Raw genomic sequence first — 72,089 nt, forward strand, 5'->3', positions numbered from 1 at the left:
GCAGCTAACAATGATAACATCGCACACAACGTTGAGGACCAAGAAAATCCGCCTCAACACGAGGATTCGATCGGCGACACCCACAACGAGGAGGACCTTGCCACGCCGGTTCATGGTGGGCGATATCCACGACACGAATGTGAGGCTACTCTTGCTGATGCCGAAGACGAGCACGTTGCGGAAACGGTAAGGATCTTGAGAGAACAACAAAATGCCATCATGGGCTATCTCTCACGGCAAGACCAGGCCATGACAGAATTAAGGCAAACGTTGTCGGGTGCTTCCAACAATGCGAATGGAAGAGGTCCAGTTCCTCCTGGTGCTCCCACGAATCAAACAACCCAAAGGGTTGATAACAACACCCCTAGGGGTGAGGTCGGCTTCGACGGGGCCGGGGGGATCGACAGCGGGGGGCGGCAACGGATCTGTGTAATAACAACAGTAATAATCCCTTCAAACCCGAGCTCATGCGGTTTATGAGGGAAATAAATACCCGAATGGACCAAATTCCGGGCGCATCGCTAGTATTGAAGGGACCATACTCAAAGAAATACACCCAGTTGCCGTTCAAACCGAGCGCGACACCTAAGCTAATTTCGTAGCGATTCAAAATGCCGGATGTACCAAAATATGATGGTACTTCGGACCCTCAGGAGCACATCATCACCTACACAAACGGCGTGAAAGGAAATGGCTTGGATCCGTATGAGATTGAGTCGGTCCTGCTGAACAAGTTTGGAGAAACCCTCACGAAGGGTGACACAAAGATATGCCACCGGAAAGCAGGGGGACTATCTGTATAGGGTAAAATCGGTTCACATTAAATACTCGAATGATAGTGACACATGGAACTAGGGACAGCCGGAAGACAAATCAAGTGGAGACCAAGACCGAGGACAACAACTGCGGATGTCATCGGGTAGACCCGAAGGGAATATTGTTAACGAGGGCAAATGAATATTTAATCTCAACCTCGAATCAATATTCACAATTTTATCAACCTTGGTGGAACCGGATACAAGTCTCACATCTTCATGTTATGACCTTTGCAGCAAGGTTTTTTAGAATTATTTTTTATCTTACACCTGCCATAATAATAGTTTTCCACTTCTTAGCACTACTTTTTCTTTATTCAACACCAAAAAGAAGGCAAGAATATTATCCTCGCGCTGTAGTGCAATTGGGAAAAGCCTTTCTTTTAAAGAATAAAGTTAATCTCTTTTCTACTTTTACGTAATCAGAGGTTGAATTTCTTAATTAAGAAAGAACAAATCAAAGTTTCAAACAATTAATTTATTAGCTATATTATAAGAATTATACTCTGAATATATCTTGTTCTGTCACAATTCGATCGATGAGAAATTCAATATAATATTGTATACGGTCGAAATTGATTTCGTCCTTCATACGACTGATCGAGATGGGAACATAATGGACTGAAGAAAGTCTTCATAATATCGAGATGGGATCCGAAGAAGGCACAAACGAGCTTCGAATTTCAGGGACATGTCAAATACCGAGCTCGAAGCCGTTATTGAGCTCGGGTCCAAATCGAACTATGATGAGAAGCGGTGGAATCGAGCTTAAGGGCCAAAGGCCAACCAATACCGGCCTAATACTGGGTCCCGAGTCAACATCGAGCTTGAACCCACATCGAGCTCTAAACCCGGAAACCGACAGATACCGAGTTCGGTCAGGATCGAGCTCATAGACAAGAGCCGTTACAACCGCACTAAGGGAGAGAATCTCGGCGGGAATTAAGGAAAAACTGATTTATCATGGGTTTTTCACTATGTATTTCTAATTATATCTAAAGTAGGATCCCTTCACTATAAGAGGGATGGCTATATTTCTATAAAGAGGGCAAGATTTTGGCAGACATTGTAACTCAGATATGATACACTCCCATATTGAAGAATTATCCTTTTTAGCTTCATAGATTGACTCATTTTGCTTAATCCATAAATCATCCTCTTTTCAACTTTGCTTATTTTCATCCTTTACAGTCAATATTCGATATTTCTATTTACTATTATGATTTGTGTCAAGTTATATCACATACCCTTAGAACTACGTACAAATTCAACTCTATCCATTTTTCGGGTAAATAGTTTGGCGCCCACCGTGGGGCTAAGGATAACAGTGGTTATTTGATACGAATCTGCAAAACATACCATTTTACGCTTGTTTTCAGAAGTGTCTTTGATTTTGGATTAGCAGTCGAGCTATCAATTAAATGGCCTTACCTATCGACAACGAAGCTGGCCTTCAAGGTGAAAACAACAACTAGACGCCCAAGGCCGAAAGGCCGCTTGTCGACGCCGTTGGAGCTCGAGTCAAAGTGCCATTAGATGTTAATTCGCATATGGCCATTGAGGCAAACCTAGGTTCTGAACCTGGAAATAACATTCATGGTGGTACTCGATCTGCAGCTCGAGATACCCATAACGTCAAGGAAAACAAAATCAGCTTGCGTATGATTTTCGAAATGTTGTAAACTCAACAAGCAGCAATAGCTCAGTTGCAGAGCCAAAGCCAGATACCAAGCAGGCCGGAGCTCAGTCCACCCCGAGAAGCCACCCACAGATCGGAACCAACCATAGGAAGGTCGAACGAACAAGAGTCGGGGACTAATCCCGAAATTGCTAAGATGTTCAAAGAACTGACCAAATGAATAGAGTCAGGAGAAAGGAGGATTGAGGCAAACGACAAAAAGGTAGAAACATATAACTCCAGGGTTGATTAGATCCTGGGGGTACCACCGATATTGAAGGGCTTAGATTCTAAAAAATTCGTACAAAAGCCTTTTCCCCCAAGAGCGGCTCCTAAACCGATCCCAAAGAAGTTTTGCATGCCCGAGATTCCTAAATATAACGGAACTACCGACCCCAACGAACATGTTACCTCTTACACATGTTCCGTTAAAGGGAAAAATCTAGAGGACGATGAAATCGAATCCGTATTATTGAAGATATTAGATGAAACCTTGTCAAAGGGAGCAATGATATGGTATCATAATTTACCATCTAATTCTATCGACTCTTTTGTCATGCTTGCAGATTCTTTCGTAAAAGCACACACAGGGGCCATAAAGGTCGAGACCAGGAAGTCGGACCTATTCAAAGTAAGACAAAAGGATAACGAGATGTTAAGGGAGTTCGTATCTCGTTTCCAAATGGAACGAATGGATCTACCACTAGTCACAGACGATTGGGCTATTCAAGCTTTCACTCAAGGATTGAACGAATGAAGTTCGATGGCTTCACGACGGTTGAAACATAACCTGATCGAGTACCCAGCTATTACTTGGGCCGACGTGCATAATCGATATCAATCGAAAATTAGAGTCGAAGACGATTAGTTGGGTTCTGGACCCGCTGTTAGAAGAGACAACAATCGAGAACAAGGGCCGATCAAGGATCGATACTGACCATATAGTGGAGATCACAGGGTTAATGAATCGAGACATAACCCCGGACAAGACAATAAAAGAAGTGATCGGGGCCAAGTGTCTCGGAGGCTGATGAACAGAAATAGTTTCGATAGGTTTACCGGACCAAAGGAAGCACCACGGTTATCGGAGTATAACTTCAGCATCGATGCATCCGCCATCGTATCAGCTATCGGACGCATCAAAGACACTAAATAGCCTCGACCCATGCAGACCGATCCTGCTTAGAGGAACCAAAATCAAATGTGCAAATATCATGGCACCCATGACCACAGAATGGAAGATTGCAGGCAACTAAGAGAGGAGGTAGCCCGGTTATTCAATAAAGGGCACCTTTGAGAGTTTTTAAGCGACAGGACCAATAACCATTTCAAAAACAGGGATTTCGGTAGACAAAACGAACAGGAAGAACCACAGCACACCATCCATATGATCATCGATGGAGTCGATACCCCTCAAGAGTCGGTGCTTAAACGCACTAAGACATTGGTTATGAGAGCGAAGTGACCTCGAACTCGAGATTACACACCCATAGGAACCTTGTCCTTTAATGATGAAGATGCAGAAGGAGTCATGCAACCTCATAATGATGCACTGGTAATATCCGTACTTATGAATAAAACTAAAATTAAGCGTGGGTTAATTGATCCGGGTAGCTCGGCCAATATTATTAAATTGAACGTCATAGAACAGCTCGATCTACAAGACCAGGTCGTACCCGCAACCCTAGTTCTAAACGGATTCAATATGGCATGTGAAACTACCAAAGGCGAGATAATTCTGCCGATAAATGTGTCCGGGACCATCCAAGAAATGAAGTTCCACGTAATCGAAGGCGATATGAGGTACAACGCCCTTTTTGGAAGACCATGGATCCACAATATGAAAGTTGTACCTTCGACCCTCCACTAGGTTCTTAAATTTCCAACATCGGAGGGAATCAAAATAGTGTACGGAGAACAACTGACCGCATAAGAAATGTTTATTGTCGAAGAAGCGATTCCGATATCCTCACCCTCATCGACGAAGGGATCGAACTCCAAAGGGGAACGTAATGCCAAATAGCAATCACAGACGTCAGCTTCAACCCTACTAGAAAATCAGAAGATTGACAAAGATGATGAGCAAAGGATCCCTCGATCCTTCGCGGTCCCCAACGATTCCGAAGCTACCCAATCAACGGTTGAAGAACTGTAGCAAGTCATATTAATCGAATATCTGCCCGAACAAAAGGTATACCTGGGAACGAGATTAACCCCCGAACTCAGGAAAAGGCTTATTCAATTTCTTATTGATAACATAGATTGTTTTGCTTGGTCCCATTTATACATAACAGGGATCCCACCAAACATAATGACGCATCGGCTAAGTCTAGACCCTAGGTTCAAACCAGTGAAGCAAATGAGAAGACCCCAATCCGAGGTATAGCACGCATTCATAAAGAACAAAGTAACTAAACTTCTCAAAATAGGGTCCATTCGGGAAGTGAAATATCCCGAATGGTTAGCCAATGTAGTTGTAGTCCCTAAAAAAGGGAACAAACTTAGAATGTGTGTAGATTATAAGGATCTAAACAATGCGTGCCCCAAAGATTCTTTTCCGCTGCCTAACATTGATCGCATGATCGATGCCACAGCCGGCCACGATATCCTTACTTTTCTCGATGCCTATTTCTGATATAATCAAATCCAAATGAACCCGGATGACCGAAAAAAAACTTCATTTATCACCTAGTATGGAACATATTGTTATAATGTAATGCCCTTCGGGCTAAAAAATGCATGAACTACTTACCAACGCCTAGTCAATAAAATGTTTGAAGAGCAAATAGGTGAATCGATGGAAGTTTATATTGATGACATGCTATTTAATTCCCTCCGTGCAGAGGACCATTTGGCTCATTTGCAGGAAACGTTCGAAATCTTAATGAAATACCACATGAAGCTCAACCCCGAGAAAAGTGCTTTCGGGGTCGGTTCGGGCAAGTTCCTTGGCTTCATGGTATCGAATCGGGGGATCGAGATCAACCCCGATAAAATCAAGACTATCGAAGACATCACCATCGTAGACAGTGTAAAAGCCATGTAGAGGTTAACCAGAAGGATAGCTGCCTTAGGCCGATTCATTTTGAAGTCGTCGGATCGAAGCCACCGATTTTTCTCTCTGCTCAAAAAGAATAACGATTTCGCCTGGAACCCGGAATTCCAACAGGCAATAGAGGAATCGAAGCGATACCTATCGATCCCACCGCTGCTTCACACTCCGAAGGCAGATGAGAAACTTTATTTATACTCGGCGGTATCGAAAATAGCGGTAAGTGGTGTCCTAGTTCGAGAAGAGCAAGGTACGTAATTTTCCATTTATTATGTAAGTCGAATCTTAGGGAAAGCATAAACGATATCCTCACTTAGAGAAATTGACACTTGCACTGATAAGTGCCTCTAGAATATTAAGACCATACTTTCAATATCACCCCATATGCGTATTAACCTCTTACCCACTTCATAATATTTTGCACAAGCTCGAACTATCAGGCTGATTGGCCAAAAGGGCTGTCGAACTCAGTGGGTACGATATCTAATATCAACCCCGGACGGCCATCAAGTCTCAAATTTTAGCAGACTTCGTGGCCGATTTCATGCCAACCCTCGTACCTGAAGTTGAAAAAGAACTCTTGTTGAAATCGGGTACATCATCGGAGGTATGGACCCTTTTCACAGACAGAGCTTCGAACGTGAAAGGGGTCCGGGATAGGCATCGATTTAAAGCCGCCCATGGGCAGCGTTATTAGGCAATCTATCAAAACTACTAGGTTGACTAACAACGAGGCCGAGTACGAGGCTATGATTGTAGGTCTCGAGCTAGCTAAAAGCTTGGGAGCAAAAGTCATTGAAGCCAAGTGTGAATCTTTACTAGTGGTAAATCAAGTAATTCGAGAGGATAGAATGCAAAGGTATTTGGGCAAACTACAGGTAACTTTTCACCCTTTAAAGAATGGACTTTACAACATGTACCTCGAGAACAAAATAGTGAGGCCGATGCACTTGCAAATCTGGGGTCATCGGTCGAGGAAAATGAGATCAGCTTGGGGACTGTCGTTTAACTTTCGAGATCCGTGATCGAGGAAGGTCATGCCGAGATAAAATCTACAAGCTTAACATGGGATTGGAGGAATAAGTTTATTGAATACTTAGAGAACGGAAAGCTCCCATCAGACCCTAAAAATTCGAGGGCCCTACGAACCAAAGATGCTCGATTCACATTGACTGCAGATGGAACATTATACCGAAGGAAATTCGATGGACCATTAGCAGTTTGCTTAGGACCATGAGACAACTACTATATCCTATGTGAGATTCACGAGGGCACTTATGGAAATCATTCTGGTACCGATTTATTAGTCCGAAAAATAATCAGAGCTGGATATTATTGGATCGGTATGGACAAAGATGCAAAGAGTTTGTTCGAAAATGTGATAAGTGTCAAAGATTTGCATCGATGATCCATCAGCTCGGAGAACAACTTCACTCAGTCCTATCCCCATTGTCATTCATGAAGTAGGGAATGGATATCGTCGGCCCTCTGCCATCGGTCCCAGGTAAAGCTAAGTTTATTTTATTTATGACTGCCTATTTCTCTAAATGGGTTGAAGCAAAGACTTTCGATAAAGTAAGAGAAAAAGAGGTTATAGACTTCATCTGGGATCATATCGTATGCCGATTTGGGATACCCTCCGAAATAGTGTATGACAATGGGAAATAATTTATCGGCAGCAAAGTGACAAAATTCCTCGAAGACCACAAAATAACAAGGATATTATCAACACCGTATCATCCTAGTGGGAACGGACAGGCCGAATCGACGAAAAAGACTATCATTCAAAACCTAAAGAAAAGGTTGAACAACGTTAGGGGAAAATGGAGAGAAATTCTACCCGAAGTTCTTTGGGCATATCGAACAACATCAAAATCCAGTACGGGGGCAACCCCATTCTCCTTAGTATATGGCTCCGAAGCCTTGATTCCAGTCGAAATCGAGGAACCCAGTGCCAGTTTTGATATACAACAGAAGAGTCAAACCACGAGGCTATGAATGCTAGCCTCGAATTATTGGATGAAAAACGAGAAGCTGCTCTCGTCCGATTGGCCTCCCAAAAGCAACGGATCGAAAGATACTATAATCGAAGAACCAATCTTCGCCATTTTAAAGTCGGGGACTTAGTGCTAAGGAAGGTCACCCTTAGCACCTAAAATCCAAATAAAGGAAAACTGGGTCCGAACTGGGAAGGACCATATCAGGTACTCGAAAACGTCAGTAAAGGATCCTACAAGCTCGGTATTATAAACGAAAAACAACTACCAAGCAATTGGAACGTATCGCACCTAAAATGATACTACTGCTAAGGTACAACCCCCCCATGTTCGTTTATATTTCGAAACAAACCCTTGCAGGAGTTCGATCAGGAACAAGGATGGATTATTCAACACGAAGCCTTAGGTCTGAAAGCACGCATTGCACTCTTTTTCCCTTAGACCGGTTTTATCCCAAATGGGTTTTCGGCAAGGTTTTTAATGAGGCAACCATTGATCGTGCTAACTTAGAACAATTCAACAGTATTCAAGGCCTCTTTACAATCAATCTCGAATACTGGGGGGCATTACCATCGAATATATCAAGTTCAATCATCAAGTTCGATGCAAAGAAGTTACTTCATGACAACAGGGTTGCGATAGGAAAAATTATAAGAGCCAAATGGTCAAAACGAACCATGCTCGTGTAGTTTTCTCGATCCCTGGTACAAAACATGAACACATGTATAATGACATTAAGAGAAATTTCTCCTTTACCGATATTTCATATCTCAGAATCCATCCTCTATTTCGTGATCTATTATGCAAACAGGCTCAAGGGCCGACCATTACCCCATAAATCGGGGACTACTAACCGAAAAATCAACGAGATCAAGCCCCACATAAGCCTAAGGGCTACTCTTATTTCAAGTTCGAGCAATCACACACTCGACCTATGGGCTGCGTTACTTCGAGTCCGAGCAAACGTTCACTCGACTACTAAGCCCAAGGGCTAATCTTATTTCGAGTTTGAGCAATCACTCAATAGACCACTATGACTACGGGCTACATTACTTCGAGTTCGAGCAATTACTCACTCAACCATAAAGCCTAAGGGCTAATCTTATTTCGAGTTCGAGCAATCACTCACTTGACCATAAAGCCTAAGGGCTAATCTTATTTCGAGTTCGAGAAATCACTCACTCAACTATAAAGCCTAAGGGCTAATCTTATTTCGAGTTCGAGCAATCACTCACTCGACCATAAAGCCTACGGGCTACATTACTTCAAGTCCGAGCAAACGTTCACTCGACTATTAAGCCTACGGGCTACAACACTTCGAGCTCGAGCAAACGCTCACTCGACTACTAAGACTAAGGGATACATTACTTCGAGTTTGAGCAATCACTCACTCGACCACTAGGCCTACAAGCTATATTATTTCGAGTTTGAGCAATCACTTACTTACTCGACCACTAAGCCTACGGGCTACATTACTTCGAGTTCGAGCAAACGCTCACTCGACTATTAAGCCTACGGGCTATAGCACTACGAGCTCGAGCAAACGCTCACTCGACTACTAAGCCTAAGGGCTAATCTTATTTCGAGTTCGAGCAAATCACTCACTCGACTACTAAGCCTAAGGGCTAATCTTATCTCGAGTTCGAGCAATCACTCACTCGACCATAAATTCTACGGGCTGCATCGCTTCGGGTTTGAGCAAAATCCCCGAGTCTGAGAAGACACACTTGACTATTAAGCCTAAGGGATATTTTTAATTCAAGTTCGAGCAAACACTCACTCAGTTATAAAGACTACAAGGTATGCCTTCGATCAAATTGCCTAAGGCCTCGAACTTATGAAAAACTTTGCATAAGGCATGAATGAAACAAAATCTTCACAAGGCAGAGAATAAAACAGAGGCAAGTTGGGAAAAGAAATTATCTTTATATATATATATATATATATATATATATATATATATATATATATATATATATATATATATATATATATATATATATACAAGATTGTTTACAACGTCCGAACAGGACCCTACACACAAAAGACCAAAATAGATACTAAGGGCTAAGTTTCTTGGTTATCTCCGGGGGCGGTCTCTTCTCCATCAGGATCCTCCCCGCTCTCGGACTCACTCTTGATCCCATCATCATCATCATCATCATCATCATCGGAAGCCAAGGCTTTAGCATCAACTTCGAGCTCTTTAGCCCTTTTTATCTCTTCGGTGAGATCGAAATCTCGAGCATGGATCTCTTCGAGGGTATCCCTTTGAGATCGGCATTTAGCAAGTTCAGCAACCCAATGTGCTCGAGTCTTAGCGGTCTCAGCTGCCTCTCTTGCCTGTACCTGAGCAGCTTCAGCATCGGCCTGATAGACGGCCACAAATGCATCCGCATTAGCCTTTGCTTTTTAGGCGTCAGATTTGGCCTTGGCAAGTTCGGAGGCCAACCGAGCCTCGAGCTCCTCTATTTTCCTTGCTTGTACCGAGCTTATCTCTTTTATACCTCGAAGTTGACTTTCGGCCGATAATAATTGGTCCCGAACAATTTCCTTTTCTGCAGCAAGGCGGTCCATGCCATCTTTCCATCCCATGGTCTCCGCCCTTATTATATCAACCTCCTCACAAAGCTTCCCGATTCTCTCGAGCTTCTGCTGCAGGTGTGAGATCGAATATTAGCCTCCGATCCTAAATCAAGCCCATGAGTTTTTAAGATTATCATTACCTGCTCAGTCAGGACGGTCTGGTCTTGATGAGCCTTGGCCAACTCAGCTCGAAGGCCATTGATTTCTTCTTCCCTTTACCCGAAAAGGAGTCTAAGGGCGTCCCTCTCCTCCGTGACCCGTTGGAGGTCGGCCTCAAACCGATGCAGCTCAGCTCAAGACCGATAACATGCTTCTTGATGAACCGCTGCGGCCTACGAAGAAAGAAGAAAAGAAGTTAGAAAAGAATAGCAAACATAAAAGTGATATCAACGAAGGGAATTAGGGCTTACCCGATTTAGAGCTTGTTGCACTTCACAGAAAAGGCCCGACACATCACTAGGGACAGCAACATCCTCGATACCAGTAAACAAATCACAGAAGGGGTCCTCCCCTTCAAGAGACCGATTTATCTCGAGGCCCCCCAAAGCTTGGGCTTCCCGAATCGCCCCTTAGGAGAAAGCAGGGAGAGGGGGCGAGTCTCCGATTACTATTGCCCCAAGTGACTCTTTTGGGGCGTTCTCCTCGGTTCGGAGAGCCTCGGGATCAGCCCTTTCGGATATACCCACCGATTGTTAACTTCGGTGGGAGGCATCCTCGAACTCTGTTAACTCGAGGACTTTGCCTGACTCCTTCTCCAATACAACCTCAGTCTGAGGCGGAGACACACGAACCACCATCGATCCAGCTACATTTGAGGCATCAATGATTTTCTTCACTCGGGCCACCAGTACAGACCCGTCATCTTCTTCTTCCTCATCTTCATCCCTTATACGCCGAACTGATTCTTCGGTCAAAGGGATGATATCGTTCCTCGGCTTACAAGCCGTCCTCGTCTTCAGTTTTGGATCTTTGGAAGCAGAGGCCCTTTTACACTTATTATCTTTCACCGATTTTGGAACAAAGGCCGAAGCCTCTTCCTCGTCGGACGGGGGTCTCAAAATCACATCTTTTCCCAGGCCTACACACAACAAAATTGATTAAGTATACGGAAAATGCTTCGTTTGAACTATCAAAGATACGAGAAAAAAGGCTTACCATGATTTATGGCCTTCCACCGGCCCTTTGACAAATCACGCCATGATCGCTCGGCGTATGTTGACGTCGAAGCCAGGTCCCGTACCCAGTTCTTAAGGTCAGGAACTGCACCGGGCATCTAAGGAACCGCTGCATCACAAAAGGGGATATCAGTGAGAAAGAAATGAAGGAACAAAATAATACGAGATAACGACAGAGTTATACTTATGCTTCATGGTCCACTCCTCGGGAAATGGCCTCTTCTCGGCTGGTATTAGGTCTAAAGTCTTCACTCGAACGAACCTACCCATCCAACCTCGATCCTTGTCCTCATCTATACTCGAGAACAGAATCTTGGTGGCCCAGCGCTGAAGTTTTATTAACCCACCTCGAAAGAGGCGGGGGCTGTACAATCGAATGAGGTGGTCGAGGGTAAAAGGTATCCCCTCGATCTTGTTCACAAAGAAACGGATCAGAATAATGATCCGCCAAAATGAAGGAAGAATTTGACCTAGGGTTATTCGGTATTGACGAAAAAAATCAATGACGATAGGGTCAAGGAGGCCCAGTGTGAAAGGGTAAGTATACATACTTAAAAACCCTTTCACATAAGTGGTGATATCGTCTTCGGGAGCCGGGATTATCACCTTCTATTTTCTCCCAGTTACAGTCTTTCCTCAGCTACTCAATATGCCCCTCGGTTATCTAGCACATATACCTCGATATTGGCTCGCATCGACCGGGAACCGATGAGCCTTTATCGACCTTAAAATCGGAGGTAAGAACACATGCCCCAAAAACATACTCCTCAGGTCGTGGCTCCACCGGTGTTTTGTCGACAGTAGGCTGTGAAGAAGAAGCTTTTTCTTTTTGAGGAACAATTTTAGATGTTTTTGCCATTTTTTATTTAGAGATGGAAAATAAAAGGAGATGACAAAGATGTGATGTTTTGAAGAAAGATTTTGCAGTGAAAATCACAGAAGAAAGATATTTGTAGAAAAATCACAGACTTACAGATGAACTCAAAAGATGTGAGAAAGAACTTGGAAAATTTGGAGATTGGAGATTGAAGATGTAAAAGTGATAAGTGGTAAAAGGAGGGGCTATTTATAAATTGAGCAATGATGGTTCAATATCAGCGGTGGCCGACCACCGTCTGACACACATTAAATGTCTAGGTAAACTGAACCGACGGGAAAGCTATCACGTACGTCATGGTCGGGCTCAATGCAAACGTCAGTGTACATCCAATCCGGTCATTAGGAAATCATATTATTTCTCGCCACATCCTTCCCGAGAAATGAGGGGACTATCTATATACGATCGAAACTGATTTCGGCTTTCGTACGACTGATCGAGATGGGAACATAATGGACCGAAGAAAGTCTTTATTATATGGAGATGGGATCCAAAGAAGGCACAAACGAGCTTCGAATTTCAGGGACATGTCAAATACCGAGCTCGTAGTCATTATCAAGCTCGGGTCCAAATCAAACTATGATGAGAAGCGGTGGAATCGAGCTTAAGGGCCAAAGGACAACCAATACCGTCCTAATACTGGGCCCCGAGTCAACATCGAGCTCGAACCCACATTGAGCTCTAAACCTGGAAACCGACAGATACCGAGTTCGGTCAGGATCGAGCTCAAAGACAAGAGCCGCTACAACCGCACTAAGGGAGAGAATCTCGGCGGGAATTAAGGAAATATTGATTTGTCATGGGTTCCCCACTATGTATTTTTAATTATATCTAAAGTAGGATCCCTCCACTATAAGAGGGATGGCCATATTTCTGTAAAGAGGGCAAGAATTTAGCAGACATTGTATTTCAGATATCATACACTCCTATATTGAAGAATTATCCTTTTTAGTTTCATAGATTGACTCATTTTGCTTAATCCATAAATCATCCTCTTTTCAACTTTGCTTATTTTCATCATTTATAGTCAATATTCGATATTTCTATTTACTATTACGATTTGTGTCAAGTTATATCATATACCCTTAGAACTACGTACAAATTCAACTCTATCCGTTTTTCGGGTAAAAAGTTTGGCGCCCACCGTGGGGCTAAGAATAACAGTGGTTATTTGATACGAATCTTCAAAACACACCATTTTACGCTTATTTTCAGAAGTGTCTTTGATTTCGGATTAGCAGTCGAGCTATCAATTAAATGGCCTTACCTATCGACAACAAAGTTGGCCTTCAAGGTGAAAACAACAACTTGACCCCCAAGGCCGAAAGGCCGCTTGTCGATGCCCGTGGAGCTCGAGTCAAAATGCCATTAGATATTTATTCACATATGGCCATTGAGGCAAACCTACGTTCTGAACCTGGAAATAACATTCATGGTGGTACTCGATCTGCAACTCGAGATACCCATAACGTCGAGGAAAACAAAATCAGCTTGCGTATGATTTTTGAAATGTTGCAAACTCGACAAGCAGCAATAGCTCAGTTGTAGAACCAAACCCAGATACCGAGCAGGCCGGAGCCCAGTCCACCCCGAGAAGCCACCCACAGATCGGAACCAACCATAGGAAGGTCGAACGAATAAGAGTCGGGGACTAATCCCGAAATTGCTAAGATGTTCAAAGAACTGACCAAACGAATAGAGTCAGGAGAAAGGAGGATCGAGGCAAACGACAAAAAGGTGGAAACATATAACTCCAGGATTGATCATATACCGGGGGTACCACCGATATTGAAGGGCTTAGATTCTAAAAAATTCGTACAAAAGCCTTTTCCCCCAAGCGCAGCTCCTAAACCGATCCCAAAGAAGTTCCGCATGCCCGAGATTCCTAAATATAAAGGAACTACCGACCCCAACGAACATGTTACCTCTTACACATGTGCCATTAAAGGGAACGATCTAGAGGATGATGAAATTGAATCTATATTATTGAATAAATTCGGTGAAACCTTGTCAAAGGGAGCAATGATATGGTATCATAATTTACCATCTAATTCTATCGACTCTTTTGCCATGCTTACATATTCTTTCGTAAAAGCTGTTACGTGGCGCCTTCCTGAAAATCCTTGGAAGGGCGACGTAAGGCTAAGCAACCGATGTCAGTGCGGTTGCTATGCGCCAGCTGAGGTCCTCTCCGTACGCTAGACTAGATTGTCAGTGTCGTACGGGAAAACCAGTGTCGTGAGCAATTGAACAACGAAAAATGAGCAATTGATGATGAAAGATGATGATTGTATTGATGATGATGAAAGCTATTACAAGATGCAATACGGTGTCGGGGGGAGGGGGAAGACACCAGTACAGAGAATTGTTTGAATGTTTGAATGCTTTGGTCCCCCTTAATAATGCTTAAAAATAATAAACCAAAGTTACATGAGCTGACCTAAGAAAGTTGTAGAAGCACACTGAAAATGAATAAAGTAAAACTACTCTATAATTACAATGAAAAGGACTTAGTCTTCTACAAGGTGGAAGCAAGTCCGATGGCAGCAACTTAGTCTTGAGCATCAGGGTCTGTGCGCGCATTGTTGTTGGCGCGCGCGGCACTATTTTGATCTGCCAGTGGTTGGGCGCTAGTGCTTGGCATTGGATCTGCACGCGGGGCACTGTCTGTGCATGCGGCACTATTGGCAACCTGATAGTTTGTGTGCACGGCATTGTCGGTGTGCGCGGCACTGATGGTATTCGCCAGTCGCTGGGCACTGGCGCTGATTATCGGTGGGGCGACAGAGGAGCATGCACGCTTGTCACTTGGCGCTGCCGAGACCACGAGGCCGACCGTAGCGCTAGGCGTTGGGAGGCTTGGCGGGATGCCACGGGGTGCGTCCAATGGGTCATGGGTCGATGATGGAAAGTAGCCCTTGACATTCTCCCCCACCTGAGTTGGTGACGTCCTCGAAGCCTTACCTGCCGGATGATGATGATTGGTCAGGCTCTTGTTGACTGGGAGGTCTGTTACCCTCGGTGTAGTGAGGTGGCTATCTGAATGATCTTCCATGTATTTCTGAAATGGCCTGAGGCGGCTGACATGGAAGACTGGATGTATTTTCCACCAGGCTGGTATATTCAGCTGGTATCTGGATTTCCCGATGCGCCTTTCAATGGAAAAGGGTCCGATGTATTTTTGCAATAGGCGAGGGTCTTGGGTCCTCTTTGCAAACAAGTTCTGCCTCAGGGTTCTTACCATCACTTTGTCCCCTGCTTGATGTTGGGCAAAGCGAAGGTTTTGTTCGGCATACCTCATTGCCTTGTCTTGGGCTTTGACAAGATAGCTCTGCACTATCTTCAAAGTTTTCTCCCATTCTGTCGAGAAACTGGCAGCTCGATGAGATGTTGGCATGTTTGTTGCAGTCACATTCTGTGGGAGCAGCGGTTGCTGTCCGGTAATAATTTCAAAAGCGCTTTTGTTTGTATGGGCGCACTTTTGTGAATTGAAACACATCTGAGCAGCATCCAGAAGCTTCACCCAATGTGTTTGTGGCCCGGTTGCAAATTGGCAGAGATATTCCTCCAGCATGTCATTGAACCGGTCTGTTTGATCATATGTTTGCTGATGATGATAGCTTGAGTTGTAACTCAATTTGGATCTGAGGCAACTGAAGAGTTGGGTCCAAATTTTGCTAGTGAAGCGTGGGTCGCATTCACTAATGATGTTGCTGGGTATACCCCAATGTTTGACAACATGAGAGAAGAAGATTCGAAATGTATCTTTTGCCGATATGTTCTATGGGGTTGCGATGAAGATAGCATACTTGGAAAATTGGTCTACTACCACCATGATGGTTGCATGATTTCCGACCTTGGGTAATCCTGTGATGAAATTCAGGGAAATGCTTTCCCAAGGTCTCTGTGGGACAGGTAGCGGCTCCAAGAGTCCTGCTTGTGCTGAGTGATCCGACTTGTCCTTTTGGAATGCTTGACAAGTCTTCACACAATGAGGGGCGCCATGAGTTGTTGGACACCGATGATGTGATGTTCGTTTGATGATGTTGAGGGAAGCCGAAACCATAGGTTCAGGTCTGTTGGTTCCCTCCTTTAACTGCATGGCCGTGATGTTTCCAGCGGCCATCTTCATGCGTATGCACAGTATGGTGCGGGGTTTGGCCCCGTTGTCTCCCATCATTAGGAGCATGTTGGCATATGGTACCAGGATGGTGTTTGTTTGCCTGAGAAATTCCAATCCCACTATCAATTCGAAGTCATCGATGATAGCTATGTGTAGGTCGAATATTCCCTTGAATGGGCCAAGCTTCATTGGCACTTCTTTGGCTATTCCACTCACTGGCTGAGATGGAGAGTTGATAGCCTTGACACAGCCCTTGCATTTTTGCACTGCTAGACCGAGGCGTTGCACCTGAGTTGAGGCCAGGTAGTTGTGTCTAGCACTCGTGTCTATCAATGCCCGAATAGGTCTACCATTTACTTTCATGTCAACGAACATTAAGGTCCTCTTTTGTGATGTGGGAGGCCTCTCGTCCGCCTTTCCTTTCCCTTTCTTGTTGATTGGGAATGCGTTCTTCTTGGGGTTGCCAGCACTGGTTCCATCCAAGGTATCATGAATGGAACCAACAAATGCGTTGAAGGCCCCTACTTGTTCTGCGCTGACTGAGCCGTCCTGATCTGACTCATCATCGTCAACAGTTTGTTGAGCATTGATTTGGGTATTAGGGCATTGATTGTTCCAATCTTCCCGCCGCAATGACGGCATTCTGATGGGGGCTTTCTCCCCTGATTGTTGTTTACTGATGCAGCACTGTTGCTGCTTGAGGAAGGAGTCTTAGATTTGGACGCACGTCGATCTCCTCCGTTTCTGTTGGGGCCACTGTTGCTAGGTTGGCTCCCGTTGTATCCCCCTCGGACAAGCAGCTGGGGCCTATCCTTCTGAGTTTCCAACTGATAATCCCCAAGGCACTCTGCAGCTTGAATGGCCTTGGGCAGGGTATCTACTCGTTGTCTTTGCAGCTCCATACGAGCATGAGGTTTCAAACCTTCTATGAATGCGAACAGTTTGTCTTTGTCCCCCATATCCCGTATGTTTAGCATGAGTGCGGAGAATTCACGCACGTAGTCCCGCACCGACCTGGTGTGTCGGAGTTCACGCAACTTTCTCTGTGCATTGTATTCCACGTTTTCGGGGAAGAACTGCAGGCGTATGGCGGCCTTCAGTTCTGCCCATGTCTGAAAAGTATCTTCACCAGCCCTGATGCCTTCGTATTTGACTCGACACCAGAGTTTTGCATCACCCTGAAGATACATGGAAGCAACTGCTACCTTTTTGGATTCTTCCAATTGTCCCACGGCATCAAAGTATTGTTCGATGTTGAAGATGAAGTTTTCCACTTCTTTAGCATCACGGGCTCCGTTGTATGGCTTGGGCTCCAGAATTTCAGCTTTTGTGGCATGGGGGCGATGTTCATGGCACCCCTGATTTGGTTTTTGCCTCCTTTGAGCAGGCTTTGAAGGGCAGCATTGACAACATTGAGCTGGCCTATCAAGTTGTCTACGGTTTGCTACATGACGGTCAGTCTGTCTACCTCTAGTTCCCGATGGGCTAAATCCTCGGCACGCTCCTGTTGGAGGTCCTCGAATTTGCCATGAATTTTGGTTTCCTCGACGGCAGTCGTTTGCCGGTCTTCCTCAGAGTCGTGACTGCTGTTTCCTATGTCAACATCGGCCTGCCGCATTCTGCGGTCCAGGTCGTCCAACCTTTGCACTAGGCAGGTTTTTAGATCAGGCAACATATCCACGATGGGCCGTAATTTGTCAACCGTCTCTTGAAGGGTCGCGATGCGATCCCCATAATTCACCATGGTCAGAAATGGTAATGATGATGGAAATGAGTTCCCTCATCCGATGTCGAGCCTAGGCTCTGATACTAACTGTTACACGACACCTTCCTGAAAATCCTTGGAAGGGCGACGTAAGGCTAAGCAATCGATGTCAGTGCGGTTGCTATGTGCCAACTGAGGTCCTCCCCATAGGCTAGACTAGATTGTCAGTGCCATACGGGAAAACCAATGTCGTGAGCAATTGAGCAGCGAAAAATGAGCAATTGATGATGAAAGCCGATGATTGTATTAATGATGATGAAAGCTATTACAAGATGCAATGCGGTGTCGGGGGAGGGGAGGGAGGGGGGGACACCAGTACAGAGAATTGTTTGAATGCTTGAATGTTTGAATACTTTGGTCCCCCTTATTAATGCTTAAAACAAATAAACCAAAGTTACATGAGTTGACCTAAGAAAACTGTAGAAGCACACTAAAAATGAATGAAGTAAAACTACTCTATAATTACAATAAAAAGGACTTAGTCTTCTACAATGTGGAAGCAAGTCCGATGGCAGCAACTTTGTCTTGAGCATCAGGGTCTGCGCGCGCATTGCTGTTGGAGCGCGCGGCACTATTTGGATCTACCAGTGGCTGGGCACTGGTGCTTGGCATTGGATCTGCGCGTGGGGCACTGTCTGTGCGTGCGGCGCTATTGGCAACATGATGGTTTGTGTGCGTGGCACTGATGGAATTCGATAGCCGCTGGGCGCTGATTATCGGTGGGGCGACAGAGGTGCATGCCCGCTTGTCACTTGGCGCTACCGAGACCACGGGGCTGACCGTGGTGCTAGGCGTTGGGAGGCTTGCCGGGACGCCACGGGGCGCGTCCAAGGGGTCATGGGTCGATGATGGAAAGCAACCCATGACATCACACGCAGGGGCCATAAAGGTCGAGACCAGGAAGTCGGACCTGTTCAAAGTAAGACAAAAGGATAACGAGATGCTAAGGGAGTTCGTATCTCGCTTCCAAATAGAATGAATGGATCTACCACCAGTCACAGACGATTGGGCTGTTCATTTCACTCAAGATTTGAACGAACAATGTTCGATGGCTTCACGACGATTGAAACATAACCTGATCGAGTACCCAGCTATTACTTGGGCCGACGTGCAAAATCGGTATCAATCTAAAATTAGAGTCGAAGACAATCAGTTGGGTTCTGGACCTGCTGTTTGAAGAGACATCAATCGAGAACAAGGGTCGATCAGGGATCAATTCGACCATATAGTGGAGATCACATGGTTAATGAATTGAGACGTAACCCCGGACAAGGCAATAAAATAAGTGATCGGGGCCAAAGGTCTCGGGGGCTGATGAACAAAAATAGGTTCAATAGGTCTACCGGACCAAAGGAAGCACCATGGTTATAGGAGTATAACTTCAGCATCGATGCATCCACCATCGTATCGGCTATCGGATGCATCAAAGACACTAAATGGCCTCGACCCATGCAGACTGATCCTGCTCAGAGGAACCCCAATCAAATGTGCGAATATCATGGCACCCATGGCCACAGAACGGAAGATTGCAGGCAACTAAGAGAGGAGGTAGCCCGGTTATTCAATAAAGGGCACCTTCGAGAGTTTTTAAGCGACAGAGCCAAGAACCATTTGAAAAACAGGGATTTCGGTAGACAAAACGAACAGGAAGAACCACAGCACACCATCCATATGATCATCGGTGGCGTCGATACCCCTCAAGGGCCGGTGCTTAAACGCACTAAGACATCGGTTATAAGAGAGAAGCGACCTCGAACTCGGGATTACGCACCCATAGGAACCCTGTCCTTTAATGATGAAGATGCAGAAGGAGTCATGCAACCTCACAACGATGCACTGGTAATATCCGTACTTATGAATAAAACTAAAATTAAGCGTGTGTTAATTGATCCGAGTAGCTCGGCCAATATTATAAAATCGAAGGTCGTAGAACAGCTCGATCTACAGGACCAGGTCGTACCCGCAACCCTGGTTCTAAATGGATTTAATATGGCATGTGAAACTACCAAAGGCGAGATAATTCTGCCGATAAATGTGGCTGGGACCATCCGAGAAACAAAGTTCCACGTAATCGAAGGCGATATGAGGTACAACACCATTTTTGGAAGACCATGGATCTACAATATGAGAGTTGTACTTTCGACCCTCCACCAGGTTCTTAAATTCCCAACATCGGAGGGAATCAAAATAGTGTACGGAGAACAACCGACCGCAAGAGAAATTTTTGTCGTCGAAGAAGCGATTCCGATATCCTCACTCTCATCGACGAAGGGATCGAACTCGAAAGGGGAACGTAATACCAAATAGCAATCACAGATGTCAGCTTCAACCCTACTAGAAAATCAGAAGATTGGCGAAGATGATGAGCAAAGGATCCTTCGATCCTTCGCGGTCCCCAACGATTCCGATGCTACCCAACAATGGTTGAAGAACTGGAGCAAGTCATACTAATCGAATATCTGCCCGAACGAAAGGTATACCTAGGAACGGGATTAGCCGCCACCAGATGACATTCAGTGAAGAATATTCCTCAGTATTGAATATACGTTCGTTACAGAGAATTTTGGCATTCATTATCTGCCGTTACATATTCCTCAATGGTCCCCATTATTATTATTTAAGAGGGGCTTGATCCTAGGATCTTGTTCCCAAGGTATAACTATAAATAGTGACTTCAACAACCATTGTAGGGCACAAAATATTCTGGCAAACTGATGCTATACATTATTCCAAGTTAAATAATACTTTATTTTTTGTCTAACGATATTCTTATTGCTGCCTTCGGAAGCCTTACTCCCGGAACCAAGTTGTCTGCTATTTTATCTCGATTTCAACGCTAAGTCTTGTATTTTATTTAGTTTATTTATCATTTTGGGATCAAATCGATTCGCTTGTCTATAAACCAAGTTATAAATTTAATTGTACCGTTTTACGAGTAAACAATTAGATTTTCAATCTATACTTTTAAAAATAAAGTAAGTTTAGTATCAAAATTTTAAAAATAAAACTAATCAAATTAAAATTTTCGAATCCACATCTTTTTACATGCGAGTTAAACAAATGAATAAAAGGTTTAGTGTGGTCATCTATTTCGATTTAACTTTAATCAGTGTCATTAGACATATATAGGCTACAAAATTGGATGATATTTTTTGATTCCTTATAAATTGCTATAATACGACCATTTTTTATTTTACCGTTTATTCTAACAAAAAGTTTTGCATAGTAGTTAAAGATAAAGTCCAATTACATAGTACAACCTTTGGAGCTTAAGGTACCACAATATATTTTCCTCCTATTTTTCCGCATGTATACGCAGAGAATTACTTATGCATGAAACAGAATACACGTAATTTCCTACATTAGATCACTAAAGGAAGTAGTACAGTCAATTCAATTTCTTCTTGATTGCTTAATTAGACTACTAATAGAGTTCACATCTTTCACATCGAGGATTATGAAAGCAATTACACTCGTTATAATTTGAAATCAAAATTACCTTCACAAAAGTCAGGGAACATGATTCAGGCTATACCCATGAATGCTTTTATTTTAGGTTAAAACCATTTGGTATTTGAGATTCACAGTTAATTTATATCTACGTTGCATAGGATTCATTTAAGGGAAAAATATTTTTTTATTAAATTTCTTCTTTTTTATAACTCAAGCTCGAAACTTATAGTTAAGAGTAATGAATTTCTTTCATCTTATCACATCCCTCAGCTTGATGGTTATATGCATGAATGTTACTATAATTATCATCTACACGCAAGTTTTTTTATTCCCCAACTGTGGGAGACATAATATTTACTCGCAAACTCTATAACTTTTTTCTATTATACTTGACATGACGTGTTATTTGATCACGAGCGAGAGATTAATTGGATTTATATTTTTATAATTGGAAGTGGGGAAAATATTAAGATAGTTAAAAACTTAGTTTGAAAGAAAAGAATATAACGTCAAAACTAATTAAATTTTGATTAGTTAAATATATTTGAATTTCAGAACCTTAGTGAGACTGTATATAATTATATCTAGTAGAATGAAGTTTGGAATATTCCAAAATGAAAGTAATGTCATGTAAATTGAAAGTGTTGGTTATGAAGATAGTTGGTCTTAAAAATCGGAAAAAAGAAGTTAGGAATCTATCTATCTATCTATCTATCTATCTATATATATATATATATATATATATATATATATATATTTACTATATTTAGCAAGAAAGAATCCATAATAGTATTTCTTACCAATACTTTCAATTTACATAACATTATTTTTATCGATCCCTTGATGATAGGCTATAATTACGTATTTTAGTCGCTTATTACACTCTAATTTACTGCACTTTAGTTGAGTTTGAGCTTTAATCGCTAGTATTTTGCACTAATTGGGTGTTTTATGCTTGGTAGGAGTGATTTCGAGCTATGTAGATGTTATGGAATGAATTCAAGTGATTTGGAGCTTTGAAGTCTGAGTAAAATCCCAAGGAATTAAGCCGGGATCGTGTTCGGGGATCAACGGATGACAGTTTAGAACGAACGAAGAATCGAGCAGGCATATTGCGTACAGTCTAGTAAAATGCACATAACTTTTCGACCAGAACTCCATTTGGGCTCTACAATAATGGTTGGAAAGAAAATACAAAGAGCTACAACTTTCATATTTTATGTGTTTTTAAATTTCCAACAGAACAGAATGAACAGTACGTGGCAAGTGCGCGACCGTGCACTGACCGCGCATATGGGGCAGATAATGTGAAAAGTGTGCGGCCAAGTGCGCGGCCGCACACGTCCTGTCCGAGAAAAGTATCCTTTTTCGCATAGGAGAAGGTATAATTGTTTGGGACCGACCCTACTTGGTATATATACATACAAAGCAGTATTTTGAGGACTTAGACACCACTTTAGGGTAAGACAACACCCAAGGAGGCAAGAATACGCTAAGATCAAGGAGGAAGATTTAACCACGATTTTTCCCCTTCTTCTTCCTACTTTTCATTGTTGGTTATGACTTTTAGTATTGTAGTCTTACATACTATTATGGGTAACTAATTAATTATCTAGAGTTTTGATGGAACCTCTTGGAGGATGAATTCTTGTTTAACCTTTAAATTTATCTATTTGTCAACTACGTGCTTGTTTCAGTTGATTGAATGGTCATCGATTGACTGTGCCTATCTATTATGTGTTTCTTGAGAAAGGATACATATTTAGGTGGTTGTTGAAAACCGTCACTCCTAACGTATGTGAGAAATCAATACAACGGGTTTAAAGGTAGGTTTAGAAATAACAAAGCCTGTACGTGGTCATAGTGAGCGGTTTGATAAATCCAACTAGCGTAGTTTGAGAAAATATGCCTAGTAAATTATTGTAGTTTCCCGAGAGAGAATTATGGCACCTAAAGTGCTCACGATCAGTAGAGAATATATAGGTGAAATTATAGGAAACATAGCGGGAAGGATTCCGACAATTGGAAAAATTATAACTCTACACCTCCTGAATTTAGTCTCCAACCCTTAGTATCTTTAGTTGTTAATTTACTGCTTTAGTTTAGTAGTTAATTAGTTAGATATAAGAATCTTAATATTTATAACTTAGGAATTGTTCAAGCTTGTCTTCTTGGTGATAGTGAACAGTCGTAGCTAAACCTTAGTTCTTTGTGGGATTCGACTCCGGACTCTTAGACCGGATTATATTTGCAGCGACCGCTTAGTCCTCTTTATAAGGCATAGTTGGGCGTGATCATCCCTCCTCTCAAATTTTTCTATTAGTGGGGAAAGGGGAAGGAAATTGGTTAAAACTGAACCCACAACTGCTATATGGAAGACCTTTATCAGTATAATAATTAGACTATAAACTTTGATAAACTATTTACCCGAAAAATGATGCAGTTGAATTTGTTCGTGATTTCTACACAAATAAATCAATTTGATCCCAAAAGATAATGAATCAGTCAATTTGGATGTAAGATACTTAGCTCAAATACAGATAAAATGATAGATTTGGAGAGCCCGAGAACATGGTTTCTGGGCACAATGATGATAAGACCAACAAGCTAGAGAGAGAAAAATAGTATCAAGATGTTGTGTTAGAATATATTCCTCGATGTCCAGAAAATTGTCCCCTACAATGATCGTTGAGCCTATTATTTATAGCTCAGTGGGTGTAATGGTTGGGCCCACCACTAATGATAATTATTGAAGTGCGATAATGGAAACCTAACGGTAAACATAAATACCCAAATTCTTGTAATGAGCCGTCACTCTTTAATACTGTGGAATATTCTTCATTAAATGCTACCGGGCACAACATGCCTAATGCCTTTATGGGCTTGTCTTTCTCGGTGACACATGAGGTAGATGTGCCCGATTTTCTGTCCTCCCGGCTTTGATTCCACGTGTCCCCTTCTTTGATGGCCATGTATAGTAACATATTTTACCCAATACAGATAGTCCCCCTACTTTTCGGCGACATAACTTTGTGTTACCGGGAAGTTGGTGAGAATCTTCTTTTGGCGGGAATTACTCTAATTCCTTTTGAAGGTTACTGACGGTTGATTAGACGCATGTTCCTCCGCATTTAATGCCTAAAACACGCGACCCCCTATGATTTAGCACGCCTTTTGCCGGTTATCAAGGTAATTAGGGCCAAGTATTTTAGCCGCCCAAAATTCAACCTATACGTATCAACTCCCTTTTCCTTTGTGTCTTACCAGTCGATTGAGTTTTCAAACTGCATTCTTGTTCTACATCTCTTCTCTAATTTTCTCCCAACATAGAACTTTTTTTTTTCTCTTCTCCAATGGCTTCTTCAAGTAAACGCGCTGGTTCTTCGAAGAGCAAGATTAAGAACGAGGATTCCGTTCCTTTAACAGTAAGTTCCATAATCCCTAGAAGGCTTAGTACTTTGAAGGATTTGGAGGAGAAATTTGCCACTGATAACCCTCGTACATGGGCAGTTAGCAGGTACCCATCTTCCATTCGTCCTTCTAGTATCCCTACTGTGAAGGAAGACTGTTGCTGCCAAGATTTGGACATCATCGCTCCTGATCCATTGGAGCAGGTGACCCTTCCCAGAGAGGGTTTCACATATTTTTAAACGCACCCTTTTACTTTGTGTGCATTTTCTTTGAACGGAGAACTTGATATTGTGATAGTGGAAATTTGTATCCGTTATCATTGGCACAAGTAAGTCCTTCTGTGTGGAGGACGGTCGCCTGCCTTCGGCGTCTGTGTCTGGAAACCAAAGAAGAGCTATCATTGGCTCATATGATGAATTTGTACTCCCCCAAAGTCTTCCGCGAGGGAATGATAAATCTCTGCAAGTGTGGTCACCATGCTTTGATATCCATCATGGATGATGATAACGACCGAGGGTGGATGGAACGGTTCATTGCAGTTGCCTCCGGTAACATTATTCCAACAACGGCTTCATCCTTTTCGGTTGCTTGGAACCGTTCTCGTAGGTTTCTTTCAATATGATCCTCCTAAATGCTTTTCCATACTTGTATTAATCATTTAACTCATGTATGTTATAGCGACCCGATAGGTCATACCGGTGGTAGAAGGATTGGACCGATGGGTTCAAAAGATCTTGGACATCACCACGCCCGAGGTCTGCTCGTGGAAAGAACTGTCCATCAAATACGGGTGGAAGGCCAAAAATCATGGTAACTATAATTTGCTTTGCTTTAATTATTGTATATGTGGAATTTGGCTGAATCTCCTGATTTTTTTGTAAAATTAGGTATACCACCAGGCTCAGTCGAGATCCCTGAAGAGGATGTTTTGGCCGACCCTGCTAATGCGGCGAGGCTGCTCCAGGAGGCGCTTGCTCGAACGGGTGCCTCCGGGTCCGCTCCAGGCACAAATATTTCTTTACGGAATCCCTGGCCAGAGAACAAGCAACCAAAGAGAAGGCGTTCCTCTACAGTCGGGGAGAAAAATAATAGGGTAAAGGTTGATGCCTCTAAATTGTCCCCGGTGGCGACGTTGGCCGGTCCTCCCCCCCGGGCCGATCATAGACACCGTAGTGATCGATGACGAAGAAGCTAGTGATGACGGAGCTTCTTTACATAGAAGACAACGATCCTTATCCTCACATCCGCCGAGGACGATGTCTCGGCACTTTGGGGAGAGTTTGATTTGGTGAAAAATGCCAACTCCCGATCTCGAGCCCCAATTGTTGTGCCCGGTACTACGAGGCAGAGTACCTGGTCGTTGCTGTCCTTGGATGGTGAGCACCCAACAACCAGTGTTGTCTTCGATGCGAATGTCTCTCGTTCTCCTCCCTTACCAGCTTTATCACCCCTTTCTTCACCACCAATAACTGCTACATCAATTCCATCTTCATCCACGCTTACACTAACAATATTACCTCCATTGGCCGCACCTGGCCGTGCTGAAGGCGTTCCTCTCCCACAGTCCCCTATTCATGGGGATTTAGGGCAAAATTATTCTGCCCCTTCTGAAGATCCCCAGAGGAGGAGGAATGTTACCCTTTCGGTCTCTACCGGGGGCAACCTTCTTTCCCGCCCGGTGGAGCTTGCAAATTATCTGAAGCCATTGGCTTCAGAGAAGGATTGGGAAAAGATTCAGACACTCTCGGGAGAGTGTTTGTTGAACAATGCCATACATAATGCTGCAGCGGTATGTTTCTTTCTTTCTTTGCTATTTTTCCAGCTTCTGAATGAGTGTATTTTAAGCTTTACCTATTCTTATCTCGTAGGCAAATTTTCTTTCTTCCGAGGGCCTACAATGGTTAGTCCAAGAGAAGGAGGAACTCTCTTATGAACGGGATCAGCTTTTGGCGGAACGGGACCAAACTGTTCTTCGCCTTTTAGAACTGGAAACCAGGGCCACTGAGGCCAATGTTTTGGAAACCCGTTTGCAGCAAAGTGAGCAGGAAGTTGTAACCCTCAACCAAGAAATTGGGCTACTGAGGGCCGGCTTTGATGAAGTCAAGGCTAAATGGGCTGAGGTCCAGAATGCCATTCTTGCTGCCAATGATCGTGAGGCTGCTGCTGCTAAAAGGATAACTAATTTAGAAGCAGCCTTGAATTCTAAGGCCGAAGAGCTTGCTGCCGCGGGGAAGAGACATGCCCGGTTGGAAGAGAAGTATAAGAAAACTATCGAGCACAACAGATTCTATAGTTCAGCTGCCCATGATATCGATGTCAGTCTCCGATCTGCTAGGTCCTCTCGGGGACAATCTTTCTGTCGAGATCGCTCAACTCAAATAAGAACTCAAGTGCCTAGAGGCTTCCCTAGTTGTTGAAAAAACTTATGCCATGTACAGTATGAGGAGAAATACCTTGGAAGGAGCCAAAACTGGCATTTTTTATATTGATGCCGAAATTGCTAAGGCACGCAATCTTGAGTTGGCTTCAAAGAAAGGACTCCCAGCGCGGTCTGATGCTCCAGGTTCTTTTGATTCTGGTTCTAAGATTTCGAACACTGAAGAGGAATCGGAAGGTGATGATGCCGAAGATCAAGCTGGGAAATATGTTGAGCCATCGGTTGAACCGGCTACTGCTCCTGGTGATATGGATACTTCTCTTCCTCGTGATTCCAGTGATGTTGTAGATTAGCTTTTCTTTCCTTGTTTTGTATTTCCTTTTGATACATACTTGTAAATAAATATGTATTGTTGCTCAACTATTTGGCTGAGTCTTACTTTGCTTGGATATCTATTCAAGTTTTTAACCCTTGTGCATGTCTTCCTGCTTTTCTGCATGTGGTCTCGGGTGCATTTTCTTCGATGCACTTCTGTCTCCAAGAATTATCCCTTTTACATGATGGTTTCAATAAGTATTTGTGCAAGTTTGGTTTCTGCATCTTTTTCATATGTGGTTTCGGGTGTATTTTTTCCCGACAACATTGTTGGTTCCGAGCATATATTCTTTCGGAACCAACCCTTTAACAGGAGGGTTTTAATAAGTGTTTGCGCAAGTTTGGTTTCTACGTCCTTTTCATATGTGGCTTCGGGTGTATTTCTCCCCGATAGCATTTTTGGTTCCGGGCATATATTCTTCTGGAACCAATCCTTTAACAAGAGGGTTTTTATACGAGAGGGCCCTCTTATGTTTATGGTGCTCTTGAAGAGGACGTCTCCTGTTTATTACGGCACTAACATTTGAAATATTTGTTTAACTTTGAAATGACAAAATTAGCTCATCGTGCAGACAAGAAACAAGATAAAAGCAAAAGGATTTCATTTCATTCCTTCTGTTTTTATAGTTTACATAGGCATTTTTCTATGTAGAAAAGAAGTTATCATGACTTGTGGCTATCTTGTATAACTTGTTTTTTCGAGGCTGGCCGTGTAGTCCTCGGTCCCGATTATGCGTGGCATTCAGTGTTGCCTTGCCGTATTTTCGTTCCCGGTTGACGTGGCATTTAGTGTTGCCTTGCCGGATTTTCGTTCCCAATTGACGTGGCATTCAATGTTGCCTTGTAATCATATCATTATCCCCCCCCCCCCCCAGTGTTTAATGCGAAGAATGCAAGTTGGAACACTGGAAGTCTTGTATCTTCAAAGGTTCCACCGATGAATTGCTACGTAACCCTTCGCTCGGTAACATATTTTGCTTTCCCCTTAGGAATTCATGCTATCGAGCGAAAGAATACCTAGCAATCCTCTAGTGGTTTGTTCTCGTGAACGATCGTGTAACCTTTATTCGGTAGCAAACTTAACTTCCCAGTGAGAATTTGCTATCGAAGCAAAGATTACCTTATCGTCCCCGAGTGGAAACTCGTTTGTTTGCCTTGTCATCAAAGGTCTTATTACAGCTGTTTTTGTAGTATGCTTGTGGTCGTTGCCTCGTTAAAAACCTTGCCTGAAAAAAACCCAATTAGGATAAAAAAAAATAGAACGATGGACAAAAGCGTGAAGCACATACTTTCCGTTTAACTGTTGTTTGTCATCAGTACTATTTTTTGAGATGAGCCACGTTCCAATTGCTGGGAAACTTGTCTCTATTGCGGTTTTCCAACTCGTATGACCATTTACCGGTGATAGCCGAAACTCGGTAAGGGCCTTCCCATGTAGAGGCTAATTTGTCGACGTTGAGTTCTCGAGTGTTCTGAGTCACCTTCCTCAAGACCAAGTCTCCCACTCTAAAGAAACGAAGGTTGGTTCTTTGATTGTAATACCGCTCCATCCTCTGCTTTTGGGCTGCCATTCTGACATGTGCCAAGTCCCTGCGTTCCTCAAGCAGTTCTAAGTTGATCAGCATTGCCTCGTTGTTTGACTCTTCGTCTGCCTGCAAATACCTTAAGGTTGGCTCCCCTACTTCCATCGGTATCAAAGCTTTTGCGTCGTACACAAGGGAAAAAAAGGGTTTCTCCTATGTTTGACTTGGCCGTTGTTCGGTAGGCCCATAGCACTCCAGGTAATTCTTCGGGCCAGTGGCCTTTTGCTGCTTCTAGCCTTTTCTTTTGATTTTGCACAATTGCTTTGCTTGTTGATTCCGTTTGTCCGTTTGCACTCGGATGGTAAAGTGAAGAGGTAATCCTTTTTATCTTCAAATCTTCAAGGAATTTTGTAACCTTTGCACCGATAAATTATGGCCCATTGTCACATGGAATTTCCGAACATGCAAATTATGTTTTCCCATAGGAAGTCGACCACTTCGTGTTCTCCGATCTTTTGATAAGGACGTGCTTCCACCCATTTGAAAAAATTGTCAGTTAAAATTAAAATAAACCTTACCTTTCCAGGAGCCGGTAGTAGCGTGCCGACGGTGTCCATCCCCCATTTCATGAACGACCATAGGGACAAAACTGTCTGACGATGTCCATCCCCTATTTCATGAACGACCATAGGGACATAATTGAATGCAGTGGTTATACTGGTTGATGTACTAGTGGTGTATGGCGTTGGCACTTATCATATTTTCGCACAAAGTCCTTGGCATCTAGTTCCATACGGGGCCAATAATATCCTGCCTGGACTAATTTCAGCACCAAAGAATTTGCGCCCGAGTGGTTGCCGCATATTCCTTCGTGGATTTCTCTCATGGCATAGTTGACTTCTTATGCTCCTAAGCATCGGGCCAACGAGCCTTGGAATGATTTTCTGTACAATTGGCCTTTGTCAAAGCTGTATCGCCCAGCTTTGGTGTGCAACACTCTTGATGCTTTGGGTTCTTTGGGCAGTTTCCCGTGCTTGAGATAATTAATTTTCTCGTTTCTCCAGTCCCACACCAGATTGGCCGAATTCACCTCATAGTAACCATTCGTGTGTAAGTCTGAGTTCATCGGTTGAATTACCGTACCTGATTCCGGCCCTTGAATTTCCGTCGATGAACCCAGATTTTCAAATGCATCTGCTTCCGCGTTTTCTTCCCTCGGGATGTGGGTTATTGACCACTCTCGGAATCTTGATAATAAGGCTTGAACCTTTACCACGTATTGCTTCATTCGCTCATCTTTGGTGTCAAAAATTCCATAGACCTGATTTACCAACAGTTGCAAATCACATTTGATTTTGACGGCTTCAGAGTCGAGCCCCCGGGCCAGTTCAAGCCCTGCATTTAAAGCTTCATACTCTGCTTCATTGTTAGTTAAAGGAATCATTCTGATAGCTTGCCTTAAGGTTTCCCCCGAAGGTGTGATCAAGACTATCCCGAGCCCGGACCCTTTCATGTTTGAAGCTCCGTCCGTGAACAAGGTCAAAACTCCCTATGTTGGTTCCGACACCGTTATTGCCTCTTTGGAAGCCAGGAGCAATAGTCTCGGGCTGAAATCGGTCACAAAGTCATCCAGGACTTGTGATTTAATCGATGTCCTTGGTTTATACTCTATGTCAAACTCGCTCATTTGAACGACCCATTTGGCTAACCTACCCGAGAGCTCGGGCTTATGGAGTATATTCCTTAAAGGAAATGTAGTTACCACGGCTATCAGGTGGCATTGGAAGTAGGGCCTCAGCTTCCGAACGGCGACTACAAGAGCTAAAGCCAGTTTTTCTAGATGTGGGTAGCGAGTTTCTGCTCCCGTTAAAATTTTGCTAATGTAATAAGTGGGGATTGTGTACCTTTATCCTCCCTGACTAAGACTGCGCTTACCGTAACTTTTGAGACCGCCAGGTAGACCAGCAATGTTTCTCCTTCTTTTGGCTTTGAGAGCAACGACGGGCTTGACAAGTATTCCTTTAGTTCCTTCAAGGCTTGTCGACACTCCAACGTCCATTTGAAATTATTTTTCTTTTTGAGCAGTGCGAAGAAGAGATGACACTTTTCCGATGATCGGGAAATGAACCTGCTCAAAGCCGCTAATCTGCCCGTGAGTCTCTGTACTTCCTTTACGTTGAACAGTTGATCCGGGATGTCCTCTATGTCTTTGATTTTGTCGGGACTTACCTCAATTCCTCTTTGTGAGACCAGGAATCCTAAGAATTTACCTGATCCAACCCCAAATGCACACTTCTCGGGGTTAAGATTCATATTATGCTTCCTCAGTGTGTCAAATGTTTCTTGCAGATGCTTCAGGTGATCACCTGCATTCAAATACTTAACGAGCATATCGTCTATATATACTTCCATAGTCTTTCCTATTTATTTTTTGAACATCTTATTCACGAGTGGTTGGTAAGTGGCTCCGGCATTTTTTAGTCCGAAGGGCATTACGTTGTAACAATACGTACCAAAATCTGTCATAAACGAAGTCTTTTCCCGGTCTTCCGGGTTCATCTTGATCTGATTGTACCTAGAATAGGCATCGAGAAAACTCATTAACTCGTGCCCGGCCATAGCGTCGATCATTTGATCGATATTTGGAAATGAGAACGAGTCCTTCGGGCATGCCTTATTGAGATCTTTATAATCTACACACATACGAAATTTATTATTTTTCTTAGGAACTACTACCATATTAGTTAGCCAGTCCGGATATCTTACCTCTCAGATTGAACCAATCTTTAGTAGACGGGTTACCTCTGCTCTGACGAATTTATTCCTTACTTCTGCGATAGGGCGTTTCTTTTGCCTTACCGGAGGTATTCTCGGGTCCAAGCTTAACTTGTGCACGACTATCTCTGTTGGGATTCCTGTCATATCCTCATGCGACCATGCAAAACAATCAACGTTAATTTTAAGGAATTCAATAAAATCTGACCTGAGCTCTAGGTGCAGTCCTGGTCCCAAATGGAATTTCCTTTCTGGGAATTTTTCAAACATTGCAACTTGATCCAGTTCTTCTGTCGTAGACTTCGCCGCGTCCGTTTCTTACAGTACTGGAAATACCTTGGTACCTGATGTCGTTCTGACGCCTCTATCTCCGGGGAAACTCTCTCTGGTTCGGGGGCGGAAGCCGGTTTCGGTAACTGCTATGCCGCGAGTTCCTTTCCCTTGCTATGGGAAACTGTGATAGCATTCATCTCTCTTGCTGCAAGTTGATCACCTCTTATCTTCTTGATCCCCTTGGGTGTTGGGAATTTCAGCAATTGGTGGTACGTCGAAGGCACAACTTTCATCTCGTGTAGCCATGACCTTCCCAGGATGATATTATAGCCCATATCTCCATCTACTACTTCGAAGAGAGCTGTCTTTGTTATGCCCTCGGCAGCCGTAAGTAGTAAAATTTCCCCTCGGGTTGTCACACTTGCGAGGTTGAATCCAGCAAGGAGTTTTGTTGCCGGGACAATGCTCCCGGTAAGTTTAGCTTGATCTAGAACTCTCCATTGTATGATATTGGTGGAGCTTCCTGGATCTACTAAAACACGTTTAATTTTGACATGTAACACATTTAAAGAAATTACCAGTGCGACATTGTGGGGCAATAGTAATTCGTCTGCGTCTTCATCCGTGAACGTGATATCATCTTCTAGAACCTCTTATTATAGGCCATCGATACTTTTGTCTTCTTTGCGGCCGAGAAAGTGATCCCATTAATTTCGTTCCCTCCGAAGATCATGTTGATCATTTGGTGCAGAGGTTCCTCTCCTACTTTCGAGGTTTGTGTGTCTCCCTGTCCCGGCCATAGTTATTTTTGGCTCGGTCATTCAAGAATTATCTGAGGTGACCTTTCTTTACCAGCATTGCCACTTCCTCACGGAGGTGCCGACAGTCCCCAGTCCGGTGACCATTAGTGGCATGGTATTCACACCATAAATTTGTGTCCCTCTGGTTGGGATCAGACCTCATCAGTCTTGGGAACCATGCTTCTTTGATATCTTGCATGGCCAAAACTAATTCCACCACACTGACATTAAAACTAGATTATGATAACTTTGGATATGAAGGGCCTCGTGGCCCCGGGAGCTCCCTATCTTGCAGCGGTCTATTATTCCACCCGCGATCGGTTCTCCTATTATTGATAAACTTGTCAACCAACCGCGACCTTCCGTCCGCTCGTCGGGTAGAAACCGACCCCTTGAAATTTGTCTATCTGAGTCGGCATTGTCTTTCACTTTATCTTTGTTCTTCTCCCATCCCTTTGGTGATGATGGGAAGTCAACCTGATCGTCTTCAATCCTTATCTTTGACTCGTACCGGTTGTGGACATCCGCCCAAGTTGTTGTTTGAAACTCGAGCAGACTTTCCTTCAGCTTCCGGGAAGCATCTGAACTCCTCGGGTTTAAACCCTTAGTGAACGCTTCAGCTGCCCATTCATCCGGGACAGCAGGTAACAACATCATTTCCTTCTAGAACCGGCTAACAAACTTTCGTAATAATTCGGATTCCCCCTGCGTAATCCTGAATATGTCAGCCTTTCGGGCTTGTACCTTTCTGGCACCGGCATGGGCCTTGATGATAGCATTTCGAAGGAATCTATGGAATGCTCGGACAATAATGAGTACCATGTCAAGGCTCCCTCGTGAGAGTCTCACCAAATTTCTTCAATAACACTGACTCGATTTTGTGAGGAGCCAGATCATTTTCTTTCACCGCCGTTGTATATGTGGTGATGTGTTCTTGTGGATTTGAGGTCCCATTATATTTTGGCACTTTAGGCATTCTGAATCGCTTTAGGATTAATTCTGGGGCCGCACTTGGTTTGTATGGTAATTGGATGTACTTCTTCGAGCTCGGGCCTTTCAATACCAGAGGTGCTCCCGAGATTTGGTCCATGCGGCCGTTTACTTCCTCCATGAACCGCAAGAGTTCCTCCTTAAACGGATAGTTATCACTGTTGAGGCCAGATCCACTCCCCCCGGCCCTGTCGGAGCCAACTTCGCCCCTAGGAGTGTTGTTGTCGACTCTCTACGTTGTTTGGTTTGTAGGAACAACAGGAGGAAATGGATGTCGCCTGTTTGCATTATTTGAAGCACTTGATAGGGCATGTTTTACCTCTGTCATACCCTGATCCTGCCGCATGAGGTGGCCTATAATGATTGCCTGCTGCTCTTGAGGATCCTCACTGTGTCTGCTACGTGCCCCTGGTCAGCATCATCTAGAGTCGTCTCTTGTACTTGTTTGGGAGACCGCCCGTTATACTTCGGCGTGGCTTCTTCCCCCTCATTGCGAGTGTCGCTGATTGAGTCCTCAAAATGGGGGTGTTCCCTTTGAACCTCATGATTGCGAGTATTATTAATGGTATTGATTGTCATTCTTTGTGATTTTGGTAAGACAAGAACGATCAAAGTTTATGGGTGAAAGAGGTAAGGATCAACTTAACCATACGACTGTCTAGGCCCTACGGTGGGCGCCAAACTGTTTGCTCGAAAAATGGTGTAGTTGAATTTGTTCGTGATTTCTAGACAAATGAATCAATTTTATCCCAAAAGATAATGAATCAGTCAATTTGGATGTAAGATACTCAGCTCAAATACAGATAAAATGATAGATTTGGAGATCCCGGGAACAGGATTTCCGGGCACAATGATGATAAGACCAACAAGCTAGAGAGAGAAAAATAGTATCAAGATGCTGTGTTAGAATATATTTCTCGATGTCCAAAAAATCGTCCCCTACAATGATCGTTGAGCCTATTATTTTGTAGCTTAGTGGATGTAATGGTTGGGCCCAGCACTAATGACAATTATTGAAGTGCGATAATGAAAACCTAACGGTAAACATAAATGCCCAAATTCTTGTAATAAGTCGTTACTCTTTAATGTTGTAGAATATTCTTCATTAAATGCTATCTGGCACAGCATGCCTAATGCCTTTATGGGCTTGTCTTTCTCGGTGACACACGAGGTAGATGTGCCCGATTTTCTGTCCTCCCGGATTTGATTCCACGTGTCCCCTTTTTTGATGGCCATGTATCGTAACATATTTTACCCAATATTTTTTGTTTCGTTATAAATTGTTATACGACCATTTTAGTATACCATCTATTTTAAGACTGAGGCGTGGTTGTTATTATTATTACTGTTGTATAATATTAATCTAAATGGAGAAATATGATCAATAAGTATTCGTATAGCCGATCCCAGGATTGAGGTGTTGTACTATATTAGAGAATTTGTTCAAAAGTTTAGCAATCTTCTCATATCAACCACATGTTGAGATAACTTATAGCAATTAGCATGTATGAATTCATCATCCATCCAATTCATATATATACATATATTTGTTTTCCTAACATAGAAGCAGTGAACTGCTAGCCTTCCTCAGAGTTGGATATTCTCTTACTAAACACTGCACCCAAACAAAAAAACAAAAAAAAGAGAGAAGAAGAAGAAGAAGTGTTAGTTACTACAACATAACCAAAAGAAATATCCCTATTGTTACAATTTATGTGATACTATTTTTTTATTAATTCATTTAAAAAGAAATGACACTTTTTTATATTTGTAAAATAATTTAATTTTAACTTTCTCATTTTATTATTTATGAGAAGCTTTTATTGACATGTTCAAAACCACAAGTTTCAAAAGTTTTTATTTTCTTTTCTAAAACTAAGTATTAAGTCAAACTATATGTCATATAAATTGGAATAGGGGGATTACATATACAAAAGTTAAAGGGAGGAGAGAAAGGAGAGTGATAGAATGTACATACTTTGTGCAGTCCATATGCTCAGAGATGGGAAAACTACGATGAAAGTTACATTTTATATTAAGATCTGTAATCCGAGACTGTAGATAAGGAGGATGAGGCCGGCCAACTGTAGCACAGAAAACTTCAATGCAATAACAATACCTGCGAGCTTCTGTGTTATCCTTTTTCACATTCTCGTTCATAATATGTAAGTTATCGCAACACGCTGGAGTTGGATCATCGTAATCTCCATCTACATATTCTTGGCAATACGCGAAGTAATTAATCACATCGTGGCACGTTACATTTTTAGGAGTAACATAAACTGCCATCCCTGGCAATGGAGTCGCGACTAGGACAAGTATAAGAAATGTGAATGCTAAATTCTTGGCTGCCATTTGCTACTTCTGGTTCTTATGGTCAGTGATGGAACTAAGTCCATTTTAATTTGCTAGGTAGTAGAGATTTATATGATTCTGTAGGACAAGAGTGGGTTGCTCTAGTGGTGAGCACCCTCCACTTTCAACCAAGAGATTATGAGTTCGAGTCACCCCAAGAGCAAAGTGGAGAGTTCGTGAAGGGAAGGAGTCGAGGGTCTATCGAAAACAGCCTCTCTGCCCCAGTATAGGTGTACCCTCCCCAGACCCCACTAGTGGAATTATACTGGGTTGTTGTCCTTGTAGGTTGTAGGAGAAGCACTAGCTGTATGTCATTTGCAGTTATTAATTAATTATATTCATCCAATTTGGATGAGTATACAGTTATTAATGCCTAACCAAGCTGATTAATTTTGTCCTAGAAATTGGCCTGAATTTTGGGGAATCTGTTGCAGGAGGATCAATCACAAAAAGATGTTGCATGGCATTAATAACGCTATCAACTTGCTTAAAATAAATAGTTATTTTAGTTTGATGACCCCTTTTTATAGAAGATCGGTTAAAAATGATACATGAGATCTTTATAGAGCTATTTTTATGTATTCAAATTGTAAGTGCGTATAAGAGATCATTTTCCCATTTTTGTTAAAATCAACTAATAGCTTTAAAAATTTCACATTATGTCATGAACTATAGTCAAACCTCTTTATAACCGACTCGTTTGTTTCGATATTTTTTTGATGCTATAGTGAAGCGTTGTTATAGAGGACATATATTATAACCACTACTAAAAATTCGGGCAAAACCATCCAAAAAAATCGACCAAAGTGGGTCGGTAATGGCCAATAACCGTTCAAAACGCGACCATTTACGTGTGGACGGTATTTTGAAGGTCGGAAGGGCATACCGACCAAAGTTGGTCGGAAATTACCAATCAACTCTAGTCGGTCAATTAAATTCAAAAAAAAAAATACCGAAAAAACCGACCAAAGTTGGTCGGTATTTTAATTATGTAATTAAAAAATGTACCATCTGGGAATCGAACCGAGGTTTGTATTGTGGCAAGATACTATTCTACCACTAGACCATTGGTACATTTTGTTTTAAGACTGTCTTTTATTTTATTTATACTCTTTAATTGTATTTTCGCACGAAAATAACCGACCAAAGTTGGTCGATTTTATTAAAAAATAAAATTACCGACCGAATTCAGTCGGTTTTTTAAAATGACCGGTCGATAATCGGTCGTTTTTTTAATATTAATTTTAATTTATTTTAAATGAAAAAACGACCAAAGTTGGTCGGTTTCTTAAAAAATAAATTTTGCGGGACTCAAAAATAGTTTCCCGCATTTTTGCGCCAAAGAAAACCGACCAAAGTTGGTTGGTTTAGTAAAAAAATTAAAAATTAAAATATTTTGAAAAATCGACCAATTTTGGTCGGTTTTTTGGCCTGTTTTTTACCAACAAAAATTGGTCGGTCGACCGTGGTCGGCTTTTGCCGAATTTCTAGTAGTGAACATAACATAAAAATCGGTTCCAAGAAAAACTTGACTTTTATTATATAGGGATGCTATTATAGACATGAGAATAGTAGGTGAGAAGTTAATATGACATTAATGAATAAATACTGAACACTTTAACTTCATTAGTAGATGGAGTGTTATTTTAAGATATTGCCTAAGGTGAGATGTTGCACCAAAAGTAAATAAATTTGTTGAAGGAAAAAAGAATTGTGTTAACAATTGCAAAGAGACAGAAATAAGTGTCAGTTTGTCGATTATGTAATTTACTAACAATTTAAATTACTACTCTAGTTGATTTGAGGGACATGGTTAATGAGAAAATGAACTAGAAATGATCAAGCAATAATATATCTTGATGGATTGACGGTGCACAAAAAAATATTTATACAATAAGATAAGTAAAAGTTAATTAAAAGTGAGCATGGATTCATAACCTTACTTATAAAAATAGAAAAAATAAGTTGAAGTCAAAATAGTGATAAATAATTTCAAAGAATTCCCTTCACATTTGGCTTCATAATATCGGCTTCCCATGTGGTTTGTGATATTATGTTTGTCTCACTTATTTTGATTTTTTCGTTACAATTATTTTGAACTATTTATTACTATTAATTAAGTATGACCAACTTCAAGGCATGATTAGTATTGTATTAAAATGTGTATTTTTAGTCCCTTTTATGAAGAAAATATGTTGTATTTGCACTATTAAAGAACTACATCACCATCAAATATGGAGTAACAAAAGAATACAAAATTCATAACACATGAGCAGAGGCAGACCTATGTTGATGGTAGAGAGGTCATCAGAACCGTTAGCCTCAGCAAAAATATATATATATATATATATATATATATATATATATATATATATATATATATATATATATATATATAGGCCCTTTATATATTTTTATTGTGACCCCTCAAACACAAAAGCTGATTGGGTGTAATGGTTTAGCATGGAGCATAATCTTCTCTCCCTCGCTTGCCCACCCAAGACGAAGACCCAATAACAACAATGTTACTCTTTTTTTTCCTCTTTCTATTAAGTGTCTCGCCACGCTTAAATCATGGGTCTGACTCTACACATTAGTAACCAAGTGATGTAACAATTACTAATAATCATGTAAAACTTTGAATATTCACAACAAAAGGGATCAAAAGTACACATTTTAATTAATTAGAGGTCAAATATGCATAGTCAAATATTGCAAGGACTACAATTAAAATTAACCAATTAGGACATAAATCTGCCTTCTTCTTGAATAATGGTCGTTTATAGCCGTTATACAGAGTGCCCCTTCAGCCACATTCCAAAAGTCACCTAAGCTCCTCACCTTTTTCAAATAATTCGACCGTTGAACCCACAATCACAACGTAAATCATCTCTCCACTCCCAAATTTTCCCATTCTTTTCTCCCTTTCAACACACAAACAAAACACAGCAGTGAGAAAATCTTCTCCTTCACAAAGATCAAATCGCAGGCGCAGAAAACAAATCACACCAATTTAGAAAATGGAGGATCCGAACTTGATAATTGACCAAGATTACGAGTTCGAGGCGCCACGATTCTACGACTTTATGAATGGAGAAACGGATGAGGATATGCGGAAGGCTGAACTTTGGTTCGAGAGTTCAATCAGCTATGCCCCTTCTCGTATGTCTACTTTCGAATTTAATTAATTGCTTTTTGCTTCTCTAAATTACTTATTCAACAATTGGGTTCTTAATTTATTTTTTTACCATTGTTAATTTTGGGGTTTCCCAATTTCTAGAGTTTTGTAGTTGGGTTAGTTACTGTAAAGTATTTAGACTGGTGATTTTGCTGAATTCTATGACTTACGGCGATAATTTTGAGTGATATAGAGAGGAGTTTCATTTTCGGTTTAGTTTAAAGAAGTGTAACTTGGACCGGCTCCGGTGGAAATTGGGGTTGACGATGCTTTTTTAATAAGCCATGTTTTTTTCTTCCCATGGTAGCCTTAGAAACAGTAAATACAACAACAACAACAACAACAACAACAACATACTCACTGTAATCCCGCAAGTGAGGTTTGGGAAGGGTAGTATACACGCAGTCCTTACCCCTACCTTGTGAAGGTAGAGATGCTGTTTCCGGCTTAAAAAAATAGTAAATACGAATTTAGAAATTGATTTACAAATTTTGGGGTCTTTTTTATGCAACAAGAGATCAACATAGGGTGTGGGAACACAATTGAGTTGCCTTGGGTAATTTTTTTATGATTATTTCAAGGCATGGTTAATATATATAAGGTAGAGGTAAGATCTGCGTACACATTACCCTCTCTAGACCCTACTTATGGGATCCCACTGGGTTTGTTGTTGTTGTTGTTGCATGGCTAATATATTTGTGGAAATTCTTGGCATCATCATTAGAACAGGTGTAATTGTTAAAATAATTTTAAGTACAATCAATGTATATTGGTAATTATGTCCGTAGCAATTGCGAGGGTTTCTGTAAATGCTGTTGAGTTCTCTTCTTAAAAAATTACTATCATTTTGCAATATGAGGTTGATGTTTGGTTATTTCTGTGTTGGTTAGGCCATTTTAAAAATCTTTTCATTACATAGGGAGAGGGGAAGGGGGAGGGGGGGAATGGAAGCGATGATAGCCTTCGAAATAGTAGATACTACTAAATATGAATGGAAATTTACTACTTTGAGGGCTAAAATATTTTCTTTGCTTCATCTGTGAGATAATTTCCTTTCGCTTTCAAGGTATGACCAGTTATATCTATGTGATCCCTAGGCATTGGCACTAGATCCTGTAGAGTGTTAAAATGTGGATTGTAATTGTCCATTGCAAATTGCTGTGTTGATTGGTTATTTCTGTGTTGGCTTTTGCAGCTTTTACGCAAAGAATCAAGAAGAGTGGTAGAACATTTCAACTTGAGAGCCTATGTGATTTTACCAAAGTAGAGGAAGAAGTGCAGGATAATTCAAGGTCTATTGGTTTATATTGCGATAAATTCTGAGGATTTAGATGATTTTGATGCAAATTTTGACATCACGTTCCTAGTCTTTTTAACATACTGATTGTTCATCTGAAACAGGCCTACAACCGAGCCCTCTCTTTCTGGAAGTAAGGAAGAGGTAAGTTTAAATGGTGGGATTGAAGAGCATGCAGCGAGGCTCACTTCTTCAGGAAGTAAGGTAGAGGTAACGCCTAAGGAGATTATTGAAGAATCTGGTAGCAGTAGTAAGAATCTGGTAACGCCTAAGGAGATTATTGAAGAATCTGGTAGCAGTAGTCTTCCTAATCCGGTATGTCTCCACATCTTGTACAAAAAAAGCAATGCTATTTGTTATTTCCGGGCTCTATTTCTCAATTTTGTGTTATTAATTTCCAGGAACCTATTCAGCAGCAGTCAAATGTAGAAGGTCAGTTATACTGTAGGAAGAAATGATGGCTTTGTAACTTGATTAAGTTCTTACCTCTTCGGCTGATACTTTCTTGTGACAGAAATTAGTACGCCCGCACCACCAATGATATCTTTGAAGAGTGACAGGAAGACTGATTCCAAGAAGCAACAGACTGCTAAAATGATCGCCAGCATTCTTAGAAACCCGTCGGCATTAAAGTCAAAAGCTCACGTGCAACAGTCACAGTTGAAGAGCAGTAATCCAGCTAGTACGAGGAAGTAAGTTAACACTTATAGTATCTTAGCACGTTGATCTCTCAATTCGCTCCCTTTTATGTTTTGCCATCCTAACATGTTGTGCTCTGTCGAAATAATGCATTTTCTTTTGCTGTATAGGCAACCAACCGTGAAAAGTTCCCTTAAAGCACCTAATTTTGCTCTTGAAAACCAAGCTATAAAGAGACAGAAACTAGAAGACGGAAAATCCAGACAGGTTGATTTTTATCTTTCAGATCGAATGTGTACATGCATAATATTTCACTTTTTATTTGACCTTGCTTATCGTTTCCACCCAACATGTAGATTCTTAACATCAAACCTCAGACTCTGCTGCACAAAACACGAGTTGGAGTTGCTAGCAGCAGTTCCGCCTTACTCTCTCCGACTGCAAAAACTCATAAAAAGGATAGAAAGGTTTGCTATTACAACATTCCTCTTCTTGCATTTTGGAATATATTCTAATTTTGGATGTTGTGAATCTAACATAACGTTATTTTCTACTCTTAAGATGTATGTTCGGGAACCAATTGCCCCGTTTGTTTCAACAGCAGAAATGTTGAAAAAGTTCCAATCTAGCACCAGGGAGATGTCACTGTCTCGCATGAGCAGCTCTACTTCACATGTAATTCAACTGTAGTTTTACTTAATGTTAACAAGATTTATGTTTTATGTTTTTTCTAATGTATTTTCATTACTCAGGCTGATCCAGCTGGACTGATGCGGAAGAATCATAAGCTTATATTGACCAGGCCTAAAGAACCTGAATTTGTAACAGCACAACGTGTTCGTCCAACAAGAGTCAAGAGTTCAGCTGAGCTAGAGGAAGAAATGATGGCCAAAATTCCCAAGTTTAAGGCTCGACCATTAAACAAAAAGGTACTGTGGGGTTATGTTAGACATTTGTTCCCTCCTTATGTTAGACATTTGTTCCCTCCCTTATGTTAGACATTTGCTCCCTCCTTTCTTGATTTTAAATAGTGTCTTTTGATATCTTACCTTCCAAATTGTTTTGAATATTTGGTAACAGATATTGGAAATTCCAACTCTATCAGCATTACCGAAGTGTACACCTCAACTACCAGAATTTAAGGTATTGTATAGATTGTCAAAATCAAAATTTTCAGAGTAAATTCGATATGAAAAATTAATCTTTACTTCTGTAGGAATTTCATTTGCAAACTATGGCACGGGCGAATCAAAATGCTGAAACATCAACAGTTGCATCAATAGAATCTACTCAGGTATAGGAGTGCTTCCTAGAATCACTCAGTTAAAAAAGTTATTTGCTTTAAATAGTGAATATAACAAATTCATTCATCACAGAGTCATCAATGGAAGCCGACGCATCTTACAGCTCCAAAATCGCCCGTTCTTAAAACATCACTAAGAGCACGGCCTCCAAAGATCAAAAGCTCCGAAGAAATGGAAAAGGAAGAACTTGAAAAAGTTCCCATTTTTAAGGCAAGGCCTTTGAATAAGAAGGTAACCATAATTATACAGGAAAACTCTCTTGCTCTCTAGTTTTCCCCTTGTTGCTAACTTCCTCAAATTGTAGATTTTTGAAAGTAAGGGAGATTTGGGGATGTTCTGCAACACAAAGAGGCAGGTGACAGTGCCTCAGGAATTTCATTTTGCCACAGACGAACGTATCCCACCTCCAGCTAATGTAGCTGATATATTTGACAAGGTTCCATATCAATTTCATATTTCTTACTCCCTATTATCTTACTGTTCAGCACTCACTTCCTAATCGTTGTATCTTTCACTATTTTCAGCTTTCCCTTAAATCTGAACTTCAAAATGACAAGGCTACTCTCCCTAGAAACACCACTCCAAATCCTTTTCATCTCTACACTGAGGTATGTAGTTTTTTGTGTTCTTAGTTTTTTCCCTTTTAGCTAAGTACAGCAGTCCCTCATCTTGGCCTTCATTGGAGTTTAGGAACGAGGTGCAGAAAAAGAGAGGAGATTGTTCACCGAACTTCTACATAAACAAATCGAGGAGGAGAGGTCTAGAATTCACAAAGCAACTCCATATCCATACACCACTGATTATCCCGTGGTATGCAATTGCTTTTCTTATATCTACTCTAACATGGATCCTTTCTACAAACATGTTTTTACGTTCGTCATTCCTTGTTTTTTGTCATGCCAGATTCCACCGAAACCAGAACCAAAGCAGTGCACAAGACCGGAACTTTTCCAATTGGAGAGTCTGACTAAGCATGAGCAGGAGATGCGAAAGCATATGGAAGAAAGACGAAGAATGGAGGAGGAAGAAACAAAGATGAGGAATTTTAAGGCGCAACCAGTATTGAAAGAGTAAGAACTAAAGGAACAAGCTTTCCACACAATGTCGTTTTCTCATTTTATGTCAAAAAATGGTTTATATTTTTCATCATTAATAACGCAGGGACCCAATACCAGTTCCTGAGAAAGTACGCAAACCCCTCACTGAAGTTCAGGACTTTAAACTGCACGTAGATCATCGTGCTCATGATAGAGCTGAGTTCGATAAGAAGGTAATTCTTTGTTCTATTATAGAAGCGCGTACTTAGAATTGCCTTCGTCCTAGGCGTCCAATGCTCAGCTCATAAGTTGTTGTTGTGCAGATTAAGGAGAAAGAGATGATGTATAAGAGGTATAGAGAGGAGGCAGAATCTGCAAAAATGGTATGTGCACATCTTGATTGTGTTATTTAATGTAATGTTGTGATGATATCGGATTAATTCTTATTTTTCATTTATGGACAGATGGAGGAAGAGAAGGCGCTGAAACAACTGAGGAGAACTTTGGTGCCTCATGCAAGACCTGTGCCTAAATTTGATCATCCTTTTCAACCTCAGAAGTAAGTAAAATTTAGCATGTTGGATGTTTTCTGCTTTTTTTCTTCTCTACCTTCTCCGTTCTTCTAAATCTTTGCGTCCACAGGTCTTCAAAACAAGCGACGAAAGCAAGATCACCAAAGCTACAGATTGTTAAAAGAAAAGAAAGGAGGGCAATGGCCTGCCCTTATGCGGCAGTTTCTAGTGCTGCCTACCAAATGAGGTAGTGATCAATTCAAAAATTTGGGGAGCTAATTAGTTTTTCAAGAAATCTTGAATTCTACACAGAGAGGAGGGGGGAAATATAGGTTACTCCAGTTTGAGTTCAGAAGAATATTTGTAATGTATGTAAAACTTGTGCAAAATCGGAGCTCTACAAATTCACTTTAGTTTGAGTTTAGAAAAATATTTGTAATGTATGTAAAACTTGTGCAAATATTAATGTCTAATTCATTCATTCATTCAAGTATTCGGTTAGTTATCTTTTTGCATTTCATACCAGCCACACTAGTCTGTAACACATAACAAGTTAGTAACAAGTAGCTTTGCGCTTAACAAACTACAACTACCAATATACACGTAATTTTCAAATTACAGAGGAGAGAAATAATATGTAACTTTGATGATCCCTACTTTAATAAACTAATATTAGGTTCATTTGTTGCTGACATTATTTTTGTGTCATTTTCATTTCCGGTTATCATTATTCCTACTTTTGCAGCTAGAGATTTACATTTTTACCCAACACGGCGTCCTTTGATGAATGGTTATACAACGATGGTCTTTATAAACTACGTAATTGTTATAGTTCGGCTAATAAAACAATAATTTTTCTGGTACCATTATTCCTACTCGGAGGTAATGCCGAATTTACGAGGGAAAAAACTATAGAGAAAAGTAACAATGCTAAATCCTCTAAGGGAACATTACTGCTTAAAATGTCAAAAGCAGAGTGGCAAGCAGTGCATATTGTGGCACAAATGCACAATATAGCTTGTAACAAAAGAACTTGAGCCATAGTTTTCTCTTTTATTAATCCTCTTGCAAATCTTACTACTTTCTCTGCATGATTAAAACAAATTACGAATAATCCAAACTCCATTAAGCTAGCTGCTACTGTCAACTGTGTCATAGCTAATTACATTATTTTAGTCGAAAATTAGGGGTTCAACATGTGTATATTTTGTAATTTGGACCTTTTGCCAAATAACCAACAGGACTCATTTTCTTCTCTCTTTTTTTCCCTGTTTGCTGCCATTAGTTGGATTCAAATTTGTTCACAGTATAGAATTTTAAAAAATAAAATAAAATACCGACGTTTTCAATGTACAACTAAGCATATAGGTTCAAGAGTCAAATGCAGTTTGAAGATTTAATCTTTATGAGTTCGATCTTTAAGGTTCTTAACGTTAACCTCATTATATTTTTAAAATTATAGGTTAATATCTACTATTTGTTGTAATTCTAGTGAACTTTTACATATAAAGTTATGCTCAGTGTCGAAAGTACTGAATTCGGATGAACTCGGTACTTCAGTGTTGCATCCTCTCCGTCAATGACGATCAGTACTTTCTCATACCTTCTACAGATCTTTATACTAACAGCATATATAATTTAAAGTCGACAAAAAATAACAAGTATTGAACTCATTTCTCTCTTGTTTTTAAATTTTTTGTTCTTTCTTTTACCTGGTATAGCATTTGATTCTTCACGGTATATTGAACATATATAATGCATGTACTCAACTTTGAGTGATATAGAATTATAAGCAGATCATATATATGTAGTGGGGGCAATTACAACAATATCCAACAACAACATACTCAAGCGTAATCCCACATAGCGAAATCTGGCCCCACTTTATGGAGGTAGAGAGGCTGTTTAATTATACAATAACATCCATAGATCATTATTTATTTTTGATAAAGTGGTACAAAACTTCCATTGAGGATCTTGGATTTAATAATATGTTCAAGACTTCAAACTTCATGATTATAAAAGTCACAAACAGCGAACTGATAATTATTATAGTAACTGAACTTATTAGAGAATGACAGAAGAGAGAGAGCAAGCATATCGTATCCATTTTTTTGCCTCAGTTTTTCATCCAATCTGAAAGTGTTTATAACCTGCTGCTGCATTTTCTTGGAAGTTTATTATCTGATGAGTGTCTGTCCCTATTATGGCTTTTCTACTCGATGAAACTTCAGCATTAGACTGATCTGATGATGAAGAAGTAGTAGTAGTAGTCTTCCTTCGCCTTTCGTTGTGCCCAGCCAAACGCCTTCTGCAACTCCTTTTCGATTCATCAAACTCTCCTACCTCGTGAAATCTGCAGTTCATGTCACATAGATTATATGAGAAGCTTCTGAGAATGATCGGATTTAACTTTTATATACTAACAGTGCTATCTATTTGCCGTTTATTTATTGGATAGGTGGTGTTATTACTCTTGTTGTTACCGCTTCTTTTCCAATTTCCTTGAGCCAAGGGTTAGAAATAACTTCTGTATCTTCCCGAGGCAAGGGTTTGTTGTTGTTGTACACAAACAATGTCATAATTTAATTTTGTACGGTAGAGCCAGAATATTCACGAAGGAGAATCAAAATATAAAGAAGTAAATGCACGAAAAAGGCACAAAAATTCAACATATAGCATATATACACGTAAAATTTGATCTATCTACACACTGCTATTTTCCATTGAAACAGTGCCTGACTATCAGTGAATTTTAAGATGCTATAATGCATTAGTAATATGAAGAATAAACTTAAAATATTACAATGAAAAATTAGAATATGAGATAAAATTATTATATAAAAAAGTAGATGGATAAAGGAGTTAATAAGATTATTAATGTAATAAACAAGAGCAAGATGAGAGAAAAAACAAGGTAATGATATATACGACCACACCATGTTACATAAAATGACACTTTTCATTGCTACATAATTACGAATTTAACAGTATAATACGATAAAATTTAAGTAACAATCAAAATAAATTTTATATTTAAAATAACAATATAATATGATACAATATGTAACCCATTTATGGTTACTAATATAAAATTAGTAACTTTAAAAGCAAAAACGAGTAAGACTATTTAAGTAACTTACTTAGAGCTTGTTTGGACAAGCTTCTAGAAGTTAAAAGTATTACTATTATTTTTTATCAAAAAGGTATTTTTATTTTTGAAAAATTTAGGTGTTTGGCCAAAATAAAAAGTATTTTTGAGCAGCAACAGAAGTTGTTTTTCTGCTTTTGGGGAAGAAGCTACAAATTCTAGCTTCTTTTAAGAAGCGGAATATTAATTTGTTCAAGACAAAAATATTCTTACAATAAATTTATATTTTTCAAATTATCTCTCATTAATTTTACATTTTTCTTTTCCTTTTTATTTTTATTTCTACTACATATCTCTTCTCTTTTTTTTTTCAATCATATTTTTATTCTCTTTCTCTTATTCCTAATAGTATATTTGAAATTTATATTGAATGATGTATTTTGATATATTTAAATTATCATGTAATAATAAGCAGTACCAAATACTCACTGTTATTTCTTTGAAATAACTATATTTTATATTTATTGAAAATTTTAATTTATATTTTTACTTTACGTTTTATATTTTAATTGAATTCTTTTATAATAAATATTTAAATTTATTTTTCTTTTCTAAATATTACTAATGACAAATTGAACATTTACTGTCCTTTTTCGTACTTTGATACTTAAAAGTAATTTTTTAAAATATTGGCCAAACACAATGAGCTTACAAAAAGTACTACTCAAACGAATTGGCCAAACACAAATTGCTATTTTGCAAAAGTACTTTTTCAAAAAATATTTTTGAATAAAAGTACTTTTCAAAATAAGTAATTTTTGGCAGCTTGGCCAAACAGACTCTTAATTAACCTCTTGGACGACTTTAATTTCAAGCAAGCTAAATCAATTATTTTCTCTATTTTATTTTATATGACATATTTTATATTTGAAAACTCTTGAATTTTAAACTTTTAATTTTACCCTTAGTAATGACATGTGCTTATAGTTATAAATATGTCATGATACGTGTAAGATCACGTGTTCTAAATTTTTTTCTTTTGATACATACCGAAAAAAATTTCTTTCTTTTTTAAATTCTAATAAATTATTATCGTGTAAAATGATATAAAAGGAGTAGCTGAAAATAGATAACTCAACATGCTAAAGAATCATCATGAGTATTATTAGTAGTATTTTAGTAACTTAAAAATGTGCTGTTTTTGAACACTTTCAGATTTACATACTTGTAAGTTGATTTCAAGCATACAGAAAGGTTAACCCGATGCGCGAAATATTTTGTGTTTACTCAGGGTCTAAGGAAAGGTAGATATAATACAGACAGTTTACCCTAACACAAGCATCAAATCACACAGAATATAATATAAAATACGACCATGAAACAAATAAAGGTAGAGTAAGAAGTGAAACCGGCTGCATTGTTGACAAAAGCGTTGCCGGAGTCCGGCGACGACGACGGCTTGAGCCTTTGCATGGTATTCACAGACTTTATGCCTCTTATGGTATTGTTTGGCATCACTTAAATCAACAGTACACTTATCAGCTTGGCAACACCTCATTGAAGTACTTGACCCTTTGATCTTTTCATTGTTATTATTACTACTACTACTACTCCTATTATTATAACTGGGGGTTCTCTTCTTCTTGTCATCATTATCAGTGGCAAAAATGAACAAGTCATTATTATCAGCTGCTTCCATTTAAAAAGTTGATAAAGAGACGAAGAATTAATGGAGGAAATTGTGATGAAAATAAGAAGAAAGGAGCTATAGGAAGATATAGGCTAAGTGATGAGGAAGTGGGAATTTATTTTTGAAAGGAAAGATGATCAAAAGCTAGAGAGGGATGTTTGAGGACCACATTCTCCAGTCTTTTATGTGTTTGTTTTTTTATAGGATTTAACTTATATACAATGCCAATGTATTTATTCTTACACTGGGTATATTTTATTTGTAGTTAATTTTTTAAGTAAACCGATGGTATAAAATTTTTTGCTTCTTTTTCGTTAACAAGGGTGTAGGCACTATCCTTCCAGTGCGCATAGGGTAAACTCTGCTCATGTGTAATAGCATGTAAACCTCACAGGAGGATAAGTTACACTAGGCAAACCCTATGCGACAGGCTCGACCGAGGAGATATGCAAGTGGGTTTTTAACCCCAGATCTCTTATTTGGGAAGTTCCCTGCTCAACCAACTCGGCTATCCTGAAGGGTTTAAAATAATGTTATTAACAACAACAACAACCTAGTATAATCCTACTAGTGAGGTCTGAGGAGGGTATTGCGTACGCAGACCTTACCCCTACCTTGGATAGAGAGGCTGTTTCCGATAGACCCTCCCTCCCTCCAAGAACTCCCCACCTTACTCTTGGGGTAACTCGAACTCATAACCTCTTGGTTAGAAGTGGAAGGTGCTCACCACCAGAACAACTCATTCTTGTGACTAGAGCAACCTCTTGGTTAAAATAATGCTATTAATACATAAAAATTAATTTTTTTACTTTTTTGTGTGAATGGATAGTTACATAAGGTTGGTGGGGTAGGAATGTCAAAGAGGAAAAAACAAAAATGCTTGTGTATGTGGGTATATGGGGAAATTTGAGACGAATTAAGTGAAAGCTACATTTGATGCTTAGGGCAACATCAACTATATGGGTTGCTCGAGAGAAAGCTACATTTGATGCTGAAGGCAACATAAGTAATGTGGGTTGATGAACGTATATTTCTTTAATTAGTGGTGAAAAGTTTGAGTGTAGATGAACCATAGCCAAAAGGCTACATGATCCTCTATTTTTAGTCGCCGTTCCATTAGTTAACTATGTTCTTTTTTTGCTAAAGGGTCTTGCTCAAGGGATGTGACGTAGATAACTTACTCTAGCGCAAGTATTAGTGGCTGCTTTCACGGCTCGAATCCGTGACTTTTAGTTTACGCGGAGACAACTTTATCATTGCTCCAATATTCTCTTTCAAAATTTTCATTTGGTATTCAGTATTTTTGGGCTCCGACTTATTCAAGTTCGCGCTGCATAATTCCATTACAGAATTTAAGCAAAAATTACTATATTCATCCAAACACATATAGCTAATATTGTAGCTCCGCCCAATGTCGACCTCAAGGCACTTCCTATGGAATCAAAGTATTCACGATAATGTTCAAAAATGGTGGGCCTATGCAGTTCGATAAAAGGTATAGATTTTTTAGGTGGCAGTGTGGTGTAGACAAGACGATTCTATGGCTGGGTTAACCTGAGAAAATGCGCAACTTTTTTTTCAGTATTTAACTATGTAAGATCGAATTGAGTTGCACCATCAATTACGTAATTTTCGTAGCTAGAGGACGATGAAAAATTATGCTATATTTATTCACTTTTTTTTTGTTATTTATCTTTACGTGATAGAGAACAAAACTCGCCATCAACCCGTCCTTTTTTATAATTCTTGAATCAACCCGCGCATAGTCTATTGAAAACAACGTTTCTACCTCTCACAAGGTAGGGTTAAGGTCTACGTACGTCCCACTCACCCCATACTTCACTTGTAAAATTACACTGAATATAATATTATTTTTATTGTTGAATCAACTTGCATGCATCTTGACTATTCAATATGTTTTGTATTTATTTTCAATTCTTGATCTTTAATGTTTGCAAAGTGAAGAAAAAGAAATGGAAAATCCTCTTTATTTTAATGATTGGCATATGAAGTACATTAACTCAATTAATTCATATTTGTATTGGATAGACTTATTGGAGAAGGTAAGGTGCACCTTTTAAAATAATTATTAGAATTTAAGCTCGAGACCTATGGTTAATAATTGACGAATTTCAACCATTTTAGTACATCCCTTAGTGGTGACGAAACTCGTCTATTTATAAACCTAAAAATTATTTGGAACTTTAGAAAGAAATTCCAAGAAAAAATTCTTATCAATTTTTTAAAAAAAATAAGTGGAGAAAGAATCATCTTTTGAAATCTCATTGTCAAATTTAAAATTAAAGCAAAAACTTTGGTGCTTCAATCATAATTCGAAACGTGGCATTGGTGAACCCTCATATTCAAGAGTAATAATTATGAACTCTACTATAGTTGTTGGGATGGTTCTGTCTGGCCCAATAGGCCAATTAAAACATTGGGCCCATTTATGTACTTAGTACAGTCATGTACCAAAGGCAAACATTATATGGGTCGGGGTCCACTACATCATTTGTTGTTTTCTTTTGTTTTTTGTTCATCAAAGAGTTTGCTACATGATAATAAATTAAAATTATTTACTTGATATAGAATCAGATGAATGAGTTAGTTTTTTTTATTTTATTTAATATTCGGTGTTCGGTATCTGGAGTCCGAAACCAAAATAATAACAAATTGAACTCAAACGACCAAAATAGATGAAAAAATAACGAGTGGACGAATGTATATATAACGCATGAAATACACCCGCTTATGTTAATGGGCCCAGTTATCCCGTTAACGTATAACGCGTGTATTTCATGCGCTATGTGCTTTTAAATTGTTAAATGTTATAATACAATTCAGTAGTCTAATTGGATTTCCCTATAATGGATTTGAGAGGAATTACTTTGAGTATTTCAGTATTTGCATATACTGGTTTGGCTATCGGTCTAGCCAGAGGAAAACATAGTACACACGTGTCACTCCACAGCGAAGTGCATGATTGACTAAGAGGAACACTTTCGAAGAAAGTAGTAGAAGATGAATGTTTTTATGTTGAGTTCCAATCACTATACCAAAAAAAGTAGCAAAATAGAGTGGTCTGTTCACATATGCAATCCAGTAGGACTTTTTTCGGGATGTAATAAAGGCTTTTGGGTTAGGGTAGGATACCGTATGGGTAAGTGGTTACACCTTTTTCTTAAGCACTACATCTTTCATTTTTCGGCTCACACTTTGTCAATTCTTAGATGTACTTTCTTTTCATTGGAGACTAGAGAGACTTAGCATAACTCTTTCTTGATCATTTTATTTTTTTTCTCCTTTTTTAGTTCTTCATGTTTGGGATCATTACCTCTTTTTTTTTTGAATCCATTCAACCCTTGCACTAATTCACTTTTTGCATTTTTCTTTTTTGTTCTTTTCTTTTCTTGCCTTTTTTTCTCATAGAGATCATTTCTTTTTTCTTTTTGTGCCTTGATACCTTTTTCAAGTTTCTCATCTCTCCCCCAAACTTACGTTTTAAGCCGTTTGTTTCACTAGAGTGTTAAGGAAAGCTCGGGTGCCAAGAGAGAGCCACGACAAAACGGGTAAAGGCTTGTAACATGGTTATCAAACGAGAAAGGCTAAAGTCTCAAAGGGGTTGAATAGGGATAATGACATTGGTTGGCAATAAAAAACTCAAACGGGCCAAGGAGAGCCTACAATCACTTCTCAAACCAAGCAAAACTTAGGATTTCGCCTTGACACACATTCAGGGCAAGTTCTAGACCATTCGCACGAGTACTTGGACTAGCAATAATTCATCTCACCCTTCACACAACCAGATTGTAAAAGAAGACAGAGTCGAGGGCCCACGATGACCACATTCAAGTTTAAAGATCACTATGGTCTAACTAAACCAATCGATGATTGCCAAAGTCAACACAAAAGTCACAAAGTCACTACTAGAGCTATTTCTTTCAAAAATATTATCTCTAACCATAAGCACGTAGTTAAGCATGCTAGATGTTAAAATACAATTCAGTAGTCTAATTGGATTTTCCTATAATGGATTTGAGAGGAATTACTTCGAGTATTTCAGTATTTGCATATATTGGTTTGACTATCGGTCTAGCCAGAGGAAAACATAGTACATACGTGTCACTCAACAGTGAAGTACATGATTGACTAAGAAGAAGACTTTCGAAGAAAGTAGTAGAAGATGAATGTTTTTATATTGGGTTCCAATCACTATACCAACTAAGTAGCAAGATGGAGTGGTCTGTTCACATATGCAATCCATTGTTTTGCTGTATTCTTATCTTGTTTCTAACTTGGTATAGCATATGCAATACATGCGCTTTACGTTAACGAGTAACTATCCCCGTTGACATATAGCGCATGTATTTCATGCATTATATATACATTCGTTCACTCGTTGTTTTTCCACCTATTTTGATCGCTTGAGCTCAATTTGTTATTATTTTGGTTCCGGCTTTCGGTATCTACATTAGGCCTAAACTAATTTGAATTTCCACTGGGAAGTCATGTTTTGGGAGGAAGTACACAAATAGCTATTTTTAGTATTGCTATTTAGGGTTTAGCAGTACTTATTTTTTCCTGAAAATTTGAACTAAAATATTTAGCACTCAATCCAAATATTTATGAAAGGTTCACTCATCTCTCTCAAGAGAATGTCACAAGTACGGCATCAAGTACCATAGGCTTTCCCTCATGTAAATCGCCACTAATGTAAGCTCACTCGGTTTGAAATCAACTAGGACTTTTTCAGGATGTAATAAAGGCTTTTGGGTTAGGGTAGGATACCGTATGGGTAAGTGGTTACACCTTTCCTTAAGCACTCCATCTTTCATTTTTCGGCTCACACTTTGTCAATTCTTAGAGGCACTTTCTTTTCATTGGAGACTAGAGAGACTTAGCATCACTCTTTCTTGATCATTTCATTCTTTTTCTCCTTTTTTATTTCTTCATGTTTGGGATCATTACCTCTCTTTTTTTTAAACCCATTCAACCCTTGCACTAATTCACTTTTTGTATTTTTCTTTTTTGTTCTTTTATTTTCTTGCCTTCTTTTCTTATAGAGATCATTTATTTTCTCTTTTTGTGCCTTGATACCTTTTTCAAGTTCCCCATCTCTCCCCCAAACTTATGTTTTAAGCCTTTTGTTTCACTAGAGTGTTAAGAAAAGCTCGGGTGCCAAGAGAGAGCCACGACAAAATGGGTAAAGGCTTGTAACATAGTTATCAAATAAGAAAGGCTCAAAGGGGTTGACTAGGAATAATGACATTGGTTGGCAATAGAAAACTCAAACGGGCCAATGAGAGCCTACAATCACTTATCAAACCAAGCAAAACTTAGGATTTCGCCTTGACACACATTCATGGCATGTTCTAGACCGTTCGCACGAGCACTTGGACTAGCAATAATTCATCTCACCCTTCACACAACCAGATTATAAAAGAGGACAGAGTCGAGGGCCCACGACGACCACATTCAAGTTTAAAGATCACTATGGTCTAACTAAACCACTCGATGATTGCTAAAGTCAACCACAAGAGTCACAAAGTCACAAAGTCACTACTAGAGCTATTTCTTTCAAAAATTTTGTCTCTAACCATAAGCATGTAGTTAAGCATGCTAGATGTTAAAATACAATTCAGTAGTCTAATTGGATTTCCCTATAATGGATTTTAGAGGAATTACTTCTAGTATTTAAGTATTTGCCTATACTGGTTTGGCTATCGGTCTAGCCAGAGAAAAACATAGTACTTACGTGTCACTCCATAGTGAAGTACATGATTGACAAAGAAGAACACTTTCGAAGAAAGGATTAGAAGATGAATGCTTTTATTTTGGGTTCCAATCAATATATCAACTAAGTAGCAAAATGGAGTGATCTGTTCACATATGCAATCCACTATTTTGTTGTATCCTTATCTTGTTTCTAACTCGGTATAGCGCATGAAATACACGCGCCATACGTTAACGAGTAACTATCCCCGTTGACATATAGCGCATGTATTTCATGCATTATATATATGTTCGTTTACTCGTTGTTTTTTCACCTATTTTAGTCGCTTGAGCTTAATTTGTTAGTATTTTGATTCCGACTTTCGGTATCTGCATTAGGACTTAACAAATTTGAATTTCCACTGGGAAGTCATGTTTTGGGAGGAAGTACACAATAGCCATTTTTAGTATTTCTATTTAGGGTTTAGCCAGTACTTATTTTTCCCTAAAAATTTGAACTAAAAATTTAAATTTCAGGATATTGTGTCCTGAAAAATTAAAATCCAGGACACGCTGGCTAATTTCTAAATAACAACCTTCTAGAATGGCTACATGGTGTCATTTTTAGGGGTAAACATTGGGCCCATTTTATGTATTATAGGTTGTCAACACTGACTAGCTGTTAATTAAACAAACCGTTCGGTGTACGAGTTAAAATATTTTAAAATAAAAATGACACCCATTCATAAATAATGATTATTTTCTCTCAGCAAAACGGTCTCGTAGCCACTTAAATTTGTACCCATTTTTCATCCCAAAAAATAATCTTTTTTCTTTCCCATTTGAACATAAAAGTTTGTTTACCGGGATGAATAATGGGTACAAATTTAAGTGACTACGAGGTGGTTTTGACTTTTCTCTCTTTTGGTAATTATTTGGAGATACTTTCCATATTTCCGAGTAATCAAGTTATATACGGGTAAAATCGATGATACTTGTATACCCCGATTTACCAGTGAAGAAAATGGAAGAAGCGCATGGGCGCACGAGATTGAAATCGAGGCTAAAAGCCCTTCGTATCGAGACCTATGGAAGGTGAACTATGTGTTCGTCGTCGGGCATAATAAAGTTAACACTCCCCAGACCAAGAACGAGTCCTAAAACCTCGGAAAATACGGTAAACGGTTATACACAACGGATAGAGGGCCGTGATATTCGTACCTAATCGGATATCACGGCAAAAATCTCGTTTGATGTCGGTTATAGATCAGTAATTAATGAAAAAGGAAGATTTTTACCTTTTTAAAACTTGTACTAAGGATGAAACTCTCCTATTGTATAAAGGAAAAGTTTTTCTTATATAACACACATTGTAACACGCGAACCAAAGCAATACAAATTTATTTATGCTTTCTAGCTACTGTAAAAGTTCTTATTTAATTGTCATGTTCTTCATTCACAACTAGGCTCGAACCAAAGATCCAATCGAAAGCAAAATTACTGTTCAACCTAGGTTCAGGCTAGGCCATAACATTACAATTGGTTTGATCGTTTATTTTGTCTTTAACTTGTTTATCTAATATTCTTGTTTATCTAATATTCTTGTTTATTTGTGTTGAATCAATCCACATATCCTTAAAACCGCGTAGAGATTTAATTATTATTTGATTTTAGGGTAAACAGTTTAGCACCCACCGAGGGGCTAAGGATAATAGTGGTGATTTGATACAAATCTCCATAACACACCTAACTTTATGCTTGTTCATTAAGGTCTTAATTTCAGGTCAACTTAAAAATATTGAATTCTCAGTCTTCCCACTTGAACGTTGATGCTGAGTCTGGCAATCATGGCAAAAATAATAATTTGGTGCCTAGCAACGGGGTGTCTCTTGCTGATTCCAACGGTGTCCCAGTTGCCGATCTGGTCGATGATAACTCACAGGTGGGCATCGATGTCAATTTACCAACTGATCCCAAAAACAGCGTTCGTGGGGGACCCCGACCAACAGCTCGAGAAGCGCCCAAAGGCGAAGGTGATGGGGTAAGCCTACGGTTAATCTTTGAAATGTTGCCGTCTCAACATGCGGCGATAGCGCAATGATGATGTCCATAACACACCTCAATAAGAGATATGATACAGTCGTATGCAATAATAATTACCCAATTATGAGTCGGGGTCAAATCCACTGGGAGTTATAAGGGGTGTCAGGAGTATATATTTGAAGAAAGTGAATGGACTACCTAAATTGCACTTTCACAACAGAGTTTTAATTTCTACTTTTACTATAACTCTAATGATTGCAAGCTAAGGTAAATAAACTAGAGATAAATATTTTTGGATATTTTTCCAAATAGTTTAAAGGCCTAGGGATGTGACCATAACCTAGGTGTTTGCCTAATAGGATAAGGACGTTAATACTTGTTTTGCCGATTGGAGTGTATTATAGCTCTCAAATTTACGTTACCCACTCAATACCTCTCGGCCAAAGAGTGATTTTGCCCAATTTGATTTTCTCAAGTCCAAATGGATATCAAATAAAATAGTTGATATGAGCTCAAGTCGGGTTCTTACTATCTCTAGTTTGAATCCTTTAATTGGGCTAATCAATCTCTCAATTAACCCAATTCCTTATTAGCCAAGTTATCCTAGACTAGGTCTCTCTTTCTCAAGTAGACACTAAGTCAAATAGGCATGAATCGGTGTTTGCAGCCATTAATTCTAAAATCGAAGCATGAACTAAGCTAAATAAGTAACACCCTATCATAAACAAGCATAAAATTAATCTCCCATAAAGTTTACACACTAGGGTTGGGTCACAACCCTAGTAAAAATCTAGCTACTCATAATGGGATTTGAAAAAAATAAAGAAGAAAAGCTAATTAAACCCATAATGAAAGATTAAAATGATGAAATATAATGTTTAAACACCAAATTATGTACAACTTCCTAAAGTAGTAAAAAGAAATGGCTACAACAATTTTTAATGTTCAAACTTGACCTAATTTTGTGAAACTCGTCTATTTATACAAGGCCAAAAGTTACAGAAAAAAATGCCCCTCTAGAGGTTCTACGACCGCACAATTTCATGTGCAACCCGCAGATTTCTTCAGTTGACAGGAAGGAGGATTCTGCAGCCGCACATTTCTTGTGCGGTCCGTGCTTCATAAAGGATTCAGGACTTGGTCTTCTTGCATATTCTCTGAACTTTGAATCTTTGTCAGTGAAATCCTAGTTATGCGGCCGCACATTGCTGAAAAAAATGTTGGGTTATACTACTTGGGTTGAAGCCGCAGATGGAATTTTGCTGCCCGCAATTCCTTCTGCGGCCGCATAATTCCTTCTACGGACCACACATCTTTGCTTCTACGCCCTTTATTGCCTTGTGCTTCAGAACACTCCTTTTTGAGTCGAATTTCATCGTGGGAGATGAAACTTCCGGCATTCCTGCCATTTACACAATTTCATTAGTTTTGATACTTTCGGACTAAAACAAAAGCTAAAAGGTGCTAATAAGCAGTCAAAATCCCCACTTATCAACTCCCCCAAACTTAAGTCTTTGCTTGCCTCAAGCAAATAAATTAGTTCCCACCTCCAAAAGTTAATGGTCATTTCAGCGAGTCAAAGGTGAGCCATTCACACATCAATTGGGACCAACAACTACCCACACTACTCATGCATTATCAACAAGGCGACAAGTTAAGCATTCATGCACATATAGCTCTACTGTGACATTTGAGCTTCTAGAATTGACTTTATTCATCAAGGACTCTTGCTCTATCATGTAGGCCATGTTGGACTCCAAACTCTTCCTCCTCTACTTTTCATTTGTCAAGCTCACTTAAGTAATTTAGCACTCAATCCAAAGATTTATGAAGGGTTCACTCATCTCTCTCAAGAGAATGTCACAAGTACGGCGTCAAGTACCATAGGCTTGCCCCTCATGTAGATCGCCACTAATGTAAGCTCACTCAGTTTGAAATCAAGTAGGACTTTTTTCGGGATGTAATGAAGGATTTTGGGTTAGGGTAGGATACCGTATGGGTAAGTGGTTACACCTTTCCTTAAGCACTCCATCTTTCATTTTTAGGCTCACACTTTGCCAATTCTTAGAGGCACTTTCTTTTCATTCGGGACTAGAAAGACTTAGCATCACTCTTTATTGATCATTTCATTCTTTTTCTCCATGTTTGGGATTATTACCTCTTCTTCTTCTTTTTGAATCCATTCAACCTTTCCACTTATTCACTTTTTGCATTTTTCTTTTTTGTTCTTTTCTTTTCTTGCCTTCTTTTCTCATAGAGGTCATTTCTTTTCTCTTTTTGTGCCTTTATACCCTTTTAAAGTCCCTCATCTCTCCCTCAAACTTACATTTTAAGCCATTTGTTTCACATGAGTGTTAAGGAAGCTCAGGTGCCAAGAGAGGGTCACGACAAAACGGGTAAAGGCTTGTAACATGATTATCAAATGAGAAAAGCTATAGGCTCAAAAGGGTTGACTAGGGATAATGACATTGGTTGGCGATAGAAAACTCAAACGGGCCAAGGATAGCCTACAATCACTTCTCAAACCAAGCAAAACTTAGGATTTCGCCTTGACATACATTCGGGGCAAGTTCTAGACCCTTCGCACGGATACTTGGACTAGCAATAGTTTATCTCACCCCTCACGCAACCAAATTATGAAAGATGACAGAGTCGAGGGCCCACAACGACCACATTCAAGTTTAAAGATCACTATGGTCCAACTAAACCACTCGATGATTGCCAAAGTCAACACAAGAGTCACAAAGTCACTACTATAGTTATTTCTTTCAAAACCCTTGTCTCTAACCATAAGCACGTAGTTAAGTATATTGGTGCCAATTGACGCATGGTTGACTCTTCGAGCATGACTTAATTAGGTCTTTTTATTCATTACTACTACTATTATTGTCTAAACAAAAAAATGGACTCATTCCCTTAAGAAGGTTGTCACGCCATCCATCATTGGCACTAGTCACTCGGTTCACACAACTACCTGTGGAAAGAACCTTGGCATTAAGAAAACCAAAGGTTTATTATCTACTAAAACATAAAAAGAAGCAACTAAACAAAACAAGAGCTAATACACTACTAAAACATAAAAAGAAGCTAATAAGCAAAAACAAAGATAAAAAAAAACTAATGAGCAAAACTACTAAAGATAGAACGAATAAACATAGTAACAGAGAGAGAAGATATATACATATAAATAAGAAAAGATAGAATATCATCAAATTATTATAGGCGAAATGTATCAAAGTACCAAATGCGTCAAATAAACTCCCCCCCCCCCCCGAATAAAAGTAAGCATTGTCCCCAATGCTTAGCAAAATAAGAGTAAAAGAGGGAAGATGGAAGAAAACTCCCTTTGGATCCTTAGATATCTCTGTGTCCCAAGCAATGTCATCTCCTTCAGGATCAGCCAACTGAATCTCATTATCCTCAACTCTAGGTGTGGCTGGGTTGGTGAACATCTGACGTACTGCCTCAGCAGTGTCGGCAGCAAGGTCTGACTCTTCAGACTGGCCAGCTGGTGCCAGCAGTGAAGATGGTGCTGAAGGATCTAGGGGCGGAATGGTATGGGTCAAGCAATATATCAAATAGGGTATCTCCGGCTGTAGCAATCCTGGTCACGACTCCCCAGAGCTTGTCCACTGACTTTTTGCTGGCCTGGGACTTCCTCATCTCCTTTACTTCCTTTCCCAACTCTTCAATCACTGATCCATGTTGTACCAAGGTGTCCATGGTAGTCTTCTGATTCTCCAAAATTTTCTTTAATGTCTCCTCAATGTCAGAAGGAACCTGTGATGCATGTGAGGTGGACTGTGCTGCAACAATATTGGACAAGTCAGTCAGCTTTACAGTGGCTGTATGCATCCGATTATTGAGACTCGCCAATGTCTAGGAGATTCATAGTGCAGATAGTGGGTGAGTAGGCATGGGCACTGGCTTCAAAGCCGAGGTGAGAGCTGTGGTAGGAGCTGCAGTAGGGGATGTGGATGATGGTGGAGGCATAAGTGTGGCACTGGAGGAAGGCTCAACCAAAGCGGATGGAATAACAACTGTCTCAGGAGCTACCACTGTTGGCTTATCAGACTGGCGTATGGTGGTAGGAGGATGAACTTTCTTATTCGGCTTCACCTTTGTATCATAATCCTTTGGCTCGACCTTTACATCGGTGAGATATTTTGTAATGGTGTTGGGATACGGGTAGGACGAGTCATCTTTACGAGTGATTACTGATATGTTGGCCGACATCACGACACCCACATTGATTGGGTACCCGGGCATAATAGAAGCAACCAGATTTGCCCAAGGAATCAGAATGTGAGTCTAATTCTGACATGGATCCAACCTGCGGCATACAAATGTCTTACACCCCTTTGCCTCAAAGCTCAGTGTGCTACGTTGTATGGGAACCCTAGCAGCAATCCATGGTGTTGGTGGCCCTGGTGGTGCAAGAATCTCCGCTAACCAAGGTCGGACCTCGTCCCCCAGTGCACACTTCTCCAAATACTCCTTCGACTCAACATCTTCAAATCCCAAGTACGCGTTGAGTGTATGTTGATCAAACCTCACTTTTAGGTTACGTACTTTAGTCACATTTATCCCCTTTTTTGATATGAGCCACATTGTCATATAATTCACGGACAAAGTACTCTTTGGCATCCACTACACTCTGAGTGAACCACATCCACCCCTTGCGTGCCTTGAACTGTCTCAAAACTGTTGGGTTGTACCTCTCCAAATCTGTCAAAAGAAACTATCGCTCAAGAGTTAGCGACCTCGCTGACCACCATACACGGAAGCTGGTGAAGGAGGCCATGCTGACAAAGCGGTCCTCCTAAACCTATTTCTTTTTTGATCTTTCAAGACTGGCAGCTGTAGCATATCCCCCTCTGTCATCATCAGGGATATCATGAACAAGAACATCATGTGCCTCAGGGACTGGTGTAGCTGATGGATCAAAAGCCTGACTAGCACTCTACGATCCCTAAGAAGTGCTATGAGATGATGATGGCTCGTCCCTGAGCTGGTATCTCCCTGGCGGCCTCGACTGTAAGGCCGGCTACTCCTGAACAGAGGCTGAGTTGCCCTCTGATACTTCCCTAGACTAGATATATGAGCTCGTCTCGGAGAGATCTGCACCTCTCCCTCTGTCGGTTGTTGCTTTCTTCCTTATTGTCTTTGGTTGGCCAAGGTCTAAGGCACTCTTGCCTCGTCCCCGAGAAGGTTCACCTCTCTCTTTTGAGGTATCGCCGCATCCTCTAGATCGAACCATTGTCTGTATCAAACAAAGGTAATTGTTAGTTGCAATTCAATGTTCATACATATACAGGAGATGTACAAATAAAGAATAACTAGAGTAAGCAGTGAGGGTGTTCAATCAAAGCATGCTTTGAGAGAATAAGAACTACGGTCCGCATAATTTTTCTTGCGGCCGCAGATAAGGACTTGCAGACCGCATAATTTTGTTTCGCGACAGCAAAAGTAAAGTGTGGTCCACACAATTTCACTTGCGGCTGCACTTCTGATGATAGAGAATTGGCTGATGTGCGGTCGTAACATGATTTCTGTGGTCCGCACAATTAAACTTGCGGCCGCACATTGGACTCTCAAGGTAGGGACTCTCTAATGACAGTAAAAAGGTTGTTCCACGGCCGCGATGAAATCTGCGGTCCGTACATTTTATCTTGCGGCCACAGATCCCTTATTTCACTATGTTTCCCTAAAATCAAAATCTGCGGACCGCACAAATTTAGGTGCGGCCGCAAAATTCAAAAATTACGAACAGTTCAGTTTTTTCTAGCTAGGTTTTTCAATTTCATGCACAATTTGACATGGCAACATCATAGAAGCATGAAAATATGTTAAACTAGTCCCCATAGAGCATGTATTAGTTAACCCATTAAATATTTACCCCCACATGGATACACAATTGAATTCTAGTGACAAATGGCCTAAAAAGAACTAAAAATCTACAAATTAAAAGAAAAAGATTAACAAAAAATTTGAAGCATACCATATGAATGAGTGTAATGAGTGACTGGTAAAAGATGTTATGTGTGTGGATAGATGAAATCACCAATAAATTTCAAGAGGGCACTATTGTTTTTGTTCAGAGTGTGAAAAATGTACAAATGGCCCTATTCCTCTATTTATACCAGTTGGTTGGCTAAGGGAAAGAAGAGCGAGTGTGGACGCACATTTTCATGTATGGCCCGCACTCTATTACCTGGTGAATCCATCTCAGTATCTCATCTACGATCCGCACAATTTTATATGCGGCCGCAGATTTTCATGTGCGGTCGTATATTTCCTGTGCGGACGCACATCACCCTTTTTTTCGACAGGCTAAACATCAGAGAATGGGTATTTTCATCCTTTCATTTGTGCGGTCCGCAAGATAATTATGCGGCCGCATTACACTTTTGCTACAGTAGCCATAATTGTGCGGTCTGCACAAATTAACTGCGGTCTGCAATTCTTAGAGCACTTAGCCAAATTTTTGGTCCATACTTCATGTAAGTCACACTCAGTCCTATAGCATACTTCAAATCAAGTTAGAACAAAAATAACACCTATCTACAAAAAGAAAAAGGAAAAGAAACATGGGTTGCCTCCCAAGAAGCGCCTGATTTAACGTCGCGACACGACGCAATATACCCTCAATTGAAATGAATGACCGCCACGACATGGCTATCTCGAACATTTCCCAAATAGTGCTTCACTCGATGACAATTGACTCGGAATACTTCATTATTTTTGTTCTTCAAGTCTAATACACCAAAAGGTGTTGCACCCACAATTTCAAAAGGACCACTCCATTTAGACTTTAGCTTCCCGAAAAAACATCCTCAACCTTGAGTTAAACAACAATACAATATCGCCCACTTTAAACTCTTCGTTCCAAATGTATTTGTCATGAAGATATTTCATCTTTTCTTTGTACAAGGACGAACTTGCATAAGCATGGTACCGTAACTCATCCAATTCATTTAAATGTGCAACCCTTAAGTTAGCGGCTACATCCCAATCAAGATTCAACTTTTTTAGATCCCACATGGACTTGTGCTCTAGTTCCACCGGAAGATGACAAGCTTTTCCGAATACCAACAGGTATGGCGACATTCCGATAGGTGTTTTGTAAGCCGTCCGATAAGCCCATAATGCATCATCAAGCTTCTTGGACCAATCCATCCGATTAACATTCACTGTTTTGGACAAGATACTCTTTATCTCCCGATTGGAGACTTCCACTTGCCCATTTGCTTGTGGGTGATAAGGAGTTGTGACTTTGTGAGTAGCACCATACTTGCTAAGCAAAGTGTATAACATCTTGCTGCAAAAATGTGACCCCTCATCGCTTATAATAGCGTGTGGAGTACCAAACCTTGTGAAAATATTCTTCTTCAAGAAAACCACCACACTTCTCGCCTCATTGCTGGGTAAAGCAAAAACCTCAACCCATTTGGACACATAATCAACCGCGATCAAGATGTAGGTATTTCCACAAGAACTCACAAACGAGCCCATGAAGTTAATACCCCACACATCGAAAATGTCAATCTCCAAAATGGTTGTGAGAGGCGTTTCATTCTTCTTTGATATTCCACTGACCTGTTGACATTCATCACATTGTTTCACTAGTTCACTTGCATCCTTGTAAAGAGTGGGCCAATAGAAGCCGCAACTAAGCACTTTGGTCATCGTTCTTGCGCTACGATGATGACCACCATATGGCGATGAATGACAAGCCCCAAGAATTTCACCTTGCTCTTCTTCCGGTACACATCTTCTAATCACCCCATCCGTACAAATCTGGAAAAGGTATGGTTCATCCCAATAATAATCTTGACAATCTTGTTTGAGCTTCTTCCTTTGGTTTGAAGAGAACTCATTCGGAATGATTCCACACACAAGAAAATTTGCTACATCCGCGAACCATGGAACCTCTTTCATTGAAATAGCCAAGAGTTGCTCATCGGGGAAGGAGTCATTGATTTCAAGGCCATCATGCGGTCTCCCCTCTTCCTCCAAACCAGACAAGTGGTCTGTCACTTAGTTTTTAATCCCTTTTCTATCTTGGATGTCAATATCAAACTCTTGAAACAAAAGCACCCATCTCATTAACCGAGATTTGGAGTCCTTCTTGCTCATAAGATAATGAAGTGCCGCATGATACGTGTGGACAATGACTTTTTCACCCATCAAGTACGGGCGGAACTTCTCAATTGTAAACACAATGGCAAGGAGCTCTTTCTCCATAACGGTATAGTTGACTTGGGAACTATTCATGGTCTTACTATCATAGTAGACCGGATGAAAATTTTTGTTGATGCGTTGCCCTAAAACAGCCCTAACCGTTATGTCACTTGCACCACACATGAGTTCAAAAGGGACACTCCAATTTGGAGCGGTGATGATAGGAGTAGTTGGCAACTTGAACTTCAACAATTCAAAATCCCTCATGTGATCATCATTGAAGTTGAACTTAGCATCCTTTTCAAGAAGCTTGCACAACGGGTTCACCACCTTAGAGAATTCTTTGATGAAATGCCGGTAAAACCCCGCATGGCCTTAGAAACTCCGCACACCCTTCAACGAAGTTGGAGGTGGAAGTTTAGAAATCACCTCAATTTTTGCCTTGTCAACTTCAATTCCATACTTTAAGATTTTTTGGCCAAGGACAATGGCTTCCTCGACCATGAAATGGCATTTCTCCCAATTAAGCACCAAATTTGTTTCTTCACATCTAGTCAACACTTTATCCAAATTTGCAAGACAATCATCAAAAGAATCTCCAAATACCGAGAAGTCATCCATGAAAACTTCAAGGTAGTCTTCCACCATATCCGTGAATATAGCCATCATACACTTTTGAAAAGTCGACGGTGCATTGCACAAACCAAATGGCATCCGCTTGAAGTCGAAAGTACCATAGGGATAAGTAAAGGTTGTTTTCTTTTGATCTTCCAGAGCAATTAGAATTTGGTTGTAGCCCGAATACCCATCAAGAAATCAATATAAATCACGGCCGTGATCTAAAAAAGGAAGTGGAAAGTGATCTTTCCTTGTAACTTTGTTGAGCTTGCGATAGTCCACACACACCCTCCATCAGATCACCATTCTTGTAGGAATCAACTCATTCTTGTCATTGGTGACCACCGTCATGCCCCCTTCTTTGGGACACATTGAACCGAAAAAGTCTATGAACTATCGGAGATGGGGTAGACAACCCCGGCATCCAACCACTTGATAATATCTTTCTTGACAAATTATTGCATAGCCTCATTGAGTATCCTTTGATGTTAAATAGATAGTTTGGCTCCATCCTCCAACTTGATCTTATGCATGCAAAAGGCGGGGATTATCCCCCGAATATCTACCAATGTCCACCCAATATGCTTCTTCCTCTTTTGTAGCACCGCCAATGTGGAATCTACCTGCACGTTAGTCAAACAAGAGGAAAAAATAACCAATAAAGTAGAACAAGGGCCAAGAAATTCATATTGAAGATGTGGAGGTAATGGATTCAACTCCAAGGTAGGAGGCTCTTCAATAGAATGCTTTGTAGGAGGAGTTATCCTATTTTCAATATCCAAAGATAATTTCTAGGGTGCATAGTTGTACGACCCCATTCCTTGCAAAAAGTTCACACATTTAATGAAACTATCCATCTCGTCATCATCAAAGTTAAGCAAGACGGCCTCCAACATATCACCAACATTGATTGTAGTATTTGTTTCATCAATAATAATATCGGTCACCAAGTCCACAAAAGAACACACCCCATTGCTATTTGGTTGCCGCATGGACTTGCACACATGGAATACCACCTTTTCATCACCAACCTGGAATTTAAGTTATCCTGCTTCAATATCACAAAGAGCCTTCTCCGTAGCAAGGAAAGGTCTCCCAAGAATAATCGATACTTCATAATCAACCTCATAATCTATAATGGCAAAATCCACCGGAAGAATGAATTTATCAACACGAACCAAGACATCTTCAATCACTCCCAAAGACCCCTTCATAGTACAATCAACCATTTGCAATCTCATAGAGGTGGGTCTTGGTTGCCCAATCCCCAAAGTCTTGAAAACCGAATAGGGCATCAAATTGATACTTGCCTCAAGATCACAAAGAGCTTTAGAAAACTCGGCACTTCCAATTGTACATGGAATCGTGAAAGCACTGGGATCCTCCAACTTAGGAGCTATTAAATGCACAATTGCACTCACTTGATGAGTGACTTTGATAGTTTCAAAATTCATTGACCGCTTCTTTCTCAAGAGATCCTTCATAAACTTTACATAACTGGGCATTTGTTCCAAAGATTAAACTAATGGCACATTGATTGAGAGACACTTCATCATTTGAATGAACTTCTTGAATTGATTCTCACCATTTTTCTTGGCAAGTCTTTGAGGGTATGGAGGTGGAGGCTTAGGCAATGGTGCCTTAGCCTTTTTCACTACCGGCTCTGGTATGTCACTAATGTGATCCTTAGACGGGTTCACCTCCTCTTGAGTCTCTTCCATACTACCACCAATATCAATCTAAACTATATCATTAGGTTGCACCACATTGTTCGGGATCTCTTCTTCTTGCACTACTTGCTCATCATCCACAAGTTGCCTTTGACTTGAGGTGGGTGCATTCACACCTCTTCCACTTCTTATAGTAACGGCCATGGCATGACCTGTGTTGTTTCCACCCTTTGGGTTTGCTACCGTGTCAGTTGGTAGTGCCCCCTTAGGACGAGAATTTAGAGCTTGGGAGATTTGCCCCATTTGAACTTCTAGGTTGCAGATTGATATGTTGTGTAAGGCAAGTTGGGCATCAAAATCGGCATTCTTTTCCATCATTTGCTTGAACATATTTTCAATAAGCCCCATCTCGTTGTTTGAAGAAATTGAACCATGGGAAGGATAAGGAGGCAGGTTGCTCGGTTGTTGATACATCAGGGGCCTTTGAAAACCCTACCCCTGGTTGCCTTGATTGTTGTTCCATCCGCGTTGATTGTCCCCCCCCTCCCCCCAATTTCCTTGATTATTTCCACTCTAACTTCTTTGTTGTTTTTATGCCAATTCCCTTGATTGTTGTTTTCGCTCCAATTGTCTTGATTGATAGAATTCCAATTGCCTTAATTGTTTTGAGGTCGCCATTTTTGTTGATCTGGGCCTTGGAAGTTGTTTCTTTGCCCTTGAAAGTTGTTCACATATTTTACTTCCTCCTCTTGTTCATTGTAGGAATCATCTTGCTCAAAACCACTATATTCTTGCATATAACTCTCCAACCGATTTTGTTCTTGTGGACCCTTTGTCCTCTTCTTGTTCACCATCATGTTCACTCCCTCCATATCATTGACTTGCTTGGGATTTTGCACTTGATTTAGTTGGGGCTTTGCTAGTTGCATCATGGTGGTTGTCAACTTGGCAATGGCTTGCCCATGGTCTTGCAACTCTTTGTAAAGGTGGATCATGTTTGGGTCACCTTGTGGAAAATTGGCCCGGGATTGCCAAGCCGATGATGTTTCCGCCATCTCATCCAAAATCTCACACGCCTCCGCATAAGGTGTAGTCATGAAGTTCCCATCGGCAAGTTGATTCACTACACATTGGTTGCTTGTGTTAATCCTAGGATATAACGTTTGTTGAATCATGTTCTCCGTCATATTATTGTTGGGGCATTCCTTACCCATTGTTCTATAACGTTCCCATATCTCGTGTAGTGGTTCATTCGGATCTTGATTGAATGCCAAAATATCATCTCGAAGTGTATCCATGTGCCCCGGAGGGAAGAACTTAGAAATAATCATTTCTGCAAACTCACCCCAAGTGTGAATAGAATGGTTCGGCAATTGTTCTAACCAATCTAAAGCTTTCCTCGTAGAGAGAAGGGAAAAAGCCTTAGCCTCAATGCATCCTCAGAGAAATTTGTTTGTTTTCTCCCCCAACAAGTATCCATAAACTCCTTCAAATGTTTGTACGTATTTTGAGTTGGAGCACCAGTGAAGAAACCCCGTTGCTCAAGCAAAGTGAGCATCACATTGGTGATTTGAAAGTTGTACGCCCTAATATGGGGAGGGACTATTGCACTTGTATATCCTTCATTGGGTAATATCCGGTGTGGAGTCGCTCGTGCTGGAGGTGGGGTAGAGCGGGGGCATTGTCATGAGGCACTCGGCCTCTTCTATTGGCTTGAAGTTCAAGAGGAACCTCATCAACTTGCTCATCCTCGACGTCCACATCCCCAAAAGGCAAATTTCAGAGCACATTGTTCACCATGTTGTACCTACGATTTCTAGCACAAGTTAATATCACGAAAAGAAAAGAAGATATTCCAACAACAAACTTAAATATATAGCTAATACCGTTTTAACTCCCCGACCACGACGTCAAAAATTGATGACGCCCACAACACACCTCAATAAGAGATATTATACGGTCGTATACAATAATAATTACCCAACTATAAGTCGGGTTGGATTATAAGGGGTGTCAGGAGTATATATTTGAAACAAGTGAATGGACTACCTAAATTGCACTTCCACAATAGAGTTTTGATTGCAACTTCACTATAACTCTAATGATTGCAAGCTAATGTAAATAAACTAGAGATGTATATTTTTTGATGATTTTCCAAATAGTTTAAAGGCCTAGGGTTGTGACCATAACCTAGGTGTTTGGCTAATGGGATAAAGACGTTAATACTTATTTTGTTGATTGGGGTGTATTATAGATCTCAACTCTACGTTACCCACTCAATAACTCACGGTCAGAGAGTGATTTTGCCCAATTTGGATTTCTCAAGTCCAAATGGATATCAAATAAAATAGTTGATATGAGCTCAAGTCGTGTTCTTACTATCTCTAGTTTGAACCCTTTAATTAGGCTAACCAATCTATCAATTAACCCAATTCCTTGTTAGCCAAGGTATCCTAGACTAGGTCTCTCTTTCTCAAGCAGAGACTAAGTCAAATAGGTATGAATCAATGCTTGTAACCATTGATTCCAAAATTGACACATGAACTAAGCTAAATAATCAACACTCAATCATAAACAAGTATAAAATTAATCATCCATAAGGTTTACACACTAGGGTTGGGTCACAGCCCTAGTTAAAATCTAGCTACTCATAATAGGATTTGAATAAAATAAAGAAGAAAAGCTAATTAAACCCATAATGAAAGATTAAAATGATGAAATCTAATGTTTAAACACCAAAATAATGTAAAACTTCCTAAAGTAGTAAAAAGAAATGGCTACAATAGATTTTAATGTTCAAACTTGACCTAATTTTGTGAAACTCGTCTATTTATACAGGGCCAAAAATCATGGACAAAAATGCCCCTCGGGAGGTTCTGCGGTCGCACAATTCCATGTGCGGTCCGCAGATTTCTTCAGTTGGCAGGAAGGAGGATTTAGTGGACGCACATTTCTGGACTGCGGCCGCAAGGCGACTTCTGCGGCCGCACATTTCTTGTACAGTTCGTACTTCCCAAAGGCTTCAGGACTTGGTATTCTTGCATATTCTCTAAACTTTGAATCTTTGTCGGTGAAAGCCCAGTTCTGTGACCGCACAATTCATGTGAGGTCCGACACATTGCTAAAAATCCTGTTGGGTTCTGCTACTTGGGTTGCACAGAATCAAAGCCATGCCCCCAACAAGGTTGAGCCTGAACAATCCCGGGAAAGCACCCGAAGAAACGAACAGAACACTGAGAGACTGGATGAAGCCGATCCCTAGGTTAATCCCAAGATAATGAAAATGCTTGAAGCATTAGTGAAGCGGGTAGAGTCAGGCGAGAAGAAAATTGAGACCAATGACAAGAAAGTGGAAACATACAATTTCAGGGTTGATCAAATCCCGGAAGCATCCCCGATATAGAAAGGACTGGATTCCAAGAAGTTTATCCAGAAACATTTTCCTCCGAGCGCAGCACCGAAGCTGATCCTAAAGAATTTTCGTATGCCCGATATCCCTAAATATAACAAAACTACGGATACGAACGAGCATGTGACCTCTTATTCATGCGTAATCAAAGGGAACAGCTTGGAAGATGATGAAATTGAGTCAGTGTTACTGAAGAAGTTTGGGGAGACTTTGTCCAAAGGAGCAATGATATGCTATCACAACTTACCCCCAAATTCCATTGACTCATTTGCTATGCTTACCGATGCTTTTGTGAAGGCCCATGCCGGGGCCATCAAGGTCGAGACCAGAAAGTCGGACCTTTTCAAGGTTAAACAAAGAGACAACGAGATGCTCAGGGAGTTCGTGTCAAGGTTCCAGATAGAACAGATGGACCTGCCACCTGTTGTAGATGATTGGGCCGTTCAGACATTCACTCAGGGGCTTAACACCCGAAGCTCCTTGGCTTCTCAGTAGCTAAAATAAATTTTGGTAGAGTACCCGACGGTGACTTGGGTCGATATCCACAATAGGTACCAGTCGAAGATCAGGGTTGAGGACGACCAACTCGAAGCTCCTTCTGGGTCAGTTTATCCCATTAGGGCCGACGAAAGGTCTATGAGAGTTGTTGATCATGAGCCAAGGCCGGTCCGAGATTGGTACCAACCATACCGCGGACCGAAAGGGAAATGGGTCTCGGCATCAACCCACAAGGAACGAAAAGAGAGGCGATCGAGGGCCTAGTAGCTGAGGTATGATGAGAAACAATGATTTCGATAGGCCACTCGGGAGTAGGGAAGCACCGATATTATCATAGTATAACTTCAACATTGATGCTGCCAGCATCGTGTTAGCCATCGGGCGCATCAAAGAGACCAAGTGCACCCAACCATTACACTCTGACCCTACCCAAAGAGATCCTAACATAATATGTAAGTATCATGACACTCATGGTCACAGGACCGGGGATTACCGACAGTTAAGAGAAGAAGTTTCCCGGTTATTCAAAAACGGGCACCTCCGAGAGTTTTTGAGTGATCGAGCCAAAAACCACTTCAGGAACAGGGATACCAACAAACAGATCAAACAAAAGAAGCCTCAGCACGTCATCAACATGATCATCGGAGGGATCGATGTCCCTCAAGGACCAATGATAAAGTGCACTAAAGTGTCTATCATGAGGGAACAACACGCCCGAGATTATCTCCCAGAGGGAACCATTTCGTTCGGTGACAAGGATGCTGAGGGAATCGTGCAACCTCATAATGATGTGTTGGTAATATCTGT

At 40.4% G+C, this 72,089-nt stretch overlaps 4 protein-coding genes and 1 long non-coding RNA gene across 6 annotated transcripts; 1 reads left to right on the plus strand and 4 right to left on the minus strand.

Annotated features, from left to right (window-relative positions):
* Positions 1 to 29,003: 29,003 nt before the first annotated feature.
* On the minus strand, positions 29,004 to 29,372 carry LOC138897059 (uncharacterized). The gene has a single exon (XM_070183013.1). It carries the CDS (start codon positions 29,370 to 29,372, stop codon positions 29,004 to 29,006), a length of 369 nt encoding a protein of 122 aa, XP_070039114.1.
* A 736-nt stretch (positions 29,373 to 30,108) lies between these two features.
* Positions 30,109 to 31,266, minus strand: LOC138897060 (uncharacterized). The gene is made up of 2 exons (XM_070183014.1): positions 31,143 to 31,266; positions 30,109 to 30,623 (listed from the first exon to the last, which is right to left on the minus strand). Exons 1-2 carry the CDS (start codon positions 31,264 to 31,266, stop codon positions 30,109 to 30,111), a joined length of 639 nt encoding a protein of 212 aa, XP_070039115.1.
* Positions 31,267 to 35,442: 4,176 nt separating this feature from the next.
* Positions 35,443 to 36,301, minus strand: LOC104112227 (uncharacterized). The gene is made up of 2 exons (XR_011409984.1): positions 36,165 to 36,301; positions 35,443 to 35,660 (listed from the first exon to the last, which is right to left on the minus strand). It is a non-coding gene; the product is annotated as an uncharacterized lncRNA (long non-coding RNA).
* Positions 36,302 to 39,216: 2,915 nt separating this feature from the next.
* Positions 39,217 to 44,860, plus strand: LOC104112228 (protein TPX2-like). 2 transcript variants are annotated; one of them, XM_009622090.4, is made up of 20 exons: positions 39,217 to 39,562; positions 40,774 to 40,870; positions 40,980 to 41,190; positions 41,277 to 41,307; positions 41,390 to 41,567; positions 41,685 to 41,781; positions 41,871 to 41,981; positions 42,076 to 42,189; positions 42,267 to 42,443; positions 42,595 to 42,657; positions 42,731 to 42,808; positions 42,891 to 43,049; positions 43,123 to 43,254; positions 43,343 to 43,426; positions 43,509 to 43,628; positions 43,722 to 43,888; positions 43,980 to 44,088; positions 44,179 to 44,238; positions 44,320 to 44,414; positions 44,498 to 44,860. In XM_009622090.4, the coding sequence occupies exons 1-20, from the start codon at positions 39,421 to 39,423 to the stop codon at positions 44,616 to 44,618; spliced, it is 2,346 nt and encodes a 781-aa protein (XP_009620385.1). In that variant the 5' UTR covers positions 39,217 to 39,420; the 3' UTR covers positions 44,619 to 44,860. The 2 variants fall into 2 exon arrangements, with proteins under 2 accessions (XP_009620385.1, XP_070038170.1); XM_070182069.1 differs by having other exon boundaries at positions 40,980 to 41,136.
* A 1,338-nt stretch (positions 44,861 to 46,198) lies between these two features.
* Positions 46,199 to 49,332, minus strand: LOC104112229 (squamosa promoter-binding-like protein 3). Its single transcript, XM_009622091.4, has 2 exons — positions 48,868 to 49,332; positions 46,199 to 46,723 (listed from the first exon to the last, which is right to left on the minus strand). Exons 1-2 carry the CDS (start codon positions 49,155 to 49,157, stop codon positions 46,495 to 46,497), a joined length of 519 nt encoding a protein of 172 aa, XP_009620386.1. The 5' UTR covers positions 49,158 to 49,332; the 3' UTR covers positions 46,199 to 46,494.
* Positions 49,333 to 72,089: the final 22,757 nt, after the last annotated feature.

This window comes from Nicotiana tomentosiformis, chromosome 8 (genome assembly GCF_000390325.3).
Source record: "Nicotiana tomentosiformis chromosome 8, ASM39032v3, whole genome shotgun sequence".
Taxonomy (NCBI): domain Eukaryota; kingdom Viridiplantae; phylum Streptophyta; class Magnoliopsida; order Solanales; family Solanaceae; genus Nicotiana; species Nicotiana tomentosiformis.

Excerpts from the sequence above, each read along its gene's own strand:
- LOC138897059 (XM_070183013.1), bottom strand. The coding sequence starts at position 29,372 with ATGGAAGTAGGGGAGCCAACCTTAAGGTATTTGCAGGCAGACGAAGAG.
- LOC138897060 (XM_070183014.1), bottom strand. The coding sequence starts at position 31,266 with ATGGACGTTGGAGTGTCGACAAGCCTTGAAGGAACTAAAGGAATACTT. Across the intron at positions 30,624-31,142 it reads TGGCGGTCTCAAAAGTTACG|AGTATGAAGCTTTAAATGCA; the intron begins GTAAGCGCAGTC and ends ACAATGAAGCAG.
- LOC104112228 (XM_009622090.4), top strand. The coding sequence starts at position 39,421 with ATGGAGGATCCGAACTTGATAATTGACCAAGATTACGAGTTCGAGGCG. Across the intron at positions 42,190-42,266 it reads TGAGCAGCTCTACTTCACAT|GCTGATCCAGCTGGACTGAT; the intron begins GTAATTCAACTG and ends TTCATTACTCAG. Across the intron at positions 44,089-44,178 it reads GAGCTGAGTTCGATAAGAAG|ATTAAGGAGAAAGAGATGAT; the intron begins GTAATTCTTTGT and ends GTTGTTGTGCAG.
- LOC104112229 (XM_009622091.4), bottom strand. The coding sequence starts at position 49,157 with ATGGAAGCAGCTGATAATAATGACTTGTTCATTTTTGCCACTGATAAT. Across the intron at positions 46,724-48,867 it reads TTTTGTCAACAATGCAGCCG|ATTTCACGAGGTAGGAGAGT; the intron begins GTTTCACTTCTT and ends CATGAACTGCAG.